We start from the raw sequence: 71,508 nt of genomic DNA, 5'->3' as shown, positions 1-71,508 counted from the left end.
CCCCTTTTGCCTGCTTCTACTCGCCTTCCGGCTAGGGCTGAACGATTAATCAAATTCAAATCGCAATCGCGATGTAATAGAACGCGGTATGCAAATCGCAAAGGCTGCAATAAAAAAAATAAATAGTGATTTGTTACCGGGTCGATTTGTATGATTAATTTATTTTTATTTTACAATTCAATAGTTAAATAAAGAAGTTTATAATATAAATTAATCTCAACACATCGGCCTGGCCTAAAGGAAAGCAGGTTTTACGTTGACCGCTTCCAATGTTGTGTTGGTCATACTAAAGAATGATTTATTTATTTTTTAGTGAATAATACACAACATAAGGAACTTAATAAATTTAAAAAAATCGCACATTAAATCGCAATCGCAGTATGGTCAAAATTATCGTTCAGGCCTACTTCCGGCTGCCCATCCTGCAGCCTGGCAGGTTGGGGCAGGATGTTATACTGTGAGCGGGTTTGATTCGCACCCGGAGATGGGAATGGGTTTTGAACCCAAATGAGGAAAACGGCGACATGCAGGACACTGCTTTTGTATTCCACAAGATTATTTTATTGTGGGCTTGATAAAAACATTTCTATCGCCATTAAATGTCATGGATTTTCACTGAAATGGATTATTGATTTTAGCCTCACTAAAATTCCCAAGTTCACAATGGTCTTGTCACCAAACATTGGCTGCTCTCGTCCATGTCCTTACCAAACCACCCTCCTCTCCATCCTTCTACCTCCCCCTTAACCCCGTTCCTCGACCTACTCCCTTCCCCCAGGCCCACCGCGCGGTGCTGGCTGCTAGCAGCTCCTACTTCCGGGACCTGTTCAATGCTGGGGGCAAGAGCTCGGTGGTGGAGCTGCCCCCGGCCGTGCAGCCCCAGAGCTTCCAGCAGATCCTGGCCTTCTGCTACACGGGCCGCCTCAGCATGAACGTGGGGGACCAGTTCCTCCTTATGTACACCGCCGGCTTCCTCCAGATCCAGCAGATCATGGAGAAGGGAACAGAGTTCTTCCTCAAGGTAAGAGGCAACTGAGGGACGGGGCCGGATAGGGGTGTGGTGACCGGGGCGTGGCCTGGTAAATCTAGTGGTGAGTGACTGGAGCGGGGAGATTGGGGAGAGGGGGGGGCACGGACAGTGCAGACCAGCGTTGATTGATAAGCACTCCTGCTCATTGTGCGTCTTGGTTCACAGGGGAAGGTTTTCACTTGCTAAGTCCAATAGAAACGAATATGAAGGGTTAGGCATGGCCTTGTTCACACCTGGTATTAACATGCATCTCGGGCGGTCCTATCACAAGTGGACAGCTCTGGCTACGTCAGTTCACCCATCGCATTAGAATGCGTCTGCACATGCGTCCCGTGGGACCACTTGGGATCATAGCTGACTCCACCGCTCTCAATGTGAATCAACGCTTGCAGCATTTCGGTGTGCGAAGACCGAATGTGTTTCTAACCAGCGGGAGGCAGCAATGAACTTCCATGTAACTAGACAGCTTGAACTAAAAAGGAGGAAAAGAAGAAATCCAAACAACACAGACGGAGTCCCCCTCTTTGCAAACCAAATTGGCAACAACCTTTGCGGCACTGGTAATATCGCTTTAAGAACTTCCAGACGTCGTTGACAAAGCCAGGGTGGTTTGGTGATTTTGATTTGTGTAATATGAAGCCGTTTGCACGCAAATGATTACATACTCCAGCCTATGTGGCCAAGGACACATTTGTGTTCATACTGCTAAAGGACCCCTGAACCCAGACCACCTCTGAATATTACCAGTCTTACTGAATGTGTTAGTACCCTAACTGGCCCAGATTAGTCTTCTTGAAATGCACCCCCTCTATTGGTTGTTGTTGTGACAAAGCGGTCTGTTTATTCCAGGTGTCATCCCCGAGCTGCGACTCCCAGGGGCTTCACACCGAGGAAACCCCACCCTCTGAGCCTCAGAGCCCTGTCACTCAAACCGTGGGAGGGGCCTCTGCAGCAGGTAGGCCCACCCCATGCCTGACCCCGCTGCCCCTGGTCTCCAAGGTGAAGACGGAGCAGGCTGCCTCCACGCCGCAGGTAGGCCCTCAACCACCCGCCTGCCATCCATTACGGACACACAGTCCTAAAGAGCAAAATTAAACTTGTGTACATCTGTGTGGACCCAGGGTGGTTCTCGGCCCCTTTCCCTCCGTGGTTGGGTCCTCGCAGGCATTTGCCCCCCATAGTGCAAATGTCCGTAATGGACTTTGGTGTGATATATTACAAACTAACCACGTCATGTTAGTTTAAGACATTGACATATTTAAAATGTTTCCGCTGTTGCAGCTAAATAAATACTATAAACCTGTATATAAATAACTGTTGATCTCAGGTGTCTCGACGGAAATAATTGAAATAAAAAAAACAACTTATTTAGCAGAAAAACATGTTTCGGGAATAAGCTTTTATAATGACTTCCAAGTAAAAGTAGATAGATAAGGAAGTAGATACTGGTCATTAAATGTTGTTTAGTCTCTGGATTTTGCCCCTGTGGGGTTCCCAAAGTCCATCTCATTCGAAGAGGATAACTGTGTATGACGATTCGTGTGTGTGTGTGTCAACATGTCCCCAGCAGGAGGGCTCCCCTTATTCGGTGGTCTGCACCCCGGTGGCCAAGCGTCTCTGGGAGGGCAGCAGTCGCGACGGCGGCGGGGGCCTGGGCGGCGGAGGTTCACGCAAGGCTGCCCGCTACTCCTCCGCCGCCGCCGCCGCCGCCGCTCAGGACGGGCGCGGCGGCATGGTGGGCGGAGTCATGACTCAGGGGGCGGGCAACGGCGTCAACGGCAACCACAACAACAACAACAACAACAACAGCGGCGTGACGCCCGACGGGACGAGCCCCGGCGCGCTCAGCATGTACACCAGCGACTCCCCCATCAGTTACCACGACGACGAGGAGGAGGACGACATGGCGGACGAGACCGCCGAAGAGCAGTACCGGCAGATATGCAACATGTACACCATGTACAGCATGCTGAACGTAGGCGCCACAGGTCAGTAGCCTCGCTTCCACCTGTTCAGGTGCATGACTCACCTGTGTCGGTATGACATGTATGCTGAACGTAGGCGCCACAGGTCAGTGTCTCTCACCACCTCACCTGTTCAGGAACATGACCTATCTGTGTAGGTACGACATATATAGCATGCTGAACGTAGGCGCCACAGGTCAGTGTCTCTCACCACCTCACCTGTTCAGGAACATGACCTATCTGTGTAGGTACGACATATATAGCATGCTGAACGTAGGCGCCACAGGTCAGTAGCTCGCCGCCTCACCTTTTCGGGAACATGACTCACCTGTACACGCTCATCCCATTCCAGCTGTTCTGGTGAAGTACCACCCACTGGAAACACCCCCCCCCCCCCCCCCCCCCCCCCCCCCCAACCCATACACAGCATTTCTCTGGGTATTTAGATTTGATGATTGGAAATTGTAGTTATTCCGAGCTATAGGATGTCCTTAGACAATAGGGACACAATAATCGATGATCCAGACATCATATCGCTGATGGTGGCCTTATGCTGTCAGCAGGACATGTAGGCCTTAGGTTATTGATGATATTGAATGCATCAGAATGGCACTTGTTAGGCATCTATGATTTTGGCCCTTGATTTAATTCAGGGGGCAATATGGTTTGAATCTCTACTACGTCAATGTTCTTCAAAATCTTTAGGCCTTTTTTTTTTTTTGGTCGTCGTATGGGAAAGTAATTCATAAGTGGTTGGTATCTCTACGAACATAACGGTGGAACCGTCTGAGGCCACAGCGCGTTTTCCCCTTCACTGATACACCGGCCAATTACATTTACAAGCCCAATGGTTCAGAATCTGGGATGCATCAGTCTTGCTCGAAGAGACACATGCGCAGTTCTGTGGCATGGGCTAGACAGCTCCGTCATACGATGGTGCGCAGCGTACAGCTCCATGTACGGCCGATGGAAAACATCACAGCGATAAACTACCTGTCGCCAGCCCTCCTTTCACTCTACCTCTCTCACTACACCAACGAAAATCAGTCTTGGGATGACATTCACTGCAACTGCACTAGTAGCATAGCGCAGGATAGCGAGTTGGTTAGGTTGTTCAGTTTCCCGCTGAAAAGTACTTGGTTCGATCCCCAATGCCGTCATCTTACCTGTGGGCATCCTTGACCAGGTGCGCTTACGCCCTCACCTGCTGCTTTTCTGACATGGGTCTGAATTCACTGCAAGTTGTGTCTGCTGAACGGTAAACCGTAGGCCGTGAGCGGGCAGACGTAGCGTGGGAGACTAGAGGATGTGTTCACCAGAACCCCAACACGATGGCCATTCGTCCTCTCTGACGTTCCCCATATGGGAGCTCGTCTCCAGCGACGCAGCGCCTGCCACCCCGCAATGTTCTTACCAAGCGGGCGGTACGACGCTCAACGTGTTTTCTTTTTTTTCTCTTTGTAACCTTGTGCCAATGCAGGGCTATCAAATGTACACTTCTAAAAATAGATGTAGGCATCTATCTTGTTGCTGCTTGACTTCTCAGAGGAGAACAAACGTCAGTGTTGGGGGAACATCTGTCGATCCTCTTGTCTGGCAGCTGAAGGAGACGCAGACACAGAGTGCTTATTGCTGACGGCTTTATTTATTCATATATTGATTTATGTTGGACTTACTTATACTATTGTGAGCGTCGGATGCAGTCAGGATACCGCTCGGCTGTGTACAACACACAATCGCTTTAGCGATCCAAACAGACAAGGCAACACCACTAACACTCGAACGAGAGGACGGATATTGGTGTACCGCTTTGTGAACAATGAGATTCAAATGAATGTTTATTTTTAAAGAGCTACTTAGCCTCCGCGGGAAATTTAATATTATTTATTTTTAGATGAAATTGCAGCCAAACTCTTTTTGTAATGCAAAGTTCCTGCGCTCACCAAAGAAATAGCTTGAAAGCTTTTGATTCCACCTGCCAACATTGCGTCCGGCTTAACTTCAGTTGCGGATAGTACTAAACTCTCGGGGAGACAAACGGGCAGAAGCCAGCAACAATTTCCCTATATCTTTTCCCGCTCTTTCCGTAATGATTCTTACTTATTTTAGCCTAATTGTATGTGGGTTTAGTTTGTTTATTTGATTCCATGATGTTGTGGAACATATTTTAGCTTTTTCTTCGTCATAGGCACACTTGGCACGAACAAGGCCGTTGTCTGTTGCTACCACCGAGCAGGTTGGCGAGGGAGGGACCGGAAATCCCCAAGGAGCTGTGCGAAAGGATGCATAGGGATTGAGAGGCAGGTGCGGAAAAACGACCGGGGAAGAATAGGACAGGCTGTTGTCTTTTCTTTTTTTTTTTTTAATCTGCCTTCGATTACTGTGGGAAACACGAAGTCGCTTGCTAAAAAAAAAGCGTTTGAGCTAGCAGCTCTGGCGAGGAGTCCGCGAGAGTCGCGTGAGAGCAGTGGGTTGTGCTTCACAGAGACATTGCTACACCAGCCCATCCCTGACTCGTGTCCCTAACTGACAGACTGGCAGACTTGTCCAACCTTACTGATGGGGAGAGTGGCAAGAAGGGATGGTTGGGCTTGCTATTCTAGTTTACCACAAATTGTGTAATCCTGTTCATATAGCTGTTAAAAAAGCTCAGACATTGAACTGCTTACTGTTAGTCTAAACCATTGGTTCTCAAAGTGTGGCCCGCGGGCCAATGGCGGCCCGCAATGACATAAAGATGTAAGTTAAATTAAAAAAAAAAGTTTTTTTTTTTTTAAATTATTATATCAATATTAATTTAAACAAAAATAAATAAATATGAAGAGAAAAGTCGACTCTCTCTATCTGTACATTACTTTGAACGGATGAACCTCAGTTTCGTGATTTGGACCTCACTTGACTTCACTCCCAGAGGTCCACGGTGCAATGTTTTTTTTCAACACTGGGATGCTGACGGCGTTTCCCGCCTGATTTTCTTTCCTTTGGCGGCCCTCAGTCAAATTTTGGGTTCCTAAATTGGCCCTCAGCTGTCAAAACTTGAGAACCCCTGGTCTAAACTAAAGCAATACAATCTGCCGTTTCCCATGCCATTGTCATGGTTTCTAAGCTGCTCCCTCTGGCATTGGGGTGTGCGCGGCTGACGTCATTCACTCAGTCATCTGGAGACTTCCCACCCAGCACCTTTACGCATTCATCATGATATCCGGGCACTTCGACCACACCTCACTGGCTGCGACTCGGACCACTTTCAAGCAGTCTGTGCACTGTCCAACCAGGGAAAACAAGACCCTGACCTTCTATATGATAAGGAGACACAGTATCCCCAACCCAAAGCCATCCCTCTGCGGATCTGACCATAACCAGACCCATCTAATGGAAGGAAAAGGTCAGAGGACACTAAAGAGGCTCTACTGGACTCCTTTGAGGCAACAGACTGGAGTGTACGTGACATGAACGATCACATTAATGATGTCACAGATGTATAACAGTGGCACATCCACTTCTGCGTGGAAAACGTTGTTCCAAGGGAGGCTGTATGGCCTCTTCAACAACTAACCCTGTGCCACCAGAGACATCAAGGTCTCTCTTCAATTAGAAGAAGAGAGCCTTCCACAACGGAGACGAGGGAGATGGTGGAAAAATGATTCAGAGATGACTCAAGGAGAGGATCCAGCAGGGCAAGGACGGCTACAGGAGAAAGCTGCAACAGAAACTCCAGCAGAACAATTAAATGGATGTGTGGTGGGACCCGAGGGGCTATTCAACACTCATTCATCTCTGTGAGGCTTAAGGTTAACGTGTGAGATATGGGCATCATATATTTGGATTAGCTCCTTCCATTTACATTGATTTGTATAGCCCTTACTCTAACTGCTACTTGTGGCATTATGTATTTTTGAAATGCTACAGCCTTTTTGGCTGTACATATGGTTATTGCACCTTAAAGATGCTGGTAATGATTTTACTTGTATGTGTTCATTTCTATATTGGCGCTCTACATATTTCCTCATGAATATTCCTCTTGATTTGGAACATATATCTTACCTATCACATCGTATCTTATGTTATTTTTTTAAATGCTACCATCTTTTCCTTTCAGTCTTTAACAGCGCTTATATTTAATTCACACGCATGTCTGTGTTCAGGAGAGCAGGCGAGAAACAAACGTCTCACTCTGGGCTGCCTGCCAGTCACAGCATTATGTTCTCCTCTCTTCAGACCCCCAGATGTGCTCTCTCCGCCTTCCCCTCCTCCATCTCCCCCTAAAACACTCGCTTGTTGGGTTTTTTGGCATCCCGGTGCGGGACTACTCTTCCAAATATTCATTGTTCCTAAACGATGGTAAAGAGTGCCAGAGCAGACCAGGAAGAAAGCTGGGTCACTAGCAGAAGCGTCTGCTTGCTAACCCCTTCTTTGGATACTTTCGGTTTTTTGCTCATTGTTCATCGGCTGTTATTACCGTTAGCATCTTTTGGTAGTCTGACAAATCAGACTTTTGATCAATAATCTAAGGTTTGTCAGCAGGCTTTAGATTACTTTCTTCCGTATATATTCATATTTGTTTCACCCTATCAGGTTGCTGGAAGCGAACTGATAGCAATCTGGAATCTGTTAGCAGGTTATTGGCTCCAAACAGCTAATCGAAGCTCGGCCAGCACTAGTTATCTATTTTAAAGGGTCTGTACATTTTTCAAATGAACAACCGTGTGTAGACTGGCGACTGTATAAAGAAACTTATGAAAATCCCCTTCTGTTTAATCCACTCGGCCATAGCGAATTTGTCTTCGGTAGAATGTCTTTGTAATGAAAATGTAACACGGTGCAGCTCTGCCCTTTTATCTTTTTGGTTTCCGGCCCTATGTGACTATGTGTCTATGTGAAGTTCTGCTATAGCATATTAGGACTCCTGAAGTTGTTCTATACACGACCTAATGTAGAATGTAGATCCATGTCATTAAGGGGCAGCTTGGGTTAAGCTTCTGCCTTCCTCCAGGGTTCCGACAGGTTAGGCTGCGTACATTGGGGATTGAACCCCTTACCCTGAAACCTAGACTATCCTGCCCCAAGCTGACTGTCACGTCTATCGTAGTGTTGTCATCTAGTATTAGCGAGTCTTTCCTGGGCAGTTCCCGGTCACGTCTTCACCAGCACCCAATAACTCAAGCGAGAGTCTGCTGCAGAAGAAACGCAAAGCAGGGACAGACTGCTGCTCAGAAACATAGGCAGAGCATCCTTCTGCACACTGCTACTGTTCTGGTGGAGGATGTGTTTTCTTTTCCCGAGGAAGGAACACAGATGCCTCTTGTGTCATTCCTGCTGATCCCACTCCATTCCATACGGCCGCCATATGCTGCCTCATATGGGACACTCAATATAATCACAGGGAGCTGGACATGATATGAATACAGAGGAGCTGGTTATGAATTGATTTATTAAGAAATGGCCCGCTGCAGAATCCAAACGAGGTTCCTCACTTGTGGAGTTCATCATTATTTAACAGCGGACTTCAGGCTCGGCGTGCAGCGTTAAATGTCCTTCTCCGGCGGTTCTTGTACATTTTGCGACCCTTTGGCCCCCTGATGGGGAGAAAAAGATCCACTTAACAAACCTGATGGTGTGGAAATCAAAGTGCATAGCTGCTCACCTTGTAGTTCATAACGTTGATAACCTCCACAGGGGTGTTTTGATACTCTTTTTTTTTTTTCCCCTTTCGTTTATAAAAACGATGACTACGGCAAACAACCGAGACTGTTTTGCCCCACAGTGGTCCGAGTCACAACGGCCCGTTCCACCCAGACGAGCTCATACGACTCAATGTGCTCCGCTTCATTCGTCTTCACTGCGACCACCATCTCAACCGCCACACATCTCTCCTCCCTCCCTCCCTCCCCCCCCCCCCCTCCCTCCCCCCTCCAGTGGCTGGCGAGCGTGTGGAGGCCCTCCCGGACGTGACGGCGGAGTCCGGCGGCGGCGGCGGCGGTGGGGGTCGCGGTGGGCGGGGCAGCCGTGCCCGCCAGGACCTGGCGTCCCTGCCCGCCGAGCTCATCAGCCAGATCGGGAACCGCTGCCACCCGCGGCTCTACGAGGAGGGGGACCCCGCCGAGAAGCTGGAGCTGGTCACCGGCACCTGCGTGTTCATTTCGCGCGCGCAGCTTATGAACTGCCACGTGAGCGCCGGCACGCGACACAAGGTGCTGCTGAGGCGGCTGCTGGCCGCCTTCTTCGACAGGTCAGTCCCCCCCCTCCCCCCCTGCGATGCGAGCCTTTGTGCCGTTTGTTTTTATTCCATCGCGACTAGTTTGTAACTGTGTGTTTCTACTGCGGGGAACGCTTGGGTTGAAGACGTGTGTGTTTCTACTGTGGTAAATGCCTGTGTTTTAAGGCATGTGTTTCTACTGTGGTGCTAGTGTTGAAGAAGTGTGTTTTGATGACGTGTGTCTTTCTATTGTGGTGACCGCTAGTGTTGAAGACGTGTGTTTCTACTACAGTGATAGCTTGTATCTAAGACGTGTGTTCCCAGGGTGATGACCGCTTGAGTTAAAGATTCTGTGTGTTTCTACTTCAATGGCCGCTTTTGTTGAACGCGTGTGTGTTTCTACTATGTTGAATGTTTGCATAAGCATTTAGGTGTTTCTACTGTGTGTGAGTCTCTATTTTGGCATTTAGGTGTTTCTACTGTGTGTGAGTCTCTATTTTGGCATTAAGGTGTTTCTACTGTGTGCGTGTGAGTCTCTATTGTGCGTTTACGGAATGTTAAATACTGGAATCTCTTCTGTGATATTTGGAAGGTTAATGTTGGTCTTTCTACAGTGTGTGTGTGTGTGTGGTATTTCTGTGGTGTGTTAATGTGTGTGTGTGTGTACTTCTGCGGCGTGTTGAATGTGTATATTTCCACTTTGTGTTAAATGTGGGTGTATTTCCACTCTGTTGTCCCAGGAGCACGCTAGCTAACAGCTGTGGTACCGGTATCCGCTCCTCCACCAACGACCCGAGCCGCAAGCCCCTGGACAACAGAGTTCTGCACGCCGTCAAGTGTGAGTCACGCACACACATGTACACACACTTACCCACACACGCACATAAACACTGACTCAAACATACCCACATTCACGGATCAACGCACACATAGTTAATAACAAACACTTTTGAGTTTTATAGTAAAATCCTTCTCCTTCCTCCTCTTCCTCACCCTGCTCTTTTCTCCTCCTCTCTCCCTCCACCTCCTCCTCCTCCCCTCCCGGCTCTTTTCTCCTCCCCCCCCGGCTCTTTCCTCCTCCTCCTTCCAAATCTCTTCCTCCATCCCATCCCTCCCTCTCTCCCTCCCTCCTTCCCATCTCCTCCTCCCCCCCCTCCCATCTCCTCCTCCCTCCCTCCCCTCTCCTGCAGTCTACTGCCAGAACTTTGCGCCGAGCTTCAAGGAGAGCGAGATGAACGCCATCGCGGCGGACATGTGCACCAACGCGCGGCGTGTGGTGCGGAAGAGCTGGATCCCCAAGCTGAAGCTGCTGATGGCCGAGGGCGACGCCTACTCCGCCTTCCTCGCCGACAGCGTCAAGATGGAGGCCGACGCCCTGGTGGGGGCGGAGCACGGGTTTGACCCCGCCTCCCTGGAGGCCGTGGCCAATAGCGACGCGGGGGGCGGGGCCGCCGCGGCGGCAGACGCCCTGCAGGCGGCCGCAGCCGACGGCAGCACTTTGTTCTGAGTGGCGGGACGGAAAGAGAGAGAGAGAGAGAAGCGACAGGAAGTGAAGGCAGGCGCGATCGCGGCGCCGCTCTCCTTCGCCTCGGGTTTGAGGAACAATTGTTTCTATTTAATTTCTTTTTCGTTTATTTGGCTTCCTGTTTTAATCGCGTCCTCTTCTCCTCATGCTTGTTTTTTGTTTTTCCCCTTCTGTTGATTTCGATCTCCAAACATTTCCTATGTCCCTGGTTCGAAGAAGAGCGAGAGAGAGAGAGAGAGAGAGATCGAGGAGGGTGGGGTCGCTCGTCCGCTCTGCATGTGCGTTCAAACATCCTACCGTGGGATGGAAAACATGTGTTTTTGTTAATCTAAATAGTTTACGGTCACGTCTCCTCTCCCCTTAATGATGATATCATGACGTACATTCCCAGAGAGCAGGGGCTGTCGGTGTGTGCATGCGTGTGTCTGTTGCTTGAAGAAAACAATGTAGACGTCGCTCAAGATGGGGGGGGGGGTTAGGAAAGAGCCCCCCAAATGGTTTCGGAAAGAATGAAAAAAGTGCCAGGGTTTGAAAATGTCGGCTACCACTGTTGTTCTGTTATTATCTTGAATGTATGCGTGTGGGGCGGGTTTGGGTAGGTATGTTGGCACCGTTCTTTTTTGGATGCTAATCCCCTAAAGTTTTTTCATTTGACATGTTGGGCAGTGTGATTTAGTCGTTTGTCCTCTCGGGTGTTGAGCCGGCGCGTGCTGGGCCAAAACTAGCCAAAGCTGTCCGATAGCGAAGCTCATCTACTTGGGAATTCCGAATTTCTTTTAATATTATCTACGATATCTTCCTCCCCCCCCCCCCCCCCACCTCCAGAAGCACCTTTTATTTTCCTGAACCTGCTTGAGACCGATTCTGTTCTATAAATGTCTTGCCCGATATTTTGAAAGCATTTGTCGTACCAATACTTCCAACAGAGCACCGCTCGCAGAGATTGTCGAAGGCGTGGGACAAATGCACTGTGTTGACGTAGGATTTTTTTAAATTCCTATTTAAAGCGGTTCTGAAAAACGATTGAAGCAGAACAAGTTAATGACGAGATGAGGGCTCCCTAAGTGGGGTTTGTACACAGGTACGCGTGCGCTGTGTGTCTCCGATCAAGCTGTGACCTCGCCATGTGTGTACGCTTGAGTCCCCACACCCGATCATGACGGGACCCAACGCGCGTATCGGAAAACAGGGACAGAACTGATGCCCCAGACAAGCTACTGCTTACCGACTGCACGCTCTGCTGGCATGCACACAGGTGCTAATTCAAGCATTAGGACTGTGTGTGTGTGTGTGTGTGTGTGTGTGTGTGTGTGTGCGCTTGCATGCGTTTGTGTGTATGTGCGTTTGGGTGTGTATCCGTACATGCACTGTAGCAGAGGGAGGCCAGATGGCCTGTTTTTTTTACACAATTGGAGCGCTCATTCATCCATCAAAGCAACGTAAATACCATGCACGCGCAAGCACACACACACCCGTCCACCCACCAGCACACGCTCATTCACGTTGTAGCTGTGGATACGGGAGGGAGACTGGTCTCGCTGCAGCAGACAGCCGAGTGGTAACCGCCGGTGGGTGGAGAAGGATCTCCTCCATGACAATCTAGAAGTCTTACTTAGAATTGGACCTCCCCTGGGAGGGAGACACTGTGTTGGGGGGAATGGGCACTGAGACTCTGTCTCTCGGTTGGTTGATTATTTTTTACGATGTTTGTCTGATGCTGGTAGTGGTGAGAACGTTTTTAGTGTAGGGTTGGTAGGATTTCTTTGTCGAAGGAAGGGCAACACCTTTTTTAAAGCACCTTATTGCTGCTGCGCCGTCAGAACTGTGTCTCTGTCTGTGTTCTCTTGGTACTCGCACTCAAAGACACTCATAACTGCAACGCCTTGCTTAACCATTGATGGGGCTGTCCATGCTGTTTCTGTATCGTGCTTGCATGCTCTTTAAGCTCCAACCATCGTCAAGGTTGACTGAAAGTGAAGACGTTTTGTGCTTGGCAAAGAGCCGTCTGTCGAGAGGTCTTGTGGGTGCAGGCTTTGGTCAGATATGAGTCTTGTGGGTGCAGACTATAGTCCATTGACTTCTGTGGGTGCAGGCTATAGTCAGGTGAGTCGTGTGGGTGCAGGCTATAGTCAGGTGTGTCTATAGTCAGGCTGTGGCTGTGAGACCAAGTGAAGATTGAGGGGGTGGGAAAAAGATGCATTTGCACATTTGACGTCTCCTTAAAATGACTTCTTAAAAGCCCTCCCACCGCCCGAAAAACCAAAACATCAATGTTGAGACAAAAGGAAGATGGTGGGCCTGGCAGGAGGATGGAGAGAGAGAATATGGAGAAGAGGAGAGTGAATCTCCCCAGAGAGGGAGGAAGAGAGTGATTGTGTGAGGGGATCGAGAGAGAAGGAGAGAGAGAGAGAGAGAGAGAGAGAGAGAGAGAGAGAGACAGGGGAGGGTATGCAGGGCGCTTGGATTATTCGTTCTGAATGCATGCATGCGTGCTATTGTGTGTGTGTGTGTGTGTGTGTGTGTGTGTGTGTGTGTGTGTGTGTTTGTGTCTGCCTCTTCCTTTCCATTTATGGAGAGCTGCGTGTTAGTGTGTGTCTCTTCACACCAAGTGCTTTTGACAGGCACACAGTGTGTGTGTGTGTGTGTGTGTGTGTGTGTGTGTGTGTGTGTGTGTGTGTGTGTGTGTGTGTGTGTGTGTGTGTGTCTTAATGTACCCACATGCGCATGACTTTCACTCTGTGTGGGTGGCTTAGGTATTCAGCCCGCAAGTTGTGTGTGTGTGTGTGTGTGTGTGTGTGTGTGTGCACATGCGCGTGTGTGTGAGACACTCTGTGGCAGACAAAAACAAACAGCCACTCATCCCAACCTCTGCACACATATACCGCCCACTCACATAGACACAGACACCGACCAAGACACATACGCACACACACACATATACCAGACACGTACGCATAGACACATACGGGACGTACACGTATAAACGCACACACATAGACAGGCGCAGTGGTCTGCAGCGCGGCATGCAATGCGTCTGGTGTATCAAAGCCTGGAGGCAGAGCGGCCATGTTGCGGAGCCTGAATCATCCTGAGCGGCACGGTTACCATTTTGGACGGCATACAATTATCTCCCAGACTCCCTGACTCGCGCACACACACACACACACACACACACACGCTCCACTCACCACTCACCACGTCTCTCCCTCTCCTCCTATTGTTCCTGCTTTCATTGTCGTACGTTTTTTTTATTTGTCGTTTCTCGTTTGTTTGCTATAGTTGTACTGGACTAGGCCCGTTCTGGTGGTTTAAGTCCCCCCCCCCCGTTTGCATTCCGTCTACCTCTTGCCTCTTTCTGTCTGTCCCCCTCCTGTCTTCCCCTCTTCTTGTTTGTCTCTCACCTCCACTCCACTCATCCTCCGCTCTCTCCCTCCACCCAGGGACGCTCTGTACTTTGGGGCTTCAGCTTTTGTTTTTTTGGTCTCTTCGTTTCTTCTACTTTTCTTGTCCTCCTTTCCACCCCTTTTTTTTTTTAAATCCCCCCCCCCCTCTTACTGACTCTTCTGCTGTACCTTGGCGCCTCCCATCTTTGCTAAGTCACATGTCTCTGCCACGTGTGTGTCTGCGTGCTTGTGTGACTGTGTGTGTGTGTGTGTGTGTGTGTGTGTGTGTGTGTAGAACGTTTGTATTGTGAGCCGGAGAAGGGCCCGTCTTTATGCGTCCATCCTTATCAAGGGGACGGCTGGCTAAACAGCGGTGCACATTGCGTCTGTCGCGTCGCTAACGGAGGACGGCCGACCGTCGATCCCCTGCCGGGGTCCTGCATACCTAAAACATGATCCTGACCACAGCCAATCCGAGGGCTGCCAGACGCCCCCGCCAGACCGTCCAATCAACGGCGCGAGTTTCTAGGCTTGGAACAGTAGACAGGAGTGGAGGAGCTTGTTAAAGAGTCCCCGAGCCGTCGGAGCATTGCAGCACTCTGATGTAGAGCGAGATCAAACACAGCACTCACAAAGAGATGGAGAGACTCAGGCAGACAGAGGGAGAGAGAGAGAGACTGGGGGGAGGGAGGGAGGGAGAGAGGCAAAGAGAGGAATGTATAGGGATGAGAGGCACAGAGAGGAGGGAGGGAGAGGGGTGGCAGTGACTCTGCTTGGCTCGGTGCCTCGGAGACAAACATCATGGGATTGTTTGTTTGTGTAGTGGGGGCTGTGCAGAGGGGAGGGGTGTGACTGGAGAAATGTCACCTCATTGCCTGGATTCCCCGTCCCCTTCCCCTACGAGAATTGTGAACCGCGTTAAGGACATTTGAAATGAGACTGGAGGTTTTTTTATTTCACTGTAGAGGTTCAGGGCTTTCAAACCAGTCCCAGGAATGATACGGTAAAATTGATTTTTCGGTACAAATATGTGACAAGGCGTCTTGGCGTACAGCTTGCATACATTTCCTAAAATGGATGCTCTTCCCCCACACGCCCACCCTGCAGCCTAGTGAGTTTACATTGTGTGTGTTTTTAAATGGAGAGCAGGATGACTTTGGGACACTTCAGAGTCTCAATGGTGTTGAGGCTGACCAAAACTTTCCTAGACTAATGTGGCACTAATTTCAATCAATGTTCTTTAAAATGCAATCATGGTGTTGTATGTAATCATTACTTCGTAAAACTTAACATGCCATATTACTATTATAAGTGCGGTGTGTCCTCCAGAGCATAGCAGAATTTACGGGCTGCATCGAATTCTCTGCGGTGGTACATGTAAGTGAGGATAAAACCCACTGGAATCCAACTTGAGACAATTGGCGCCATCTGTCGCACAACAGTGGTAATTGCAATTGTGCTTGTTAAAATTGAGTGTTGTTTGCCACCCACACTAATGGTGCTGTCCCATTGGTCGCTTGTTCATGACCAATCAAATGAATACAGTTTGGATGCTAGGACAATGTTTGAGACAAGTATGGAATTTAGTATTTTAGTTTTTCCCCTGATCGAGCAGACGAGATGTTAGTATGTTGTTAAACGACATCCATGATGGACCTCTCGTCTCGGTTTGAAACCGAAATCCCCCCCCCCTCCCCCCCTTCATTATTTTGACATTTTCCTTTATATTTCTTCTAATGTGTGTTTTGTTACTGCTGTTTGCCTTCCTGTATAGCGGCTTTTGCCTGAGCACAGTTTTTATCGGTAAAGGTTGAAGCGGAAGAGGGCTAGATTGTGTTTCTAGAGGACCTTTTATATACCATATTGGGAACTTATTGGCAACATACGTTTTTATGTTTTGTTTTTTTACAACCACCGACCTTTGTTGGAGGTTGCCTGTTATCTTTTGAGAATTTCTTTTTTTATTTTTGTGTTCATATTTTTTACAATTGAACTAGTGTACTGTAGTCTTTTGAGAAGTTATTTTTTAAGAAAATTCTACTAATAATTCCTCATTAACACCTGTAACTAGAGTTGCCAAGTCATGTAGATTAAAGTTTTAAATGGAGAAAAAAAAGAAACTGAAAAGGAGAGGGGAGGTATAAAGTAGTGTAGAAGAGAGAGAACTACATATTTTTGCATAGTGATTGTGAATTACTGACATGGGAAGGGGTGGGGCAGTTTACTGCTGGACCAGAGGGTTAATTGTTAATTGGTTAATTGGCTAACCAATGAATATATATTGGTTGGTTAAATGTTCTTCTGCATCTTTGTTATTGTGATGTGTGTAACTATGGGAACCAAGCGACCTAGACGGAGGGTGACTGATTGGTCCAAACATGAGAAACACTGTCAGGTTCACTTTGTAAACAAGACACGCTGTGTCTGAATGTCTGTTAAAAGTATCTATCCCACGGGACAAAGTATTATCCCTGTCATTTCCGTTGCCCTTTGGGGTTACGTCTTGCTTGTCCAACACACTTCCATTAGAAACAAACATTGAGTTTTACCTTTACTTGACCTGGTTCTTGATGGACCAGCTTAGCCTTTTTTGAGAATAAGCTATTGTTGGTTGAATCTGATCATTGTGACTGTGCCAACTGCCATCTGGTGGCCAGGTTGGTGTATTGCTACACATATAGCGGGTGGCATGTGCGGTATCTGCGGGTGACCAACAGGTGGCAGTATACCTCAGTAGCAGTGATGCCAAACAATTAAAGCTATTATATAAGTTATAATCAAGTCTCGATCACTGTATTCAACCAAGCACCTTAGGGCCAGAACATAAGAGAGTTCTGCTCCACATTTTTACAATATATGACAAAAAAATTACATGCACACATCGTGGGATGAGAATGCCAAATATGAGTCAGTTGATTTATAACTGATTTACAAAAAAAAACGACTCTTGAAAAATGTCCTTAGCTGTGCAGTGTTTCAAGTGTGTTGGCTTCTCAAAACATCGCCCTCCTCTCCGTCTGCCGGTAGGGCAGCTCTTGCTTCTGCCCATCCTTTGGTCGCCCACGCCACAGGGAACAGTGACACAGAGGGGGTTGACGTAATGATTTAATCAAAATGAATAACGTTCAAAGAAGCACCTTGTCGGTGAGTTCCCGCTGGCCTGGAAGAGAGGCCGCGGGTCCGAGCCTCTGCACCTTTCTGAGCATGCTCCCCAAACGTCACTCCCTGTGTGTGGTAGGCGTGCCAGGTGATGTGTGAGAGGTGGTGTTGTTGGGGGGAGGGAGGGGTGTAAAGTTCAGTCTGAATCAAATTTGTGGGATTTTTTATAAAACTCATTTTTATGATCTTTTTGTATGTCATTTTTATTTCCCCCTCTCGCGTCGGTGTTTGAAAGAAAGTACTGAATAATGTTGGGGGACAGACCATCACCTCCTCTCACCCTTCCTGGCAGTTACTGTGTGAGGTGGGGTGGGGGTCGGTGTCTCCACATGGGGCCCCTCCCCCCTCGGTGAAGGTGCTATGTAGGAGCTGGCCGTTGGAACGGCTACCCCGGGACAGGTTTTTAAAGGCAATTAGTTTGGATTATAATGGGGATCTTAAACGATTTGGAAATGGCCAAAGAAATTACCGGAAACTATTACTTCTACTACCACCACCACCCGTTGATTTGGTATTAGACGTTATACCATATATCGTCGCCTGTCACCGTTCTACTGCATGGACCTTGTCAGTTATTTTTTCTTGTTTTTTTAAACCTCCACGAAATGTATTCTAACATGGATACTGAGAGGGAAAAGAGGGCGGGAGGGGAGGGGGGGTTATTCACTTGGAATGTTATTTGTCTTGGGAAGCGATCAAAACACTGGTGGGAGGATGTTTGTTTCGTTATTGTAAAGGAGGTTAAATTCGCTGATGCAACCAAATCGACAATTCCTCAACTGGCTGGAGGCCAAGTGGTGCAAAGGCAGATTTTTTTGTTTCTTTATTTTCTTGATCTCTTGTCAGCCACCTTCCCCCTACCCCCTTCCCCCCCATGCCCGGAAACCTTCATGGCTGTATTTTGTCTTGTTTCTTTTTAAATATTTTTTTTATATCTGCTATTCTGTGGTCTAACATTTCCCTGCTCTTTTATAGTCCCACACACCAGAGACAAACGACACACACAGACCTCTGAAATATAAATATATATAAATGCATATATGAATATATTTGTACACACACACACACATGCGCTGTCGTCCCTCCATATGGACCCAGCATCCGGGTGTGTGTGTGTGTTTTTCCGCTGATGCAGTTTTAAAAGAACTTAAAAATATAAAAATAAAGTACCAGTTACCTCGGGAGCTCTCAGCCATAGCATTACATTACTGACCACACAGGCAGGCGCTAGGCTACCAGCTAGCTTCTACGCGGCTATGGGGAAAGGAAGCTAGACTAGCTGCTAAAGGCTAGGGGTCGGGGGGGGGGGGGGGGGGGGGTGGAAGGGCTTCTAGGGCCGGTGTGTGGCTGACTTTGCGCAGATACATATCGGTTCACTTTCAGGAACGATACCTGGGGAGGCGCTTTGCATCTCCAACCAAACACACGGAAGCTATATCAGTTGCAGGGTATTTGACGGCAGTCTGTCAGGACACTCGTTACCTCAGATAATAAACGGTCCAGGGGTTTTACATATCACCTAGGCAACCATGAATGACTTTTACTTTCCTTGTCTCTGGTGTGGTAGGGCCAACTCCTCGGCAGAAATCCATTTGGTTTGTCCCCCCCCCCCCCCCCCCCCCTCCTACTACTACCGTACTACTACTCCTTGTTTTCCACTATAAATATATAAATATCTAAACTGTACATGAATACATAGAAAGCACTATCGAGGTTTGATTGTTAGATGTGCACTCGCAGCATGAGCTTTTATTCTCACCATCTATTATTCCTTCATAACTCGGAAAAAGAAAGAATTACATCTTTTTGGACAAAAAAAGTATATAATATCCAGAATGCAGTAGCCTCATACTGATGTCAAAGAATATTGCCCATCCCTCTGTCCCTCCCCCCCGATCCACGCTGACCCCTCCCTGTGTCCCGGCCCACCCACCCCACCCTGTCCCATGTACATGCCAGTGCCCCCTCCCCGTTCCATGTGTTCCAAGTGCCAATAACTATGTGAATCCTTAACTGTGACCCAGTAATAAAGATAATTGCACATTAAAACTACTGTAAAGATACAAGGAAAACAGACTGAGAAAAAATAAGGTGAAAAAAATCGGAATATCTTAATAAAAAGGTTTGTAACAAAGATTACATGTGTTTTTGTGTCTTTGTGTTTGTCCGGGTTGGGGTTTATGCCATGCTTCAAATGTGCACAACTAGGAATGTGTATGATTGAACACATCTGAAATGTTGGCTTCAATATAAATGAAATATAGATGAGTCCGAAACAATATGCAATATCTAGGTCTACAAAGAAATGTTTAGGTTAGATTTAAAACAATGACTTTTTTTCTTTTCACAATAGGAATTGCCACGGTAAAAATAAATTATATTTGTGTCCCTAAAAAAGTCCCACATAAATGAACGTGGCTACATGTTCTAAATAAAAGGCAGAATGAGCTGGAATGCACATGGGGACATTTCGTGATGAGAAGTAGAATATTTAGGGATTATTTTAAGGGGTGCAATTTAGGCTAAAAGGAGAGTCTAATGTGACCTTAAACCAGGGCATATGGTGTAGCGTTTAGTGTTTGGTTATAGGATTAGGAACTCTCTAAACTTGGCTTGATTTTGTAGGAAACAAAATCCCCCTGATATTCCAAAGACTAGAATTCGAACAAATATGGAGGACCTAATAGATGTGGAACATACTATTTCTTGACTTCCATCCTGAAAGTGAAGTGCAACCAACAGGTAGAATGAATTTTGGATGAGATTCCAAATTGAATAGATAAAGTTTAAACATTATTCATTTTGTAAAATCATAATTTTGGCTTTAGGGCTTGGGTCTAATTTGTTTGGGTTTGGTTTTCGCTTTTTGGGTTAGGTTTCCTAATAGGGTTAGTTTTAAGGTTTGGTGTTTGGTACTAGGGTTCAATAGGGTTGTGGTTTCCTTTTAATGGATTAAGGGTTGAGTACTTGGTTGAGGATTAGGGTCAGGTTTTGGATTTTGTTAGTGGTTCTAGGGTTTGGTATTAGGGTTAGGTTTGTTATTAGGTTCAGGTTTTAAGGTTTGCTCTGGGTTTAGGGTTTGGTATTAGGGTTAGGTTTGTTATTAGGTTGAGGTTTGATTTTAGTTATAGGTTTTTTTTTACTAGGGTGACAGTTTCCTATGAGGGTCAGGTTTAAGGGTTTGGTTAGAGTTGGGGTTCCCTATTAGGGTCAAGTGTTAGGGTTTTGTTTTGTTTGATGAGTTGTGGTTTCCTCTTAAGATCAGGTTTAAGGGTTTGGTTAGGGTTATGGGTTCACATTTCTCTGGGTTGAGTAGGGTTTAGTTACCAGTTCTAGGTTTAGGGTTAGGTTTTTTTATTGGTGGGATTTTCAGGTTTGGTTTTCGCTTCTGGAGTTCTCTAACCCTAACTCTCAACCTAACCGCCCTAAAGTTAAGATTCAAGAGGTATTATTTGAGAGTGACTTGAAAGCTCTTGTGAGCTATACCGCTCTTTCACTCTCTCCCTCTTACTTGAATCTAACCCAACTCTAACCCTCAACCCGGCATGCTTACCAACCAAGTGTATGGGTGGAGACAACATCCCCTTCCCTTGACCTTTGACCGTACCCAGGTATGTGCCCAGTTACCCACATGGCCGTGTGTTTACACAAGGAGTGAGCGTCCAGCAACCCATATAATGGAGTGTTTACAGAGTGTGTGTGTGTGTGTCCAGGTACCCACATGTTGACAGTGTCCTCTGCTCTGTTCCCAGGGGAAACAGGAACGTCCCGACATCACCATGACAACCCATGAGAGTAAGCGCCACAGAGAAACGCAAGCAGAAGTTGATCTGGACCTGTCACAACAATAAGGTCAGTGTCAGCCAAGCGAGAAGAGAGTCGAGGATGCATGATGTCTCAGCCCAGGTGGGACTCGACGATAGGTTGGGAACCCAACCAACAATCCCCGGCCCTGGATAATCAAGCGTTGTTCATTAGGCCGCTTGGCAAAAGTTCCTATTTGTCCGAGCACGCACGAACGCACACACGCACGCACGCATGCACGCGGGACATTTATATTCCTGCGCGGTAAGCACGCGTCAGCGTGTTATCCAAGTCGGATTCAGTAAAACCTGTTTTTGTGGGAATGAGTGCCTGGTGCTTACAGTAACAACACAGTGTTTGTTGTTAAATACAAGCCCAGCCTGCTCCTCGACGACATGTCACTTAAAGACCACGCAGGCTGTGAGCTGCGCCATTACAGCGGGACACACGTGGACTAGCATTCACGCGCGACTCCGACCTCTGCTACTCTGTGCATTATGCCACTCACATTAGCAAACTGATCGACGGGGAAACAGTTCATATTACCATTTATCCGTTCAATATATAGACCAGATATACGAAATACAAAGTATAATAACAGCTGACACTTAGTGAACAATAACTGCTGCAACTAACAGTCACTTTTTTTTATTTTTTTTATTGTCACCTGTCTTTGTTTTTCTTTTTTTTTTATCTCGCGGGGGGACTTCCTCCACGATGAACGCCATCATGGATGAGTCCGGCGGCTACCCGATACCCCCGGGCCCCTACTGCTGCCCGCTGTGTCTGGACGACCCCCGGGACCCGGTCACCCTCCCTTGCGGAGACACCAACTGCTGTCTGGAGTGCGTCAACATCTACTGGGACCAGCTGGACCACGTCGGCGTGTACAGCTGCCCGCAGTGCCGCGCCACCTTCGCGCCACGGCCAGCGCTCCGTCGCCACGTGCCCGAAGTGCAACGCGTTCAGGAGCCACGTCGTAACCCGCCGGCGATCACGGCGCCCTTCCCGCACATGCAGCGCGACGTGCTCTGCGACTTCTGCGTGGGCCCGCGCAACAAGGCGGTCAAGTCGTGCTTGATGTGCCTGGCGTACTACTGCGAGACGCACGTGAAGCCGCACTACGAGTCCGCCACCTTCAAGCGGCACAAGCTGGTGGACGAGACGGGCCACCTGGACCGGAAGATCTGTCCCCAGCACGAGAAGGGTCTGGAGCTCTTCTGCCGCACCGACCAGATGTGCATCTGCGTGCTGTGCACCGTGCGCGAGCACCGCGGACACAACATCATCTCCGCGGAGGAGGAGCGCGCTGATAAACAGGTGAGCCCACGCGGAATGGGGTCCGTCCGCGACCAGGACGTCCTGCTGGGAATGTTTGATGTGCCGTTGGGCTGCTTGGAATTCAGAGGAACGTAAAGCGGAGGAGGAATGTTAAATCCACAAAAAATAAACATAAATATTTTCAACTCAACAAATCAACTCACAAGGGGAATACCGTTATTGCCTTAGCCCACTATTAGGCGATTGTGGATAATTTGTATTTGTTTGTATTATTTATCGATAAATGGACAACAGGAAGTTGGAATTGTGTTTACTCTTCCTATCTTGTGTGCCTGTAGAAAGTTCTGGTGGGCACCCAGTCCGAGGTCCAGTACATCATCCAGGACAGGATGAAGGAGCTGCAGGAACTGCGACACAACGTGGACCGTCTTAAAGTAGACATTTCAACAGCTTATATACAATACAACGACACATAAATGCACACCCTGTCAATAATGTAGTGTTCATGAATGGTTGACCTCTACTAGAATGATTATGTTACGTAGTGTGTTTATCTACTTTTCATTTTTATACTGTCCTTTACTTCTGCTGTGGGACCCACACATGGTAACACTTTACAATAAGGCTGCCAATTAATTCTTACAATTAAACATGTATTAACATTAGTGTTGGGAGAAGCACGGGAAGGACAGGACGGGAGCCCAGGTCAGGCAGTTACAACACTCTCGTGCCCCTTGCACCGCACGACTGCGAGAGTGGCCTTTACACACACAGAAACACAACACATATCAACAAACCAACTTAACGTCTCAGTGGCGGTGTCTGATCTCCCAACCACACAACTACACCGCCACCTAGGCACACCGGAACCATTGCACACCCCACACAATGTCACTGCCGCAAAGGACCAAGTGCCAATAGTCTACCCCCAAGGATCCCTTGCAGTAAACTGAACACGGTGACCACGCCCACGGTCGCTACATTAGTTAATGCAGTTAAAAGCATTAAATAACATTTCATTTACAGTTAATCAACAGTTAACTAGTGGTCTAGTCATCATTTACTAATGTTGTTAATTTGTACTAATGTTGTTAACTTGTTGTTAGTTTGTACTTTTATCTATGTTTGTACCATTATCTACAAATCAATACCTTGGGTTACATGAAAACCATGTTAATTATTACTAGCCTATAAGTTAACTGTTTATTAATTGTTAGGTAAATATTAGTTAATGCTTTCTACGGCATTAACGTTAATTCATGGTTTATTATTGTAGCCTTATTGTAAAGTGTTACCATTTATGGTATGTGCAAAATGCTCAAGTCAAATATCGGAGTCAAATATGAACAAAATCCACACTCCAAGCTCTCCCTCTTCCTACGGCTCCGGCTCTCCAGAGCTGTGCTCAGCGCGCGCAATCAGACAGCGACAAGAGCTTCCACGAGATGCAGCAGGCGGTGGACCGCTGGCACGGGGAGCTGAAGCAGCTGATCCAGGCCAACATGCAGGCGGCCATGTCCCAGGCCGAGGGCTACGTGGAGCGGCTGGAGCACGAGATCTCAGAGCTGCAGCGCCGCGACGCAGAGCTCCGACTGATCCTGGAGACCGAGGACAACATCCACTTCCTGCAGGTAGGAACCAGGCGGGCTAGGTGGGGGGTGAATGCACCAATGCATTCCCAATGTGTACAGTGCACACACAACAGGCCAACCCCGCCTCTATGTGTTTAATCATCAGACACCACGTATTGCACCGTCATTCTGATAAACACACGATAATATTGCATAATACAAACCTTCCAGGTATAAAATACAAAAGCTTAAGAATAAACCAAATCTTTTAAAGGTCCCACGGCATGAAAATCTCACTTTATGAGGTTTTCTAACATAAATATGAGTTCCCCTAGGCTGCCTATGGTCCCCCAGTGGCTAAAACTTGCGTTCGGTGTAAAACGAGCACTAGGTGTTCTGCTCGCCTTTTAAAAAACGGAGGCTCAAGCGAGCTGATTTGGAATGTGGTCCCTTATGTCGTCATAAAGGATCTAAACTCCTCCCCTTTCTCTCCCTGGCCCGCCAATGAGACACGACCCTGCGAGCGCCACGTGTGTGTGTGTGTGATTACACACAGTGTTTGCTGTTGATGTTATGGCGCATAACACGTCGGTTCTTTGACGTCTCTTGTATTTCCACAACGAGACTGTAGTTGGGGTTATCTCGGCCATGGTTGAGAAGGAATTGGGGGATAGGAACTTTGGCTTTGACTCCCTGAAGTATGAACTGCGACATGCTGCCTGCCGCCGGTTGCCGCGAGCCACCACCGCCGCGAAGCAGCACCGCCCGGCAGCAGGCAGCCGGCAGCGTGCGGTTCAGTCTACTTCAGATTGATGTGGAAGTGGAAGAACCAGAGACGTCGGAGAACCCGACAAAGTTGTTTGTGATTCATAATATCTTCTGGAGGCGCACACAGTTTGGCTGTGATAATATGTATTATATGATATAGATATCTATGTATTATATGATATTATTTAGATATAGAGCTCCAGGACTGTAACGCGTGTGTCGTACACACGCGTACACACAAAGTGTTGTACACGCTGTTGGTGTTATGGCGCATAACATGTCGGACTCTCGTCTCTGGTATTTCCACGAGACTCGCAGTGGGGGTTATCTCAGCCATGGTTGAGAATGAATTGGGGGAAAGGAACTTTGGCTTTGACTCCCTGAAGTACATGAACCACGACATGGAGGACAAAGGGATTGTTGGCCTCGAATGTCTCCCGCTTGAGCCCCGCTTCCCGCTGCCGAGGGACCACTGCCTCGGCGCTGCAGGAGGCGGTGGTGCCTAAGTGCTGACCGCTGCCGAGGCGGTGGTCCCTCGGCAGCAAGGCTCCGGTGGGAGACACCCGCGGTCAACAATCCCTTTCTCCTCCATGTCGTGGTTCAATCTACTTCAGATTGATGTGGGCGTGGAAGAACAAGAGACGTCGGAGAACCTTACACGGTCGTTTGAGATTCATAATATCGTCTGGAGGCTCACACAGCTTTTGGCGTGATAATATATATTATACGATATAAATATCCATGTATAATATAATATTATTTAGATATAGAGCTTCAGGACTCCTCCTTGACCCGCCTCGCTCCTCCTCATTTGCATTATAGCTACAGACACCAAAACAGCGCATTTGGGGGAAGCTCAATGTGCGACTGGCTCAGAGTGGCTGTAACTCTGCACCACGGCTGAATTTCGGGAACGTCTTTGAATACTGTGTTAGTGGCCCACTAATACCTATATTAAAGCATCCATAAAATAGCATGTCATGGGACCTTTAATAATTTTTTTTTATATAATTATTTTAGAAATAAATAAATCATCACCAAAATCTCGATAACTGTAAATACTAAAAGCAGCAAATGATGTCAATGATTGTTGAGCAGAACTTCCAGTCGCTTTGTGTGCGACCGGAGCCCATGGTGCCCAAGGTGCTCATCAACCCCCAGTTCGCCTTCGAGGAGATGAGCAAGACAGCTGCGGACATGAAGGAGCACCTGGACGACATCTGCAAGACCGAGCTCAGCAAGATCTCCAAGACAGGTGGCCGCTCCTAACATTGAACATCTTACAGATTGACATCTGTAAGATGTAGTATTTAGATTCTAGAGTCACAATGTTGTAATTCTATTCTAGAGTCAAGATGTAGTATTTAAATCCTAGAGTCAAGATGTTCTATTTATATTCTAGATTCACAATGTAGTATTCAATGTAGTATTCAGCTCAAATTTACCCTGATCACTTGAAGGACATCTTAACATCTTAACTCAACCATGCCATAGCACAGATTCATTGTTAACACTACAACTGCTTTCAGACAAAAATGTAAGTCCTGATATTCTCCTGATGGGCCGTATGTCTGGTAGGGATGGGTCAGAATATTCGATTATTGCGCGTGTGAGGGTCAAAATCGATTTTTTACATTTGGAAAAAAATTTCCCATTCAAATATAAAGTTTTTCACAAGCCATAACTTTGTTTTCCTGGTAATGACTGAGGGTTTGTCTAATACCTGGAACAATCATTACCTTCCCATAAGGTTCTTATGCAACGGAAACGTTGTTCACTCCTCTAGTAAATAGGACGGACCTTAGTTACCACTTGGCAACGGGAGGTATTCTAGTCCGCTCAGCTATGAGCCAGAGAGCAAACGTTATGCATTGTACATATTTATAATTCGAAATTCGTCCAAGCCTTTATACAACAGATACTCTACCGTGTTGTCTGATTACAGTTGAATTCATTTTTCACAATTTACCAGCTCTCGTTTTGAAGACCGAATCACCGCGCCATTTGTTTCAATGGGATTCGCGACGGTCTATACTTTCGACATAAAGTGTACATATTTCTAATTTGAAATTCGTCCCAGCCTTTATACCACAGATACTAAAGGGTATACAGCATATAACCGCGTTTTCTGATTACAGTTTAATGCATTTTTCACAACAGACACTTTGACTGGAACTACTTAGTAGGTAGTTGTTTTTTTGCGTTTAAGATATTAAGTGATTTCTTGCCGATGATCCATGGCTGCCCTTGTGAATGTTGGCACACATCGAATAATCGATTATTCGTTCATACCACCCACAGATTATTCAACCATGAAAATTTGAGTTATTCACATCCCTAATGTCTGGACAACATATCCTGACATTTGTACTCTGAAATACTATCACCCTTGTATAGTCTACAGAGGAAATGTTAAAACATGAGAAAAGACAAAAGTTCAGTGGTTAAAAACAACCAAACTAAATATTTGTTGCAGTGGTTTAACAGTGTGTATTCTTACTACAGTAAGTGAAACACCTGTGTACATTCTCCTGCCCCGGAACGGAGACAAGCGTAACAAAGGTAAGTCTATCAGCAAGATGAATCATAACACCCTCTTATTTTTTTTCTTCTAATATATATATATATATATATATATATACACACATGTACATATAATCATAGTTATAGATAAAGTATTTTTACTATAAATATGTATTTTAATTTATTGTATCACATCTTTCTTTTTTTTTCACATCCTGCTAAATATGGTAGTGGTTAAAACCGGATGATTCTCTTTGTTCAGTCCCATCCAGGCTGGACCTCCAGGAGCCCAAGAGCAGAGCGGACTTCCTCAGATGTGTGTTTACTTACCATCTTTACTCATTGACAATTCCTTCACTTTCCGTTCATGTGCATTTATCTGCGCAAGATAAAAGAATGGCAATACATTTATCAATGAAAATATGAAGCACAAAAGAATGGTTAGGCAATAAAGGTAGCAGGAAAAAGGTAGTGCAAAAAAATGTGTGCATAAAATGTGAAAATAAATAGTGCATACATAATCGTAAAGTGGGTCACGATGCTAGCGATATACTGAATTATAGAGTATAAATAACAACAAACTACATCTTTGTGCTAGACACCAGCAAGATGACCTTTGACCCCAACTCGGCCTACAAGGAGCTGGTTCTGTCAGAAGGGAACCAGCGGGTGACCCGGAGGAAGGCCGGTCAGCTCCTACCGGACCACCCGGACCGCTTCGACGGCTTCTCCCAGGTGCTGTGCCGCGAGGCCCTGTCCGGCTCCCGCTTCTACTGGGAGGCCGAGTGGACCGGGGAGTTCTCCGTGGGCGTGGCCTACAAGAGCATCAGCCGCAAGGGCAAGAACTCCCACAGCCTGCTGGGCTACAACGACAGGTCCTGGAGCCTGCTGTGCTCCGACGGGGGCTACTCGGCCTGGCACAACCAGAGGGACCAGGACCTGCCGGCCGCGGCCCGGGCCACGCGGATCGGCGTGTTCCTGGACTACGCGGGCCACAGCCTGGCATTCTACTCGGTGTCGGACACCATGGTGCTGCTGCACCGGTTCAAGGCCACCTTCTCAGAGCCGTTGTACGCCGGCTTCGGCGTGGGTTCGTCGGTCAGCCTGGTCCATCTGAAGCCCGCCTCGTTACCCTACTGATAATAATAATAATACATTAGATTTTTATAGCGCCTTTCAAACTCAAGGATGCTATACAATGTGGGCAAGAACATTGAAAACAAAATAACGTAATCAAAAACAACGAGACGAGCAGACAAACAAGAGGGGGGAGTCAGCAAGTTTGAAGAGGTGAGTTTTGAGAAGAGTTTTGAGCGATAGGGTGGCACGTTAAGTAAGCATTCCATCTGGTCCCTCCTATGACCCAAATATAATATATATATGATATGATGTATATAAATATATATGTGTGTATATGTGTGTGTGTTATTGTCATAGCCTCTCATCGGCCACCGCGGGTCAACAACAATGATTATTTAACAAAAAATGTATGTGTTCAGATATTTTTGTGATCGAAATTAAAGGAAATCTAAAAAAATAAATGTGTTCAAATTGTTTGTGGGTGTAGGGTGTGCATGCTACCAAGTTGAATAGAAAACCACACAACACAGAGAACAGTTCAAAGTCAATGGTGATTTATTTAGGGAGTATTAACATCCAGGGGGGATGGTGGGAAAGGTAAACTACTTAAAAGAACAAGCCTTAACCAGTGCTTTGTCCAGTGTCAAGGGGTCATCGCAAAAATAATTCACATCCAAAGCAGTCGGTACATGTGGGGTAATCAGACGGTCCAGGTGACAACAGGTAAATTCTATTTGGTGTCTCTGAGATGCTTTCTGTAGTTTGCTAGCCTTCCATATGGCATTATTTTTATCCCTAAGCACTTCTGCTCAAAGATCCTCCGGCTTACCTTAAGGGAGGAAGTCCATGTAAGGCTTGGGGTTTATCCCCCTTCAATAAAAACTCCCCTCAACCATCCCTGTCATCTGCAACAAAATATTCGAAAACAATGGAAAGGAAATTGCTACAGATTTGAATTCAACTGCTTTGTGGAGCACTGTCAAACACAGGACTAGGCAAGAACCAACAAATCAGCCTTTAAAAAGGCCTATTTGTATGTGTTTTTGTGTTTATGTTTGTGTGTGTGTGTTTGTATGTGTGTGTGTGTGTGCGCGCACCTGTGAAGGGTAGTGATTACATGGACGCGGGATGAAGATGTTATGGAATGGATTTATGTCTGAATATGGAAGCACAATGCTTTGTAGGTTCTAACCAAAAGCGTTCAAGATGCATCATACACCACCTGCACAAGTTTCTCTTGTGACATAATTTCCTGAGTTGTAACAATTCACGTAGTCTTTGTGGGCATCGCTACCCGACAAGTCAGGGAAGAACAGCCTCTTTAGCAAACTACAAAACTTTACATTGCATTGCACGCACAGCAAGTCTGTGCAATGCATAAATTGCAAGGACATTATTAGACCAACATGGTACAAATACAAAGAAAATACATCTCATTACGGGCGCAGCCATCTTTGTTTGTCGAGTTGTACGGTTAACCTCACTGAACTCGGTGGACTCAGTATTTCAACCCAAAGGGGAGTGCCTCTGTGAAATATCGCAAAAAAGCTGGGAGATTTCCCACTTTGCACCTTGTGCGGGTGGTGTACTATGTACCTCGAAAGCACCATACATGTCGTATCTCTAACTTATCAGTCTTCCATCTCTATCCATATTTATTCATGTATTATGGCCAATTTGGAATAAAAATATCTAGGCACCGAATTGAAATCAACCTGCTATCAGGCAAAGAAAGCATAGACACAGCTTGATGCTTATCTCATGTGACTGGATACCCAGCATTAGAATGCTCATTCAGGGGCTTCCGGGAAGATGGCGGAGAGAGTAGACGCATAGTTAACTAGCTCTCCAGAGTCGGTAAAATATTCCCACTATTCAGACATAATTCGATAAACAAAACTAAAATATGAGTGGGACAAGAAAGAAAAGAAGTCAAAAAAGCAACAAAGAGCAAAACGAAGCAGAAGAGCAACCCGTAGTGGAAGAAATCTCAGAATACGAGGCTAGCGAACACGAGGCTAGCGAACACGAGGTTAGCGAACACGACGGAGGGACAACCGGGAAAATGGACAGCGCGGAGACGCTAAGAGTCGGGCTTGCTACTATCAGCAAGGACATCAATGATCTTAAACAAGAACTACGCCATGAGCTGACCACATTTAAAGACGAGCTGAAGAGAGAGATGAAGGAGGAAATCATCAACCTCCGGCAAGAAATAGACCGTCGGCTAAAAGACAACAACAACGAGCTAAAGGCACAACAGGTGAGCGTCAGCGAGGCTCAGGAGCGCATAGCAGAAGTCGAAGAGTGGAAAATGGAGGCCAGTACTGCGCTGTCGGAGATGATGGGGCAGACGCGCCGAATGCAAGAGAAAATAACTGATCTCGAGGGGAGATCAAGGAGAAATAACATCAGAATCTTTGGGCTACCGGAAGACACAGAGGGGAGCTCGACAGCCATATACCTGGAGCAGCTTCTAAAAGCCGAACTCGAGCTCCCGGAGGGGACCAACCTTCAGATCCAGCGAGCCCACTGAGCCCTAGCCCAGAAACCGACCCCGAACGCTGCGCCCAGGTCAATTATTGCCATCTTTCTACAGTTCGAGACGAAGGAAATGATTTTGAAGAGAGCTTGGCAGAAAAAGCTACAAGTAGGAGGCAAACAAATCTTCTTTGATCATGATTATCCTACAGAAATTGTTCAAAAACGAAAGGCATACGCGGGCATTAAAAGAGTACTGAGGGAGAAGGGAATTCGTTTCCAGACGCCGCTCGCCAAGATGCGAATACACTGGAACAACGGAGCAAAGATGTATGACAGTGCCATTGAAGCGGCGCGGGACATGAAGGAAAGAGGCTACACTGCGGATGTACCAGGCGGAGACACCGGAGCCGCGGCTGACGGAAGGATGCGAGGAGCGGCAGAGTGGCAGCGAGTGAGAGGGAAAGACCGAGGACCCGACCCGGCGCAACGAGCAAGAGACAAACTACAAAACTATCAGCGGAAACCCTAATAAGTTCTGCTTAAATAATGGTATGGGAAAGGATCATACTAACAGACTGGAATAAAAAAGACTAATTAATAATCACTGTACGGAACTAAGTGGATAAACAAACAAAAAGAAAAAAGACTGACAGAAGAATAGATCCACAGTGTGAGTATCTGAACATTTTCGGACTTCTTTAGTTTACATAACATAGTAAGAACCGACTGGGAGAGGTCGAGGTATTTAAGTTGGACATTTGTAGGCGCTGTGGTACCCCACAAGTTGGGCGCGTACCTAGGTCTAGGGAGGGGCCCTTATTAGAGATGAGGATATCCCCTTCACCCACCAACAGGGACGCGGGGAGGAGTAAAAGACTATCCCATGTTTGGAAGTTCGGGAGGTATTTGGTTTGTGTTCAGTTAGTGTATGTTCATGTTCAGGTTTATGTATTTTGTAACGGTTTGGGAGAATATTTTCAGAGAGTAGTAAATGACTAATAACATCAAAATAATGTCGCTGAATGTGAATGGGTTAAATGTACCAATGAAAAGAGAAAGGGTGATGACAAAATTGAAAAAAGAAAAAGCTAAAATTATATTCCTACAAGAGACACATCTGTCTAGATTAGAACATGAAAAATTGAAAAGATACGGGTACAGGAGCTTATACTACAGTACATACTACATACTACAGTAGACGCAGGAGGGGAGTTGCAACATTAATACCAAACACAACACAATTTTATTACGAAAAGGAAGTCAAAGACAAAGAAGGAAGGTATATAATAGTAAAAGGAAGAATAGAAAATGAACCAATCACACTGGTAAATGTATATGCGCCCCCAGAAAGCGACAAATACTTTTTCAAGTCCCTTTTTGACGTCATAGCAGTAGAAACAAAGGGAATCCTTATTTGTGGGGGCGATCTAAATGTCGTCTTGAATCACAATATAGATACAACGAGTCTCAAAAGAACTAAAATGCACATAACAAGATTTGTCAATATGTCACTAGTAGAGATGGGGATGACAGATATATTGCGAAGTCTGCATCCTTTGGAAAGAGACTTTACTTCACTATTCAGCTGCACACAAAGTTCATTCAAGGATGGACTATTTTCTACTGAATACAGGAGATAAACACAGAGTGACGGAATGTAAAATAGGAGGGGCAGACGTATCTGACCATAATCCACTCAATTTAGAAATATGTTTAAGTAACAGGAAACAAAATACTGTATGGAGACTGAATGTAGGAATATTGAACAATGACCAACGGAAAGAGAAGGTAAAAGCAGAAATAAAAAGGTACATAGAGGAAAACAACAATGGAGCAGTAGACCCAACAATATTATGGGATGCCATGAAGGTGGTGATAAGGGGGAAATTGATAGCGGAAACAGCGCATGCAAAACAAATTCAATTAGAGTCATATAGAACACATACTGAGAGACTGAGGGAATTAGAACAGGGACATCAAAGAACAGAAGATCCAAAGGTATATCAACAAATCAAGGAAGTTAAAAAAAAGATAAATGACATATTATTAGACGAGGTTGAAAAAAGGAACAAATTCTTGAAACAAAATTATTACGAAGCAGGCTCAAAGGCGACTAAATTGCTGGCGAAACGTATACGTAAACAACAAGCACTTAGTAGTATACATAAAATCAGAGATCCACATACAAGTAAATTAACAGATAAACCGGAGGATATAGAGAACATTTTTTGTGGATACTACAAGGAACTATATACACAACCCACATCTGAATGTGACGAGGAAAGGAAGCTATTTTTAAATTCTTTGGATTTACCATCAATTGGTAGTATGCAAAATTAGACATTAACAACCAATATTACTATAGAAGAAGTGAAAGATGCAATAAAGACACTAAAAAATAATAAATCCCCAGGTAGTGACGGATACCCAGCAGAGTGGTACAGGATGTTCGGGAAAGAGCTGACGCCACTACTTTTGGATTCTTTTAATTGGACTCTTCATAACAATAAAATACCTCCATCATGGGCTGAAGCCATTATAACCATCATCCCAAAGCCAGGAAGGGACAAGGAACACTGTCAGAACTATAGACCAATGTCATTATTAAATGTATATTACAAAATATATACAACAATTATCTCCAAACGATTGAATACTTTTGTAGCAGAACTGATAGAAGATCAAACAGGATTCATTAAAGGACGTCAAACACATGATAACATTAGAAGGGCCCTGCATATTGTAGATCAAGCACACAAGAAAAAACAAAGTACTATATTAGTAAGTATTGATGCAGAAAAGGCATTTGATTTGGTAAATTGGGAATTCTTATATAAAGTATTAGAACGATTTGGATTCAATAATAAGTCAATACAGTGCATAAAGACATTATACCACCAGCCCACTGCTAGAATCAAAATAAATGGAAACCTAACTGACAAGTTTAGTATACAGAGATCAACTCGGCAAGGCTGTTGTTTATCACCCACTCTTTTTGCGCTTTTTATCGAACCTTTGGCACAAGCGGTACGCCAAAATGATGGGCTTAAGGGAGTTATAGTAAATGGCAAGGAACATAAAATAGGACTTTTTGCGGATGATGTCGTAGCCTTCCTCGAACAACCGAATACATCACTACCTGTATTGATGAAACTGCTGGAAATGTACGGACACCTTTCGGGATATAAAGTAAATGTTTCAAAAACACAAATTTTAACACTTAATTACACCCCACCAAAGGAGATTCAGGAAGCATTCCACTTAAATTGGAGTCTAAAGAAAATTAAATATCTGGGGGTTACCATCACAAAAGGATTATCTTAACTTTATAAAGCCAATTATAACAAGATAAGCCAGGAGATACAAAAAGACACAGAAAGATGGTCTACTTTGAATTGAGTAAAACCAATTTGAATTGAGATTATCAAAATGAATGTACAACCAAGACTTCTTTATTTATTCCAGTCCCTACCAGTAGAGATCCCCCAAACCCAATTTGTGACCTGGGACAGGATAATATCTCGGTTTATTTGGGGAGGCAAAAGACCAAGGGTTAGGTACGAAACTCTCCAGTTACCGAAAGATAAAGGAGGTATGGGTCTCCCAAAACTGAAGGAGTACTTTACGCTGCCCAATTTAGGCATATTGTATGCTGGTGTATGCCAGATTACACGGCTAAGTGGAAAGACATGGAAATAGAGTTTGTAAAATATCCTATCCAGAGCCTTATTGGCGATAAAGAAATATTCAAAAGGATTAAAAATAATATAGATTCAATGACGACATTTACACTTGAACTATGGTTCAGAGTTATTGAAAATTATAGGATAAAGAAAGAAACAAAAGTTCTTAGATGGGTAGCATTTGACAGTAATTTTAAATCAGCTGAATATGATAAAGGATTCAGGCAGTGGGTAGATAAGGGGGTCACGGCATGGTGTACTTTAGTGAAGGATGGGGCACTGGAGAGTTTCCAAAACGTGAAAGATAAATATAGTTTGGATAAACAGGAATTCTACAGGTACCTACAACTAAGAGATTATTATAAAAAAGAAATCGAGATAGACCCCTCCACAGGGGTGAATGGTGTGATCCAAATTCTAAAGAATACATACAAAGGAAAGAAAATAAGAATCATATCTGCTTTATATCAAGCATTGATGACAACTAAACATTCAACTAAATACATAAAGGAAAAATGGGAATCAGAGTTTAATACGAAAATTTCGGATGATGATTGGCAAGACATGTGGAAATCACATCAAACGTCCACTAATTCGCGGATTTGGAGGGAGTTCTCTTGGAAAAATCTGGTCCGTTTTTTTATCACGCCCAAGGTCAAGAGCAAGTATTGTAACACAGATGTAACATGTTGGAGAGAGTGTGGAGTAAAGCATTCTGCAGACCACTCACACATATTTTGGAAATGTCATAAAGTATTTAAGTTTTGGGGAATTGTTCATGAAACTGTACAAAAGATACTAGGTTACGATATTCCAATGAGCTATATGGTACTATACCTTTGCAATTTCAATTTTATGAAAGAGAATATAAGAGTGAGAGATAAATATTTGGTTAAAATATTACTGATAGCTAGTAAGAAGGCTATAACTAGGAAATGGGGTAAGGTAGAGCCTCCTTGTAAGGAAGAGTGGATGGGCGTAGTGGAGGAAATCTATGTTATGGAGAAACTGACACACCGCCTAAGGCTACAACAAGCACAGCTTGAAGAAAAGTGGGAGAAATGGACAATATTCAGAACCAAAACTGGCGACGAGGAATGTAGACAGGATCAAATTGCTTAATGAAGACACGAAGAGAAAAGAAGAACTGCTAGAAATATGACTCCCAAGCCTAACTTTTTGTTTGGTTTTTGTTTTGTCTTTTGTTTACTGTATTATTTTTTTATTTTTGACTGTTGACTGTCTATGTGAGTTTTGCAATAAAGATTTAAGTGAAAAAAAAAAAAAGAATGCTCATTCAGGAAAAGCCCTATGGTCTATGGTGTGGTACTGTCCCTATTCCGTGACATCCAAAACAGTGGTGCATGATCCGTGACCAGGGGGAGGGGGGCGTCCCAACAGGCAGTACTTCAGGGTTTCTAGAACCAACTTTCTAGAGATGGCGACACATTCCTTCTCCACCGTGGAATATTTTGGTCCCCAGAGCAACAACTTCTGGCTAAGTTGTAGTTGCGACAACACTGCCCCTAACCGTTTCTGACGCATCCGTATGCACCACCATTGGTTTGACGAAGTCCAGGTCTACCATCACATGTCCCGAAAACAGTGTTACGTTTCCGTTACGGGCAGACAGTCCCTGGTCAGATCCGTCAGGGGGCTGGCTAGGGATGTAAAATGGGGAATAAACCTCCAGTAGTAGCTGGTCAGCTCCACAAACGTGGGTACCTGTTGTACCTTGGTAAGGGGGGAGTGGCCACTCCTGTATCGTCTCAACATTCTTCATCTGGGGTTTCCAACATCCCCTCCCCATGGTGTAGCCCAGAGCCGATAGCCGTTAGCCCCTCCAGGTAGGCAAAAGTGTTTTTCTCCCGTGCCTTGGGAGCTAAAGTCACCTGCCAATAGCCCTTTGTCTGGTTAATAGGGCTGATATATCAGGCAACCCCTAGCAGTTCTATAAGTCCAGCTATTCTGGGCATGGGGTAGGCGTCAAACTTTGATATTTCATTAAGCTTCCTAAAATCATTACAGAACCGTAGGGTGCCGTCGGGTTTCACCTCGAACACTATGGGGCTGAACCACTTACTATTCGACTCCTTGATGACTCCTGCTTCCAACATAGTCTTTACCTCATCTCTGATGGCATCTCTCCTGGCTTCCGGTATGCGTGAGGATCTCAATTTCACCTTTTTCTCAGGCTCGGTGATGATGGGATGCTTTACCAGATTGGTGTGTCCCGGTTCACTGGACAACACTCCCTGGTTCAGGTTGACCAACTCCGTCAGCTCATGCCTCTGGGCTGGGCTCAGCTGTTCCTCTAAGGGCACCTCGGTAGGCCAGGTTTTGGAGATAGCCTTCTTTGGAGGGAAAAGAGCAGAGAACATCCCCGGCATTCCATTTCTTTAATAGGTTCACATGGTAATTTTGGGACGGGCACCTAGGTCTCGGCTATCGGACCCTATAATTAACTTCCCTTACTTTCTCAAGCAATTTGTATAACTTGTTCAATCGGGCCAGAGACATAGACTCTGTTGATGGGACAAGTACACTTTGTCTCCCCGTTGGAAGTTTCTCCATTGGGCCCTTCTTTTGTAGACCCGCACTTGTGCATCCTGGGCCTCCTACATGTGCTCCCACACCATGGGCCACGAGGTGGCCATCCGGTCCCAAATGTCTCCCACATGTTCCACCAGGGTTCGATGGGTTGACGGGTGCTGCTCCCAGGCTTCTTTAGCAACGTCAAGCAGCCCCCGGGACTCCCGTAGAGGAGTTCAAAGGGGGAGTAGCCAGTCAACCTTTGGGGCACTTTTTGAACCTTTCAAACTCGGGAATATTAAACTGCCTGTCCAACATTGTAAATTTGATATCACTATATGTGCATGTCACCACCGCAAAGCTCTTGGGAGAGCTGAGCTCTGGTATGGTTCACACCACGCGCCTGCTTTTTCAGTGCTGCAGCTGCGTTGAGGTGTACCTGGGGGTAGTCCGGCCTGTGACCTTCCTCAAGGTCAATGGTCTCAAGCATCGGGTTGGAATTTGTGCTGTGGTCTGGCTGGCTGGCTTGTCGGGGTCTATCTTATTTTACCTCTGCTATTATTGGGTCTGGCTTCCATATGTTTACCTGACTGAGTACCTAATGCTGCTTTCTCTCAAGCGTTTCTGCTGCACCTTGGTGATCAGGACGAGGAAGCCTCGCCCGGGAGAGAAAGAAAAAACAACCGCGAGGAAAGACATCAGGAGAAAGGCATTGCACACCGTCTCCATCATACTCACGTCCATCACTCTCAACTACAGCATAAACATCATCCTAGCTTTATCCATTCATTTTCTTTCTCATGAGGCTATTCACATTTTAAACATCATGTCCTCCGTTGTAGGCATCGCTAATGGTGTGGTTTTGCCCCTTATATATGATTCGAAGGTTGGCAGATGGACCGTTTGTACGGACTTCTTGGTAAACTGCCTTGCCCTTGGTTCAGGAAGGTAGCACAAGGTGTTGCAAAATGAGTTGGATGCTTTGATTTTTAATTCACAATTGTTCGTTTGGGCCCCCTGCTTGAGATGCTGGCCCCTGCTTGAGATGCTTCCCCCGCCACCCGGCCCCGGATAAGCGGTTTGACGATCAGAATGAGGATTGTTTGCTTGGATTTTGTCCCACGTCAGTTAGATAATTACAAATCATAGAGCTGAATGGGACTGTAGCTGAATTTCACTTGTACCTAAAAGAAATGTATGCATGAAGCTGAATTTCATTTTGAATTTGAAGTCAAGAAAAAAACAACAACGCATTGATTCAGTTGTTTGTTGCAAAATCCAGTGTCCATCCTACCCCACAGAGTGATATTTTACCTGCTGATGGGACAATGTGTCACACTGCCTATTTAAATGCCTTTAACTCTGTAAACTCTGTACTCTGAAATAATGAAATTAATACAAAATAAATGCCTTTTTTATTTCATGCAATCATTAACATTATAATGTATTGATCCAAAGATAATGAAACAAGTATGAAAATTGTTACAAGATGCCACAGTCTACCCTAAATATAATAGTTTTACTCTTTTAAACGTTGGCATGTGGGTGCAATTATATTTTTCATTTTTTTTGTGTGATGTTATCCATTCATTTATGTAATTTTCTATTTCTGAAATATGCAACTCTTTAAGTAGATTTAACAAAGATCGTGATAATATTTATATTGTGAAATTGTGGCGCAACAATATATTTCCTGAAGCACATTAAAAAGCCTTTTTATAACTTCAATGACTCACTTCCAATTTATTCTTTACATTTTCAGTAAATCAATTAATTTGAACATAAAATAGGTATTTTCAAAATTTATATTAACACAAATTGTGTTTCAGTTCTGAAACTATTGTGCCATTCATGTGTCATGTTAATACGAGACGCCTCGTCAGTGATTACGCATATGCTTCCGCGTGTTCCCGACAGCAATCGTTCATGTCGACAGGATTACCGCCCCCATTTGTTTGGACGTGGAACATAGGTTCTGTGTTTGTAATCACCTACTGTCCTTTTGCTTTTATTTATGAGAAGCACATTGTATTGCCCAGGGGCGCAACTGCCTACTTTCTGGGGGGTATGCAGACACAAAGCATCCTAGTGCAATTTGCTATCAATAGTTTTACCTAGGCGTAAGCTGGATGCCAATTCTTTCCACATCAGATAAGCATTTAGGTGATGAAACCACATGTTTCATATATTGTATTTTTGAAAGAAGCGTGTCAGCAACTCTAGCTTCACCAAAAAGCTTACATGCAAAAAGTACAGTAACCAATCCCGCTCCACTTTCTCTCCATTTGACAGTACACAAAAACAGTATGCTTTGGCAAATCACCTTTTATTCTTATCTGATCTTGGATATGGCCCATCAGGACATTTCTGTGGGTCATTCTGTACCATGTACTGCCTCAATGAGTCCCCCATTTCGTGTAGTGAAGGCCATTCAGATGGATCTTCTGAGTTACCCCTTGCCCCAGCCCTCTCCTCTGCACCTCTCTGTTTCTATTCCTCTTCATCGTCATCTGGACCTCTCTGTTCCTCTTTCTCATCTTCACCTCTCTGTTCCTCTCCCTCATCTTCACCTCTCTGTTCAACATACTCCTCAGTGGTGATTGACTCGCTATGTCTGCCTGCACAAATTTTCCCCAAAGGACACAGTGAATAGGTTGGTCAGCAGAAATTAAAACCATGGGAAGGTTTTTATGGCCTCACTAGTTTAATTATTCCTACCTGATGTCATCACTGGTCTACTCTATAGCAGATTCCATCACCGACCTCATGTCTGTCTCCCTCACCCCTTGCCTGTGTTCTTATACACTAAGTCATATTGTCAAACAAGCATTATTTAATAGCTTTGAATAAATTACACATCTTGCTAATTAAAATTTTCAACATAAATAATATTTAGAAATTAACCACTTGGTATCAAGTGGCTGTTCCACTTCCACCTAACACTAGACCAACCTGTCGCCTTCCCCTGTCTGTCCTGATTCTTTCTCTCTTTTCTTTTCTGCTTTCTCTCCATCCTCACACCTGAATGATATGAACTTTGTGTTTAGGAGGTTTCAAATATACAGCAGTCAAACCATAGAAAAAAACGTTTTTCTATGTTGTTGTTTTTTACAAAATAACCACAAACAAGTTCCTTTATTTTTCTTGTCATGATCTGTTATATTGTAGGCTCAATTCTGATCAGTGCACAGTTGCAAGACAACAGTAACCTGTCGTTTTACTAGTAGTAGATTTAGCTAACCTGAATAGCTACAAGCCTCCTCTTGATACACTGACATAAAACCTACTGTCTTTCAACCACTTTGAAAAGCTTCCTTTCATCCCTGCGCACTTTTTCTCCTTCCCAACCTTTCTTTTTCGATTTTGTGACCCCGAGAGCTTTCTTCTCTGCCTCTCCATATTTAGGTACCGGTCATCAGATGACAATACGATTCAAATGAAAACACTCTGGCGCTCGCCTCCAGCGCATGCTCGAGGGGGCGTGCACTGGAGCGCCGTGTGGGGAGGAGGAGGAGGGGGGAGGGAGGCGAAGGAGCGGGGGGCGCCTTATCCGTGACGTGCCTCTGTTATTGATCATCATATCATTTACACAAACACTGTTAAATAAAGAAAATGCAGACTCAAATAATTTTACCTCCATTGCTTTGGCGCCCCCTCTAGTGCGGCGCCCCTATGTGCCGCATATAGTGCATATCCACTTTTTGCGCCACTGGTATTACCACTGTATGGAAGGCTACACTTGCCCTTATCCAGAGCTGGTTTACCAGTACACAGCGTTTAATACTGAGCAAAGTCGATGCCAACAGACGGTTACAACTTCAATCGATAGTAAAGTGTACACACGGCAAAAAATACGTGATATGATGGTTGCAGTAGAGTACGGTGGGGTTTAAGTCAGGGCCTTCAGTAACGAACTCCACCAACGGCCAACCCCCAAACACTCAGACATGCACACAAATTTCATATTAGGTGCCAATACAGCCAATACAGCCACAATATGCCCTACTGCATAACATCAACAACAACACAGTTGATCTTCAGCAACAACAGCGCACACGCACACCACTTTGCATTACCGCAGAGCTAGAGTAATGCAGCATCACCATCAGATCTTTCCTTATGTCACTCTGCAACCTGATTGCACATCACACACATGACACAAAAACAAGTATTCAGTTATTGTTATTTTCACCGGATGCTTTCGCAACCTCAACGGCTTCAATAAAGTAGCCTATAGCGACAATATTACAAGTGCAACGCCAGTTCATTAACAAAAATGAAACATACAAGTAGGCCTTTATGCCACATATTTTACAACAGCTATTCCAGCCAGAATATTAAGCCCACATGAGTAGTAGTGAACGGGTTAATTTAATATGTGTAGCCCGTGGAATTAGATGCCACACAGGACACAATGACTTTCGGGGTTTTTCTAGCATTAATTTATTTTAGAACACAATGATTCTTGTGACAGTGTTATATATTCTAAATAAACAGACCATAAGCTTACTGTGCTCAACAGTTGCACTTCAATTTAAATCAGCTCGAATTATAAAAGAAATGAATAAAGTAAATACAAGAAAATATCTAGTATAGAAAAATACAGTGAAATACTAGTTTAGAAAATACGGCAGTGGCATGACTGTAAACGGGAAATGCAAAATAACATCTGTTACATACACATTTCACCACTATAAACATTAACAGGTCATTCAATAATGTAAACATTAACCTCTTAAACCCAATCTCCCCCGGGGTCGGGGGCAGCTGCGCCAACGTGTGCTGTAAACAGATGTAAACATCACCACCATGCTCCAACATGTCCATGGTGCATACCCACGTAACGGGAAGAAGCTCGGCTAAAAGCCCATGATATCCATTTTTACCTAAACAAAACACAATTCTAACACCAAGCAACTAAATGAGCCTGTAGCAAAACACGCAAAACGTGCATGCGCGCATACTGGCTGCCGCCGATTTCGCTACTTCATGCCACCCACACAAACTATATGACTATATGAAACTATATTGACACTTAGGTTTCAAAAGCACTTGCCCATCGGGCAAGTACAGGTCATGTTCAACTTGCCCGAATGTGATGTTCAGTTGCCCAAATTATAATCAGAATCGTGAACGGGCCTCTTTTTGCCAGGCAGCCGGCCTGGTTTTGGGGGGCTCAGAAAACTCATCCTAGCTCAGACTGAAGCTGAATGTTAGCTTCCACACTAGGGATGGACCGATTATCGGCGCCTATATGCGTCATTTTGACGCTTATCGGCATCGGTCTTTTCTTTATCCGAATCCACACAAAGCGTTACCATTAAGCCTACTGCCCAAATTCCAGCAATATATTTGTGTTTCAAACCATTAAAAAAAATGCGTTATGAACTAAAGTACCACAACAACATTATCGGTCCTACACAGTGCAAAGTAAAACTCACCCACCACCCATGGCCTGATGTTTTAAAGCTGCCTTGGTGAAGCTGTTAAGACTGCTAAACCCGGCGCTGTTCCATGTCCCCTTACTGATGTTGAACAGCAAACACGGCGAGTAGAATAGGTTGTTCTGAACGGTGCTAGCCGTTAGCCAGTCATAGCGGCTGTAGTTGCACTTAGTAAAGTGCCGCACAAAGCCTTTAGTCAGCCCAGTCAGCCCATCAGGCTTAGGAGTAGGTCTTCCTCTTGAAATTAAGTCTGTCTTCTCTCCAAACGATCGCCTTGAAAAAGGCAAACGAAGGAGATCAGAAACAGCATCGCTAGGTGCTGTGAAGGCGGTGGCCATAGTAGTTCACTATCAACTCGTATCGCCAACGATTCCAAATTCGCTGATGACATCACCGGGGGCCAGCGCCGGCATATTGCTGGGCCCTGGGGTCGTTCTATTACTACACATCAACATTTCATTGGCTGATTACACACGTCAGTCAAATTTTTTATCCAATGGGAGGTGGCAGCTTCAGTGGGGGAAAGAAATACTTTTAGTGCTGGCCCCGCCGGTTCATGTAACCTAGCTGTGATGCGTTATTCAGCTGAGATCAGCCTTACAAAAGAAAACGGTTTTCCTTCTGGAATTATGTTGCAAGTACTGAATAAAATATGGAATTAAGATGGGTTCAAATTAATGTAATTTTGAAAACAATAATATATATATATATATATATATATATATATATATATATATATAAAATTTAGATTTTGACAAAGCCAGCAGAGAAGGCCCTGCGGGCCCTGACGGCCCACCACTGGATGGTTGATTATTTTATATTGAGTAAAACCAGTTCGCACCAGTCAAAACCTTTGCCTTGTGGTCAGTCATGTTCATGCACATCACTAGTATACATTACATCACCAACTGGGCAACTCTTGTTAGCAAAATCTGGCCCCAGTTGCTTAAAGGAAGTAGAATCATCAGAGCGTCAGGAAGTGTCTTCACGAGAAAAAATGTCCCAATAATTCCCAGCGATCTGAACAGGCCACAAGTCTTACGAAGTAGTGATCCAGCCTACCTATAGAGATGGATGGCCGGGGAGATGGACCGATACATTGCAGCCAGCCACTTCCCGTTAGCGTCATTTTGTACCGGCCTTCTTAATCCCCCCTGTTGACTTAGCGATCAGGAGTCGCCAAATGCACATTAATTATGCATTTGATACATTTTGTAATTTAATGTATTGTGGTAACCCGGCGTCTCTGCTGCTTAAACAAAAAATGTATGTTTATTCAATCCATTATGTTGTGGATTCCAACAAGCCAACAAAAACAGCTTGGAGGAATCCACAGTCCCGTCGATCCGGTTGGAATCACGTCATGATCACGAGAACCGGGAGACTCCTCAATAAATGTTGAAGCTTCTCCACCTGCTCCTCAGGTGCTCTGCATCCTACTGATTGGAGCTGGTACAAATGCGCTCACTGGCACCATCTGTTGGAAATCGGTGGTACACCGCCCCTACCACCTGCCCACTGGGGCTCTATGGGGGTTGTGCAAGAGCCGGGTTGCAACAATATATTTAGCAATATGTATTTTAATATATTCAAATCTCCAATTTTTTCATGAAATACTAAATTTAGATTATTTTGGTTCAGTTGAAAGCCCTAGATCCTATCAACAAGTAGACGTGACCTTATAGCAACGTATACACATGACCCTTGTAACAAATTGATATTACCGCAGGAACAAGGCAAGCCAAGGCAACTTTATTTAAATAGCACTTTTCATACATGAGGTAGACGAGTGCTTCACATAGAAACAGTCATACAATGTTTCTATGTGCAACAACATGTAGACATGTGATAATAACGCGTAGTACTACTATGTATGTCAATCAGGGCACCAATTGCACCCCTAACACTACCTGAAAGGAAGGATCCCCCTGTGATCACCCTATCCATGGTAATAATCCTAGTGGTAATAATTAGTAACAATCCAAGCGACAGTCCACAGCAATAATCTAGTGATAATCCACAATAATAATAATGTTTTATTTATTTATCGTGATGTCGATGACAGGATCACACCACTCAAAACAATGATTAGTAAAAGGCAAATATCAACTTTTACTGATATAGAAGTAGAGCACTGTACAGACTTATAATATAAACTATACAGCACACATCTATTCAAAGGCCCAGTGGTTCTGTTTGGGTCCCAAATGTTTCAGATTAACTGACTGAACATTTCTTTGTTCTTTGTGACTTAATTGTAGAGATTTATTAAAATGGGGGAAATATATTTTCTATAGAAAAAATGATTTCGTGCAGACAGGGGATGGCTACGATGGTTAGATCACCAAGACCGGTATTATTATTTAAGACCCTTACAGGTGCAGTACAATCATGTAACCAGCAGATGGAAGCAATGAAGCGGAGCAACGCCAACAAGAGCAACAGTCCCTCGTTAAAATGTGACCTCGCTCATGGCCTTCACAAGTGGAACAATTATTTAAATAAGTAAAAATAACTAAAAAAATCCTCAGATCTTGTATAACCATTGGTGGCAAGTATTCAGCACAGGAAATTAAGCACCATAGGACATACAGCAAACAATCAGCCAGCATATTTTCCTGTTTAAACTGAATGAATGGGACACTATCCCACTATTGAAATCCTGCTACTGGTTCACGTTCACCCCCTGGGTTTTTGTCTTGTCCAAATCTGAGGTTTTTCCAGTCTCTCTCTGGTCACAGGCCCTGTAAAGGGGACAGAGGACATATGAACTTCAGCCACCTTGTCTATTTTCTCTTTAGAAATACCAAGAGAAGCTTACTCAGGCACAGCGTTGTGTCTTCTGAAGTTGACCACAGAGTAAAGGACCTCATCCGTCTGATCTGATTGGACACAGGAGCCAGCCAAACAGCGAGGCACTTCCTGGTTCTCTGAGTGAGAGATGTGGACGCTGGCATAGTGGAGGTCATCCTGCTTTTCTATTGGTTCTCTGTGTACTGCAGGAGCTGAGCGAATGGTCAGAGCTGAGAGGTTGTCATACACCGGAACAGGAAATGGCTGAAGGGGAGTGAGAACAGAAGGGTGCATTAAGAGACACTTTAGACTCCTCAAGACATGTGTTTCTGGTTCATTAAGAGACCCGGTGGTGACTACTGGTACCACCATGTAGGCTGCTGTAGGCTGCACTTCAAATCCTTCCTACATCCTTCGTCTTTCCTGAGTCAAGTTTGTGCTCTAGATCCTTCACCCAATTAGCAAACATTGCTTTGTCAAGTCCTGACCCTTAACTTAAGAGACTCAACTTAGGTTTCTATTCTCAGTTGACCACACCATACCATAGTTGACTGGTGTCATGGCAACACTGCCCCACAGAAAGAATACACCCAAGACTGATTACTCTAGTGACTGTGGATGTAAAGTATCTCCTAGTTACAGAAATGAATACTTGCTAAGGAAACTAGACAACACCTGTGCGGTCTTGTGTTGTGGTCAGGTAATTTCCACTGTGTGTCTTAGTGAAGGATGGGTTAGTGATAAATGGCTTCCTGTGTCTCACCTCCTCGACGGTGTCTGTATTCCCTCCCTGTACACTGGCTCTGGAGGCCCTCTTTGTTCTGGTGAAGAGAACAGAAATATAAAGAAGCAACAGGAGAAAGGAAGAAATGTCATAAAGAAAGAGAGAAAGAGAGAGAGCGTATCTCACCTCATCCAGAGGAAGACTAGGAGGAGTATGATGGCCAGTAAGACACCAATGGTTCCTACTGCTACTGCTGTTGTCTGTGAAAACGTCGTCTCTGGAACATAGTCAAATGAATTCAGACACTGATAACAAACTGTTAAATGAATAGGTCAATAATGAACTGTGTGCCCAATACTGGCGAAGTAGTGAGACTTGGCTTATTCATACTCTGTGAGTGACTGTGTGTGTGTGTGTCTCTGTGTATGTTTGCGTTTTTTCTAAATAGGAAATTACCTATCACATCAATGAACAAAAAGGTTGAATTATGACGTCCAATTGCATTACGGGGTTGGCAGTAATAGTTTCCTCCAAGCTCAGATGTGATATTAGTGATGGTGTAGTTCTGTCCTGATCGTCCCACTGAGTCTTCATGTTCCTTGAACCAGGTGTAGTCAGCTGCTGGGTTGGCATCACTGCTGCAGCTCAGAGTCACTGAGCTGCCCTCCTCTATTTCACCAGAGGGACTCGCGGTCACTGAGGGGGTCTTTGGAGCGTCTGTTAGAAGTTAAATTAATAAATATATAAAATGCCAACAGTTTGAGTCCATTCATAATACATCAACATGTATTTCTGTGCCCTAAAAGGTTCATTACATCTGGTAACATGTCAGTGTACTGCAGAGTTGACTTACACACTAAAGGAGAGTGGAGATGTTTGTATCCTTCAAAAGCACATGTATAGTTGTCTTCAGAACTAATATTGCCTTTGTAGTAGATCCCCTGTTCTACATACTGTCCATTCCTGAACCAGATGTAGGTAAAACCACCAGCTAGGCTACACATACTGTGACATGTCATGTTTGCCCTGGTAGGATCAGTAGAAGAAGGAAAGGACACCTTCACCTGGTCTGAGAATGAAATACACAGTTAATAACAGAAATTAAGATTACACTCAAGACAAACCTGCAAGAACACAAAAAGTGACAAAGATACACACAAACAGACACAGACACACACACACACACACACACACACACACACACACACACACACACACACACACACACATTAGTTTTTAAAGTTTACCTGTCACAGATAACATCACTCCAGGGACGCCAGTAAATTTCCCAGTGTCTATGTTTGTTATGAACCTGAACTTGTACTCAGCAGAGTCACTCTGTCTCAAGTCTTTGATTCTTAGAGTACACATCCCATTACAGCTGAGCAAGTTACATTGTATCTCTCCACAGCTGTATTCAACGCGACCTGTGTAGTCAGCATCACTTTTCAGATTAACTGGCGTATTGATCTCTCCTTTAGTGAACCACAGTGTTGTGACGCTGTAATGGTTGTTATAAGGGAATTCATAGGTGCAGTTGATGTCAACCGTTGATTCTCTTAATGCGCAGACATCAGTAGATGTGTAAGTAACTGCATAGTCATAATTACTCTGTAGCGCTGTAAAAAAGAAAAGAAAACATCGAATTCAGAATGAACAAGACACAGAGGCTCAGCTGATGAAATGCATGATCACAAGACACACAAAGAGTTGGAGGCTGTTGGGTGGAGCTGGAAACATGTGGACCACTGAGCTGTGAGAGGAATGTCCAAGAACCTCATGAAACCAACATCATACAGCTAGTGATACAGCTAGTCATAGAAGTAAAAATATACAACTATAATACAACTAGGGATAAAGATAGTGGTAGAGCAAACATTTGTAAGATTGGAAACCATGTTGGCTTCTGACCTTCGACTGGATGCTGTATGCAAAAATAAACCAACTGAATTATCCATCAATGTTGTAAATAATTCAGGATTACCGAGCAACCAGGAAAGGGCTAACAATATGTAATGTATTCTGAAATGCAAATACATATTCTGTCAAATAATTCACTTTGTAGTTTTATGATCACCAAAGACGACATAACTATTACTACAAGGGGCTGCATACAACTTGCATTGATTTGGTATCCAACACAAAGACTAATAACCTAAACTCTAATATGTAAAGTGGACCTTTCTCTATTCTATGAGTCATCTTAACCAAACACAGCGTTCAAGATGTTGCTTCTTTAATGTCAAATCTGTTACCAACATGCTTTGGCCCTCTCCTTATTCCAGTTGCTTGGTTCTCATGGTACTCAGTGAAACAGTTAAACTAAATGTAAACAATACACAGTAAATGTACCTGGTAATGACAGAAGGATAACTAGAAATGGCAAATTCATAGTTCTTTCGTCCTCTCCTCTCTCACTTTGTTGTTCTGGTGAGATATTTAAACTCACCTGCAGATAAAAAAAAAAGATTAAATTTCATAAAAGGAGAAATACATAAATATGAAAAAAACACAACATTGTTAATGGTAAAACCAAAACAGTTATCTTCATAGGATTTGTAGTCATCAATATATGAACTACATTGTTAACAGTGAGATTAAAGTAAAAACTTGTCTTACTGTAGAAGAGAAGCTAGCCTGATGTGTTTGCCAGTTCAACATGTACTAAGCTGAACAAAAAACAGAACTTTCAAACCTTGTTCTTCTTTTCATAATGTGCAGCAGTATTAACAACAAGGGTTTTGAACTTCCAGGCCTGGAGCATTGAATCACCTTAAGACCACAGTTGCACAAAGTTCCTTCTTGTTTTATCTAATGCTATTTTCATTTTTATCTACTTCTCTTCTTTATCTTCCTTTATTTTTTTTTACAGATATCTGTACTTACTTTGTACTTTTTTTAATAGTTAATTTACAAAACAGGATGAAATCGTATTTTCAGCTAAAAACATACAACTTTTAAACAGTTTTCTACACAGCTTACTAGTTGGTTAAACTGGCTAATGTAAGCTTGACGTCATCTCTAGCACAATCGTCCTCTTAGTGATCATGAGGGGTACTGTGTTGTTGATAAGGTTGATATGGAAGTGGCCTGAGTAGAGCAATATGTGTTCCTTTCCTTAGAGAACTACCTCACCCTGGTACTTCTCTCTAAGCATGTGTATTCTTTTTAACTCATCACTTCAACCTTAACTCTCTTAAACAATTCTTTGATTTTTATGACTATGTTCTGAATATCTGTAGTGGGTAAAATGCACCTTTACAATTAACACCAAATCAATTGTAATACAAATTAATAGTCTGTCTGTCGACACTGAAAAATCCTTTATTGGTATTGCTCTTAATAACAGTAACAGTCTGAAAGGCCCATGTTGTAGAATTCGAAATACTGGCTTAGAAATCTGGCAGCTCCAATGTTAACATGTAAATGTCACAATCTTTACGTTAAGTTATGAGAAGTTAATAAGAGAGGAACATAAACAATCAAGGGTCTGTGGTGGGAGGTATTTAGCACATAAAAAAATGAAGCGCTATAAGATATACATAAAACCATCCCATGTATGGCTGTACATGGCTGGAAGAAAATCTCACTGCATACGGTTCTCCATGTCAGACCTAGGAACAACCTAGGTTCGGAGAGGAAACAAGAGTACATTTTGGTTTTTGGTTAATTTGTCAAACCTTGTGGTGACTACTGTTAACATCTGTGTGTTTTCACACAGCCTAGAGTTGCCAGGGAAACAAAACATGCTGGCCTCTGAAATCCGATTCTGTCTGCCGTCATCTGGTGACCATAGGGGAGGAACATAGAATGGCCTATACCATTATCTGGTGACCATAGGGGAGGAACATAGAATGACCTGTACCATTATCTGGTGACCACAGGGGAGGGTAGGAACAGGACCTGTACCATGATAGTTTAGTCTTCTACATCAGCTTTAGTTTGGGTCAACACAGGTCCCACACAGTGTCTGGCCTGGTGAGACTTCTTCTAGTGGGAGGACTAGTAAAAGGATGGTTGAGTCAAAAGTCTGCATTTCTGTCCCTCCGCTGCTCCTCCACCTCGCCAACCTTCTCTGCTGCCTCCCCCAGGCCAGATGCTTCTCTGGAGGGCCTTGGTCGTCTGGTAAGAGAACAGAGAGAAAGAAGAAACAGAAGTGAATGGAAAACGAGAAAGAGGAAGAGGCACACGGAGAGTGAGAGTGTCTGAGAGAAAGAGAGAGTTAGCAAGACAGATAGAGAGCTAGAGAGAGTGAGAGAGAGGGGGAGGGGGAAAGAATATCTCACCGAATGAAAATAAAAACAAGGAGTACTGTGGCCATTGAAACCACAACGATTCTGACATTGACTGATGTTGTCAGTGATGATGATGAAGGCGATGTCTCTGGAAAATAAGAATATGAATTCAGACACTGACTGGGTTTAAATAGTTATTACAATGCTAGGGCTAGGCTTGATCACTGGAGCTTACCAAGTAGTGTATCAAGTATCATGAAGGAACAATGTGCAATTTGGAATGAGCAGGACCGCTGAGTTGCTTCAGCGTCATTAAAGTCAGCTGCTGATGATCTGACCAGTTACTACCTTCAGACTTTGCCAACACTTTTGTTATGTTATTTGTCTATTGAGGCTTAGGGCGCGGTAATATCTAAATGTATGATGAAGTAGTTGAAGAAGAAATACATAATATGTAAGTGTCCAGATAGTTCCAATCTGCGACCTCACCGCTAGATGCTAGTATATTCTACACACTACTCAACAATAACAATAAATCAATAAATAAACAATAAATCCTCCACCAAATTGATACATTCCCCTGGGAACACCCCTACAAACTAGTAAAGGTAGCACCACCATTATTTACACTCTCACAAATGCTGGAAGTAATATTTGAGGTTGCACAGATTTCATTTCGGGAGCATATGCCCTCCTCTATGGATATATAATACATTCAGTAGCAAAGTGTGTGTGTGTCTGTTTTAAAATAATAATTACCCGTCACATAAGTGAACAAATAGATGGAATCATGATGTCCGATTGCATTATGAGCTTGACAGTAATAGTTTCCTTCCAGACAGACTGACAGACGGACACAAACATGCGGGCACACACACACACACACGCACACACACACACACACACATTAGTTTTTAAAGTTTACCTGTCACAGATAACATCACTCCAGGGACGCCAGTAAATTTCCCAGTGTCTATGTTTGTTATGAACCTGAACTTGTACTCAGCAGAGTCACTCTGTCTCAAGTCTTTGATTCTTAGAGTACACATTCCATTACAGCTGAGCAAGTTACATTGTATCTCTCCACAGCTGTATTCAACGCGACCTGTGTAGTCAGCATCACTTTTCAGATTAACTGTCGTATTGATCTCTCCTTTAGTGAACCACAGTGTTGTGACGCTGTAATGGTTGTTATAAGGGAATTCATAGGTGCAGTTGATGTCAACCGTTGATTCTCTTAATGCGCAGACATCAGTAGATGTGTAAGTAACTGCATAGTCATAATTACTCTGTAGCGCTGTAAAAAAGAAAAGAAAACATCGAATTCAGAATGAACAAGACACAGAGGCTCAGCTGATGAAATGCATGATCACAAGACACACAAAGAGTTGGAGGCTGTTGGGTGGAGCTGGAAACATGTGGACCACTGAGCTGTGAGAGGAATGTCCCAGAACCTCATGAAACCAACATCATACAGCTAGTGATACAGCTAGTCATAGAAGTAAAAATATACAACTATAATACAACTAGGGATAAAGATAGTGGTAGAGCAAACATTTGTAAGATTGGAAACCATGTTGGCTTCTGACCTTCGACTGGATGCTGTATGCAAAAATAAACCAACTGAATTATCCATCAATGTTGTAAATAATTCAGGATTACCGAGCAACCAGGAAAGGGCTAACAATATGTAATGTATTCTGAAATGCAAATACATATTCTGTCAAATAATTCACTTTGTAGTTTTATGATCACCAAAGACGACATAACTATTACTACAAGGGGCTGCATACAACTTGCATTGATTTGGTATCCAACACAAAGACTAATAACCTAAACTCTAATATGTAAAGTGGACCTTTCTCTATTCTATGAGTCATCTTAACCAAACACAGCGTTCAAGATGTTGCTTCTTTAATGTCAAATCTGTTACCAACATGCTTTGGCCCTCTCCTTATTCCAGTTGCTTGGTTCTCATGGTACTCAGTGAAACAGTTAAACTAAATGTAAACAATACACAGTAAATGTACCTGGTAATGACAGAAGGATAACTAGAAATGGCAAATTCATAGTTCTTTCGTCCTCTCCTCTCTCACTTTGTTGTTCTGGTGAGATATTTAAACTCACCTGCAGATAAAAAAAAAAGATTAAATTTCATAAAAGGAGAAATACATAAATATGAAAAAAACACAACATTGTTAATGGTAAAACCAAAACAGTTATCTTCATAGGATTTGTAGTCATCAATATATGAACTACATTGTTAACAGTGAGATTGAAGTAAAAACTTGTCTTACTGTAGAAGAGAAGCTAGCCTGATGTGTTTGCCAGTTCAACATGTACTAAGCTGAACAAAAAACAGAACTTTCAAACCTTGTTCTTCTTTTCATAATGTGCAGCAGTATTAACAACAAGGGTTTTGAACTTCCAGGCCTGGAGCATTGAATCACCTTAAGACCACAGTTGCACAAAGTTCCTTCTTGTTTTATCTAATGCTATTTTCATTTTTATCTACTTCTCTTCTTTATCTTCCTTTTTTTTTTTTTACAGATATCTGTACTTACTTTGTACTTTTTTTAATAGTTAATTTACAAAACAGGATGAAATCGTATTTTCAGCTAAAAACATACAACTTTTAAACAGTTTTCTACACAGCTTACTAGTTGGTTAAACTGGCTAATGTAAGCTTGACGTCATCTCTAGCACAATCGTCCTCTTAGTGATCATGAGGGGTACTGTGTTGTTGATAAGGTTGATATGGAAGTGGCCTGAGTAGAGCAATATGTGTTCCTTTCCTTAGAGAACTACCTCACCCTGGTACTTCTCTCTAAGCATGTGTATTCTTTTTAACTCATCACTTCAACCTTAACTCTCTTAAACAATTCTTTGATTTTTATGACTATGTTCTGAATATCTGTAGTGGGTAAAATGCACCTTTACAATTAACACCAAATCAATTGTAATACAAATTAATAGTCTGTCTGTCGACACTGAAAAATCCTTTATTGGTATTGCTCTTAATAACAGTAACAGTCTGAAAGGCCCATGTTGTAGAATTCGAAATACTGGCTTAGAAATCTGGCAGCTCCAATGTTAACATGTAAATGTCACAATCTTTACGTTAAGTTATGAGAAGTTAATAAGAGAGGAACATAAACAATCAAGGGTCTGTGGTGGGAGGTATTTAGCACATAAAAAAATGAAGCGCTATAAGATATACATAAAACCATCCCATGTATGGCTGTACATGGCTGGAAGAAAATCTCACTGCATACGGTTCTCCATGTCAGACCTAGGAACAACCTAGGTTCGGAGAGGAAACAAGAGTACATTTTGGTTTTTGGTTAATTTGTCAAACCTTGTGGTGACTACTGTTAACATCTGTGTGTTTTCACACAGCCTAGAGTTGCCAGGGAAACAAAACATGCTGGCCTCTGAAATCCGATTCTGTCTGCCGTCATCTGGTGACCATAGGGGAGGAACATAGAATGGCCTATACCATTATCTGGTGACCATAGGGGAGGAACATAGAATGACCTGTACCATTATCTGGTGACCACAGGGGAGGGTAGGAACAGGACCTGTACCATGATAGTTTAGTCTTCTACATCAGCTTTAGTTTGGGTCAACACAGGTCCCACACAGTGTCTGGCCTGGTGAGACTTCTTCTAGTGGGAGGACTAGTAAAAGGATGGTTGAGTCAAAAGTCTGCATTTCTGTCCCTCCGCTGCTCCTCCACCTCGCCAACCTTCTCTGCTGCCTCCCCCAGGCCAGATGCTTCTCTGGAGGGCCTTGGTCGTCTGGTAAGAGAACAGAGAGAAAGAAGAAACAGAAGTGAATGGAAAACGAGAAAGAGGAAGAGGCACACGGAGAGTGAGAGTGTCTGAGAGAAAGAGAGAGTTAGCAAGACAGATAGAGAGCTAGAGAGAGTGAGAGAGAGGGGGAGGGGGAAAGAATATCTCACCGAATGAAAATAAAAACAAGGAGTACTGTGGCCATTGAAACCACAACGATTCTGACATTGACTGATGTTGTCAGTGATGATGATGAAGGCGATGTCTCTGGAAAATAAGAATATGAATTCAGACACTGACTGGGTTTAAATAGTTATTACAATGCTAGGGCTAGGCTTGATCACTGGAGCTTACCAAGTAGTGTATCAAGTATCATGAAGGAACAATGTGCAATTTGGAATGAGCAGGACCGCTGAGTTGCTTCAGCGTCATTAAAGTCAGCTGCTGATGATCTGACCAGTTACTACCTTCAGACTTTGCCAACACTTTTGTTATGTTATTTGTCTATTGAGGCTTAGGGCGCGGTAATATCTAAATGTATGATGAAGTAGTTGAAGAAGAAATACATAATATGTAAGTGTCCAGATAGTTCCAATCTGCGACCTCACCGCTAGATGCTAGTATATTCTACACACTACTCAACAATAACAATAAATCAATAAATAAACAATAAATCCTCCACCAAATTGATACATTCCCCTGGGAACACCCCTACAAACTAGTAAAGGTAGCACCACCATTATTTACACTCTCACAAATGCTGGAAGTAATATTTGAGGTTGCACAGATTTCATTTCGGGAGCATATGCCCTCCTCTATGGATATATAATACATTCAGTAGCAAAGTGTGTGTGTGTCTGTTTTAAAATAATAATTACCCGTCACATAAGTGAACAAATAGATGGAATCATGATGTCCGATTGCATTATGAGCTTGACAGTAATAGTTTCCTTCCAGACAGACTGACAGACGGACACAAACATGCGGGCACACACACACACACGCACACACACACACACACACATTAGTTTTTAAAGTTTACCTGTCACAGATAACATCACTCCAGGGACGCCAGTAAATTTCCCAGTGTCTATGTTTGTTATGAACCTGAACTTGTACTCAGCAGAGTCACTCTGTCTCAAGTCTTTGATTCTTAGAGTACACATTCCATTACAGCTGAGCAAGTTACATTGTATCTCTCCACAGCTGTATTCAACGCGACCTGTGTAGTCAGCATCACTTTTCAGATTAACTGGCGTATTGATCTCTCCTTTAGTGAACCACAGTGTTGTGACGCTGTAATGGTTGTTATAAGGGAATTCATAGGTGCAGTTGATGTCAACCGTTGATTCTCTTAATGCGCAGACATCAGTAGATGTGTAAGTAACTGCATAGTCATAATTACTCTGTAGCGCTGTAAAAAAGAAAAGAAAACATCGAATTCAGAATGAACAAGACACAGAGGCTCAGCTGATGAAATGCATGATCACAAGACACACAAAGAGTTGGAGGCTGTTGGGTGGAGCTGGAAACATGTGGACCACTGAGCTGTGAGAGGAATGTCCCAGAACCTCATGAAACCAACATCATACAGCTAGTGATACAGCTAGTCATAGAAGTAAAAATATACAACTATAATACAACTAGGGATAAAGATAGTGGTAGAGCAAACATTTGTAAGATTGGAAACCATGTTGGCTTCTGACCTTCGACTGGATGCTGTATGCAAAAATAAACCAACTGAATTATCCATCAATGTTGTAAATAATTCAGGATTACCGAGCAACCAGGAAAGGGCTAACAATATGTAATGTATTCTGAAATGCAAATACATATTCTGTCAAATAATTCACTTTGTAGTTTTATGATCACCAAAGACGACATAACTATTACTACAAGGGGCTGCATACAACTTGCATTGATTTGGTATCCAACACAAAGACTAATAACCTAAACTCTAATATGTAAAGTGGACCTTTCTCTATTCTATGAGTCATCTTAACCAAACACAGCGTTCAAGATGTTGCTTCTTTAATGTCAAATCTGTTACCAACATGCTTTGGCCCTCTCCTTATTCCAGTTGCTTGGTTCTCATGGTACTCAGTGAAACAGTTAAACTAAATGTAAACAATACACAGTAAATGTACCTGGTAATGACAGAAGGATAACTAGAAATGGCAAATTCATAGTTCTTTCGTCCTCTCCTCTCTCACTTTGTTGTTCTGGTGAGATATTTAAACTCACCTGCAGATAAAAAAAAAAGATTAAATTTCATAAAAGGAGAAATACATAAATATGAAAAAAACACAACATTGTTAATGGTAAAACCAAAACAGTTATCTTCATAGGATTTGTAGTCATCAATATATGAACTACATTGTTAACAGTGAGATTAAAGTAAAAACTTGTCTTACTGTAGAAGAGAAGCTAGCCTGATGTGTTTGCCAGTTCAACATGTACTAAGCTGAACAAAAAACAGAACTTTCAAACCTTGTTCTTCTTTTCATAATGTGCAGCAGTATTAACAACAAGGGTTTTGAACTTCCAGGCCTGGAGCATTGAATCACCTTAAGACCACAGTTGCACAAAGTTCCTTCTTGTTTTATCTAATGCTATTTTCATTTTTATCTACTTCTCTTCTTTATCTTCCTTTATTTTTTTTTACAGATATCTGTACTTACTTTGTACTTTTTTTAATAGTTAATTTACAAAACAGGATGAAATCGTATTTTCAGCTAAAAACATACAACTTTTAAACAGTTTTCTACACAGCTTACTAGTTGGTTAAACTGGCTAATGTAAGCTTGACGTCATCTCTAGCACAATCGTCCTCTTAGTGATCATGAGGGGTACTGTGTTGTTGATAAGGTTGATATGGAAGTGGCCTGAGTAGAGCAATATGTGTTCCTTTCCTTAGAGAACTACCTCACCCTGGTACTTCTCTCTAAGCATGTGTATTCTTTTTAACTCATCACTTCAACCTTAACTCTCTTAAACAATTCTTTGATTTTTATGACTATGTTCTGAATATCTGTAGTGGGTAAAATGCACCTTTACAATTAACACCAAATCAATTGTAATACAAATTAATAGTCTGTCTGTCGACACTGAAAAATCCTTTATTGGTATTGCTCTTAATAACAGTAACAGTCTGAAAGGCCCATGTTGTAGAATTCGAAATACTGGCTTAGAAATCTGGCAGCTCCAATGTTAACATGTAAATGTCACAATCTTTACGTTAAGTTATGAGAAGTTAATAAGAGAGGAACATAAACAATCAAGGGTCTGTGGTGGGAGGTATTTAGCACATAAAAAAATGAAGCGCTATAAGATATACATAAAACCATCCCATGTATGGCTGTACATGGCTGGAAGAAAATCTCACTGCATACGGTTCTCCATGTCAGACCTAGGAACAACCTAGGTTCGGAGAGGAAACAAGAGTACATTTTGGTTTTTGGTTAATTTGTCAAACCTTGTGGTGACTACTGTTAACATCTGTGTGTTTTCACACAGCCTAGAGTTGCCAGGGAAACAAAACATGCTGGCCTCTGAAATCCGATTCTGTCTGCCGTCATCTGGTGACCATAGGGGAGGAACATAGAATGACCTGTACCATTATCTGGTGACCATAGGGGAGGAACATAGAATGACCTGTACCATTATCTGGTGACCACAGGGGAGGGTAGGAACAGGACCTGTACCATGATAGTTTAGTCTTCTACATCAGCTTTAGTTTGGGTCAACACAGGTCCCACACAGTGTCTGGCCTGGTGAGACTTCTTCTAGTGGGAGGACTAGTAAAAGGATGGTTGAGTCAAAAGTCTGCATTTCTGTCCCTCCGCTGCTCCTCCACCTCGCCAACCTTCTCTGCTGCCTCCCCCAGGCCAGATGCTTCTCTGGAGGGCCTTGGTCGTCTGGTAAGAGAACAGAGAGAAAGAAGAAACAGAAGTGAATGGAAAACGAGAAAGAGGAAGAGGCACACGGAGAGTGAGAGTGTCTGAGAGAAAGAGAGAGTTAGCAAGACAGATAGAGAGCTAGAGAGAGTGAGAGAGAGGGGGAGGGGGAAAGAATATCTCACCGAATGAAAATAAAAACAAGGAGTACTGTGGCCATTGAAACCACAACGATTCTGACATTGACTGATGTTGTCAGTGATGATGATGAAGGCGATGTCTCTGGAAAATAAGAATATGAATTCAGACACTGACTGGGTTTAAATAGTTATTACAATGCTAGGGCTAGGCTTGATCACTGGAGCTTACCAAGTAGTGTATCAAGTATCATGAAGGAACAATGTGCAATTTGGAATGAGCAGGACCGCTGAGTTGCTTCAGCGTCATTAAAGTCAGCTGCTGATGATCTGACCAGTTACTACCTTCAGACTTTGCCAACACTTTTGTTATGTTATTTGTCTATTGAGGCTTAGGGCGCGGTAATATCTAAATGTATGATGAAGTAGTTGAAGAAGAAATACATAATATGTAAGTGTCCAGATAGTTCCAATCTGCGACCTCACCGCTAGATGCTAGTATATTCTACACACTACTCAACAATAACAATAAATCAATAAATAAACAATAAATCCTCCACCAAATTGATACATTCCCCTGGGAACACCCCTACAAACTAGTAAAGGTAGCACCACCATTATTTACACTCTCACAAATGCTGGAAGTAATATTTGAGGTTGCACAGATTTCATTTCGGGAGCATATGCCCTCCTCTATGGATATATAATACATTCAGTAGCAAAGTGTGTGTGTGTCTGTTTTAAAATAATAATTACCCGTCACATAAGTGAACAAATAGATGGAATCATGATGTCCGATTGCATTATGAGCTTGACAGTAATAGTTTCCTTCCAGACAGACTGACAGACGGACACAAACATGCGGGCACACACACACACACGCACACACACACACACACACATTAGTTTTTAAAGTTTACCTGTCACAGATAACATCACTCCAGGGACGCCAGTAAATTTCCCAGTGTCTATGTTTGTTATGAACCTGAACTTGTACTCAGCAGAGTCACTCTGTCTCAAGTCTTTGATTCTTAGAGTACACATTCCATTACAGCTGAGCAAGTTACATTGTATCTCTCCACAGCTGTATTCAACGCGACCTGTGTAGTCAGCATCACTTTTCAGATTAACTGGCGTATTGATCTCTCCTTTAGTGAACCACAGTGTTGTGACGCTGTAATGGTTGTTATAAGGGAATTCATAGGTGCAGTTGATGTCAACCGTTGATTCTCTTAATGCGCAGACATCAGTAGATGTGTAAGTAACTGCATAGTCATAATTACTCTGTAGCGCTGTAAAAAAGAAAAGAAAACATCGAATTCAGAATGAACAAGACACAGAGGCTCAGCTGATGAAATGCATGATCACAAGACACACAAAGAGTTGGAGGCTGTTGGGTGGAGCTGGAAACATGTGGACCACTGAGCTGTGAGAGGAATGTCCCAGAACCTCATGAAACCAACATCATACAGCTAGTGATACAGCTAGTCATAGAAGTAAAAATATACAACTATAATACAACTAGGGATAAAGATAGTGGTAGAGCAAACATTTGTAAGATTGGAAACCATGTTGGCTTCTGACCTTCGACTGGATGCTGTATGCAAAAATAAACCAACTGAATTATCCATCAATGTTGTAAATAATTCAGGATTACCGAGCAACCAGGAAAGGGCTAACAATATGTAATGTATTCTGAAATGCAAATACATATTCTGTCAAATAATTCACTTTGTAGTTTTATGATCACCAAAGACGACATAACTATTACTACAAGGGGCTGCATACAACTTGCATTGATTTGGTATCCAACACAAAGACTAATAACCTAAACTCTAATATGTAAAGTGGACCTTTCTCTATTCTATGAGTCATCTTAACCAAACACAGCGTTCAAGATGTTGCTTCTTTAATGTCAAATCTGTTACCAACATGCTTTGGCCCTCTCCTTATTCCAGTTGCTTGGTTCTCATGGTACTCAGTGAAACAGTTAAACTAAATGTAAACAATACACAGTAAATGTACCTGGTAATGACAGAAGGATAACTAGAAATGGCAAATTCATAGTTCTTTCGTCCTCTCCTCTCTCACTTTGTTGTTCTGGTGAGATATTTAAACTCACCTGCAGATAAAAAAAAAAGATTAAATTTCATAAAAGGAGAAATACATAAATATGAAAAAAACACAACATTGTTAATGGTAAAACCAAAACAGTTATCTTCATAGGATTTGTAGTCATCAATATATGAACTACATTGTTAACAGTGAGATTAAAGTAAAAACTTGTCTTACTGTAGAAGAGAAGCTAGCCTGATGTGTTTGCCAGTTCAACATGTACTAAGCTGAACAAAAAACAGAACTTTCAAACCTTGTTCTTCTTTTCATAATGTGCAGCAGTATTAACAACAAGGGTTTTGAACTTCCAGGCCTGGAGCATTGAATCACCTTAAGACCACAGTTGCACAAAGTTCCTTCTTGTTTTATCTAATGCTATTTTCATTTTTATCTACTTCTCTTCTTTATCTTCCTTTATTTTTTTTTACAGATATCTGTACTTACTTTGTACTTTTTTTAATAGTTAATTTACAAAACAGGATGAAATCGTATTTTCAGCTAAAAACATACAACTTTTAAACAGTTTTCTACACAGCTTACTAGTTGGTTAAACTGGCTAATGTAAGCTTGACGTCATCTCTAGCACAATCGTCCTCTTAGTGATCATGAGGGGTACTGTGTTGTTGATAAGGTTGATATGGAAGTGGCCTGAGTAGAGCAATATGTGTTCCTTTCCTTAGAGAACTACCTCACCCTGGTACTTCTCTCTAAGCATGTGTATTCTTTTTAACTCATCACTTCAACCTTAACTCTCTTAAACAATTCTTTGATTTTTATGACTATGTTCTGAATATCTGTAGTGGGTAAAATGCACCTTTACAATTAACACCAAATCAATTGTAATACAAATTAATAGTCTGTCTGTCGACACTGAAAAATCCTTTATTGGTATTGCTCTTAATAACAGTAACAGTCTGAAAGGCCCATGTTGTAGAATTCGAAATACTGGCTTAGAAATCTGGCAGCTCCAATGTTAACATGTAAATGTCACAATCTTTACGTTAAGTTATGAGAAGTTAATAAGAGAGGAACATAAACAATCAAGGGTCTGTGGTGGGAGGTATTTAGCACATAAAAAAATGAAGCGCTATAAGATATACATAAAACCATCCCATGTATGGCTGTACATGGCTGGAAGAAAATCTCACTGCATACGGTTCTCCATGTCAGACCTAGGAACAACCTAGGTTCGGAGAGGAAACAAGAGTACATTTTGGTTTTTGGTTAATTTGTCAAACCTTGTGGTGACTACTGTTAACATCTGTGTGTTTTCACACAGCCTAGAGTTGCCAGGGAAACAAAACATGCTGGCCTCTGAAATCCGATTCTGTCTGCCATCATCTGGTGACCATAGGGGAGGAACATAGAATGGCCTATACCATCATCTGGTGACCATAGGGGAGGAACATAGAATGGCCTATACCATTATCTGGTGACCATAGGGGAGGAACATAGAATGACCTGTACCATTATCTGGTGACCACAGGGGAGGGTAGGAACAGGACCTGTACCATGATAGTTTAGTCTTCTACATCAGCTTTAGTTTGGGTCAACACAGGTCCCACACAGTGTCTGGCCTGGTGAGACTTCTTCTAGTGGGAGGACTAGTAAAAGGATGGTTGAGTCAAAAGTCTGCATTTCTGTCCCTCCGCTGCTCCTCCACCTCGCCAACCTTCTCTGCTGCCTCCCCCAGGCCAGATGCTTCTCTGGAGGGCCTTGGTCGTCTGGTAAGAGAACAGAGAGAAAGAAGAAACAGAAGTGAATGGAAAACGAGAAAGAGGAAGAGGCACACGGAGAGTGAGAGTGTCTGAGAGAAAGAGAGAGTTAGCAAGACAGATAGAGAGCTAGAGAGAGTGAGAGAGAGGGGGAGGGGGAAAGAATATCTCACCGAATGAAAATAAAAACAAGGAGTACTGTGGCCATTGAAACCACAACGATTCTGACATTGACTGATGTTGTCAGTGATGATGATGAAGGCGATGTCTCTGGAAAATAAGAATATGAATTCAGACACTGACTGGGTTTAAATAGTTATTACAATGCTAGGGCTAGGCTTGATCACTGGAGCTTACCAAGTAGTGTATCAAGTATCATGAAGGAACAATGTGCAATTTGGAATGAGCAGGACCGCTGAGTTGCTTCAGCGTCATTAAAGTCAGCTGCTGATGATCTGACCAGTTACTACCTTCAGACTTTGCCAACACTTTTGTTATGTTATTTGTCTATTGAGGCTTAGGGCGCGGTAATATCTAAATGTATGATGAAGTAGTTGAAGAAGAAATACATAATATGTAAGTGTCCAGATAGTTCCAATCTGCGACCTCACCGCTAGATGCTAGTATATTCTACACACTACTCAACAATAACAATAAATCAATAAATAAACAATAAATCCTCCACCAAATTGATACATTCCCCTGGGAACACCCCTACAAACTAGTAAAGGTAGCACCACCATTATTTACACTCTCACAAATGCTGGAAGTAATATTTGAGGTTGCACAGATTTCATTTCGGGAGCATATGCCCTCCTCTATGGATATATAATACATTCAGTAGCAAAGTGTGTGTGTGTCTGTTTTAAAATAATAATTACCCGTCACATAAGTGAACAAATAGATGGAATCATGATGTCCGATTGCATTATGAGCTTGACAGTAATAGTTTCCTTCCAGACAGACTGACAGACGGACACAAACATGCGGGCACACACACACACACACGCACACACACACACACACACATTAGTTTTTAAAGTTTACCTGTCACAGATAACATCACTCCAGGGACGCCAGTAAATTTCCCAGTGTCTATGTTTGTTATGAACCTGAACTTGTACTCAGCAGAGTCACTCTGTCTCAAGTCTTTGATTCTTAGAGTACACATTCCATTACAGCTGAGCAAGTTACATTGTATCTCTCCACAGCTGTATTCAACGCGACCTGTGTAGTCAGCATCACTTTTCAGATTAACTGTCGTATTGATCTCTCCTTTAGTGAACCACAGTGTTGTGACGCTGTAATGGTTGTTATAAGGGAATTCATAGGTGCAGTTGATGTCAACCGTTGATTCTCTTAATGCGCAGACATCAGTAGATGTGTAAGTAACTGCATAGTCATAATTACTCTGTAGCGCTGTAAAAAAGAAAAGAAAACATCGAATTCAGAATGAACAAGACACAGAGGCTCAGCTGATGAAATGCATGATCACAAGACACACAAAGAGTTGGAGGCTGTTGGGTGGAGCTGGAAACATGTGGACCACTGAGCTGTGAGAGGAATGTCCCAGAACCTCATGAAACCAACATCATACAGCTAGTGATACAGCTAGTCATAGAAGTAAAAATATACAACTATAATACAACTAGGGATAAAGATAGTGGTAGAGCAAACATTTGTAAGATTGGAAACCATGTTGGCTTCTGACCTTCGACTGGATGCTGTATGCAAAAATAAACCAACTGAATTATCCATCAATGTTGTAAATAATTCAGGATTACCGAGCAACCAGGAAAGGGCTAACAATATGTAATGTATTCTGAAATGCAAATACATATTCTGTCAAATAATTCACTTTGTAGTTTTATGATCACCAAAGACGACATAACTATTACTACAAGGGGCTGCATACAACTTGCATTGATTTGGTATCCAACACAAAGACTAATAACCTAAACTCTAATATGTAAAGTGGACCTTTCTCTATTCTATGAGTCATCTTAACCAAACACAGCGTTCAAGATGTTGCTTCTTTAATGTCAAATCTGTTACCAACATGCTTTGGCCCTCTCCTTATTCCAGTTGCTTGGTTCTCATGGTACTCAGTGAAACAGTTAAACTAAATGTAAACAATACACAGTAAATGTACCTGGTAATGACAGAAGGATAACTAGAAATGGCAAATTCATAGTTCTTTCGTCCTCTCCTCTCTCACTTTGTTGTTCTGGTGAGATATTTAAACTCACCTGCAGATAAAAAAAAAAGATTAAATTTCATAAAAGGAGAAATACATAAATATGAAAAAAACACAACATTGTTAATGGTAAAACCAAAACAGTTATCTTCATAGGATTTGTAGTCATCAATATATGAACTACATTGTTAACAGTGAGATTGAAGTAAAAACTTGTCTTACTGTAGAAGAGAAGCTAGCCTGATGTGTTTGCCAGTTCAACATGTACTAAGCTGAACAAAAAACAGAACTTTCAAACCTTGTTCTTCTTTTCATAATGTGCAGCAGTATTAACAACAAGGGTTTTGAACTTCCAGGCCTGGAGCATTGAATCACCTTAAGACCACAGTTGCACAAAGTTCCTTCTTGTTTTATCTAATGCTATTTTCATTTTTATCTACTTCTCTTCTTTATCTTCCTTTTTTTTTTTTTACAGATATCTGTACTTACTTTGTACTTTTTTTAATAGTTAATTTACAAAACAGGATGAAATCGTATTTTCAGCTAAAAACATACAACTTTTAAACAGTTTTCTACACAGCTTACTAGTTGGTTAAACTGGCTAATGTAAGCTTGACGTCATCTCTAGCACAATCGTCCTCTTAGTGATCATGAGGGGTACTGTGTTGTTGATAAGGTTGATATGGAAGTGGCCTGAGTAGAGCAATATGTGTTCCTTTCCTTAGAGAACTACCTCACCCTGGTACTTCTCTCTAAGCATGTGTATTCTTTTTAACTCATCACTTCAACCTTAACTCTCTTAAACAATTCTTTGATTTTTATGACTATGTTCTGAATATCTGTAGTGGGTAAAATGCACCTTTACAATTAACACCAAATCAATTGTAATACAAATTAATAGTCTGTCTGTCGACACTGAAAAATCCTTTATTGGTATTGCTCTTAATAACAGTAACAGTCTGAAAGGCCCATGTTGTAGAATTCGAAATACTGGCTTAGAAATCTGGCAGCTCCAATGTTAACATGTAAATGTCACAATCTTTACGTTAAGTTATGAGAAGTTAATAAGAGAGGAACATAAACAATCAAGGGTCTGTGGTGGGAGGTATTTAGCACATAAAAAAATGAAGCGCTATAAGATATACATAAAACCATCCCATGTATGGCTGTACATGGCTGGAAGAAAATCTCACTGCATACGGTTCTCCATGTCAGACCTAGGAACAACCTAGGTTCGGAGAGGAAACAAGAGTACATTTTGGTTTTTGGTTAATTTGTCAAACCTTGTGGTGACTACTGTTAACATCTGTGTGTTTTCACACAGCCTAGAGTTGCCAGGGAAACAAAACATGCTGGCCTCTGAAATCCGATTCTGTCTGCCGTCATCTGGTGACCATAGGGGAGGAACATAGAATGGCCTATACCATTATCTGGTGACCATAGGGGAGGAACATAGAATGACCTGTACCATTATCTGGTGACCACAGGGGAGGGTAGGAACAGGACCTGTACCATGATAGTTTAGTCTTCTACATCAGCTTTAGTTTGGGTCAACACAGGTCCCACACAGTGTCTGGCCTGGTGAGACTTCTTCTAGTGGGAGGACTAGTAAAAGGATGGTTGAGTCAAAAGTCTGCATTTCTGTCCCTCCGCTGCTCCTCCACCTCGCCAACCTTCTCTGCTGCCTCCCCCAGGCCAGATGCTTCTCTGGAGGGCCTTGGTCGTCTGGTAAGAGAACAGAGAGAAAGAAGAAACAGAAGTGAATGGAAAACAAGAAAGAGGAAGAGGCACACGGAGAGTGAGAGTGTCTGAGAGAAAGAGAGAGTTAGCAAGACAGATAGAGAGCTAGAGAGAGTGAGAGAGAGGGGGAGGGGGAAAGAATATCTCACCGAATGAAAATAAAAACAAGGAGTACTGTGGCCATTGAAACCACAACGATTCTGACATTGACTGATGTTGTCAGTGATGATGATGAAGGCGATGTCTCTGGAAAATAAGAATATGAATTCAGACACTGACTGGGTTTAAATAGTTATTACAATGCTAGGGCTAGGCTTGATCACTGGAGCTTACCAAGTAGTGTATCAAGTATCATGAAGGAACAATGTGCAATTTGGAATGAGCAGGACCGCTGAGTTGCTTCAGCGTCATTAAAGTCAGCTGCTGATGATCTGACCAGCTACTACCTTCAGACTTTGCCAACACTTTTGTTATGTTATTTGTCTATTGAGGCTTAGGGCGCGGTAATATCTAAATGTATGATGAAGTAGTTGAAGAAGAAATACATAATATGTAAGTGTCCAGATAGTTCCAATCTGCGACCTCACCGCTAGATGCTAGAATATTCTACACACTACTCAACAATAACAATAAATCAATAAATAAACAATACATCCTCCACCAAATTGATACATTCCCCTGGGAACACCCCTACAAACTAGTAAAGGTAGCACCACCATTATTTACACTCTCACAAATGCTGGAAGTAATATTTGAGGTTGCACAGATTTCATTTCGGGAGCATATGCCCTCCTCTATGGATATATAATACATTCAGTAGCAAAGTGTGTGTGTGTCTGTTTTAAAATAATAATTACCCGTCACATAAGTGAACAAATAGATGGAATCATGATGTCCGATTGCATTATGAGCTTGACAGTAATAGTTTCCTTCCAGACAGACTGACAGACGGACACAAACATGCGGGCACACACACACACACACACACACACGCACACACACACACACACACACACACACACACACACACACACACACACACACACACACACACACACACTGTGGCATCCCGCCGCTGAACCTCGGACCGGGCGGGTCCGAGGACACGCAGTAGACGGGGGTTTACCGTCGCCACCCTCCAGCCGGCGACAGAGAGCACCACGTCTCTCCCCCCAATCAGCGCAATCGGAGACACCTGGCCGGAGGAAGGGAAAGGACCAGGAGCCGGGCTTAAAAGGCGCACCAGACCGGGCGAACCAGGAAGTGCCACGGAGAGAGTCCGCACCAACGGGAGGTGCCACGGAGAGAGTCCGCACCAACGGGGAAGTACCACGGAGAGAGTCCGCACCAACGGGGAAGTGCCACGGAGAGAGTCCGCACCACGAGGAAGTGCCACGGAGAGAGTCCGCACCACGAGGAAGTGCCACGGAGGGATTCCGCACAGCGCCGGGCAAGTGACACGGCGGGAGTACTCGCTAGACCGGGAGAAGGGTGAAGCGACACGGAGGGATTCCGCACCACGCCGGGGAGCTAGAGGCTCACGGAGACCCTAGCACGAGTATACAGACTAGTAATTATTCTCGTGAAATAAACGCCGGCTGCGGCTTGAACCCCTGCTTTCTGTGTAATTCCTACCGGGTATCTGACAATCGGGGAAACGGGTTGCCACATATGGTGGAGAATGCAGGCAACTCGACCAAGCTACGGGCCGGTTTTGTGAGGGAACCCCCTTCAGCCGGCATGCAGAACCCGGATGGGACCGCGACGGCCGCCCAGCAGCAGCAGCGGGAGACCACGGAGAGTCTGGCCCTGCTCTACGAGGTCGTACTACGGCTCACCGAACTAAGCACCGCGACCGCCGCCGCAGCCGCCGCCGCGACCGCCGCCCCGTTGCAGCCGGAGACGACGCCGCCGGAGACGACGCCGCCAGAGACGACGCGGCCCGAGACGAGGCCGCGGGAGATGAGGCCGTGGGAGGCGGGGCCGCGAGACGAGCCACGCCGCCATGCATGCGAGCGACCTGCTGGGCGCAGGGGAAAACGGGAAGCCCGACCATACCGGCGCGGGTAATGACCCAGGACACGCAGGCCCTCGTGGATACCGGCAGCGTGGTCACTCTCCTCCGCCCCGACTTGGCGGGCGGGAAGGAGGGCGCGCCCATAGAGGTGACCTGCATACACGGGGACACCCGGACGTTCGAGACCTGCCACGTCGTCATCCGGACCCCGCACGGGGTATTCACGACGCGGGCAGGGATCGTACCCCACCTACCGGTGCCGCTGCTAATCGGGAAGGACTGCCCGATCTTCCACCGGCTACAGGACCCGGCGCGTGAACTCCGGAGCCGGAGAGAACCACCCCGCAGAGGGGTGAGGGGAGCTCAACAGGCCTACGGGGCCACCAGGCCTCCGTCGCCCCCCGGAGGGCGAACAGAGGAGGCTGAGCCCGCGGCCTCACCGGAACCAGAGGCCGTGGCGCTGCTCGAGGCCGACTCGGAGCCAGAGCTCGAGGCCGATCCAGAGACCGACATCGACACCGAGCCCACGACAGAGGCCTCAATCCAGGCCGATGAGATGTCGGTCGAGCCCCAGCCCGTGGTGGAGACGGAGCCCGAGGCGGAGGCTGAGCCCGCGGCCTCACCGGAACCAGGGGCCGTGGCGTTGCTCGAGGCCGACTTGGAGCCAGAGCTCGAGGCCGACGTCGACACCGAGCCGGAGGCAGAGGCAGAGACGGAAGCGGCAGAGACGTCAGTCGAAGCAACAGACTCCCTTAAAGAAGCTGAGGACGATCACCTGTCCGTGTCGATCCCCAACGAAGACGCCATCACGCTGGACGTGGATGGGGACGACCTCCTGGAGACAGGTAAACCTGTGAAGCCTCCAGATCCCGACAAGAGCGCTGACGACCACCTGGTCCCCTCTGGACCCACGGGCCACGACGATGACGACGACGACCTGATGGAGGAGGTGACCAAGGACCCCGGCCCCAAGAATGTGTCGACCGCCAAGCCGCTGCAGCAAATCACATTGGACCACGAGTGAGCCGATCAAGCCCAGAGCCGGTGGAGGGCGGAGGGAGGTCATCCTGGTCACCGACCACGCCCCCCTGAAGCGGAGGGCCGGAGCCAGGATCACCAACGCACGAGTGACGCGGTGGTTCCGGGCCCCCCGAAACATCAGGTATTATCGTCTAGGGAGGGAGGTCATCCTGGTCACCAACCACGCCCCCCTGAAGTGAATGGCCGGACCCAGGGACGCCAACGCTCGAGTGACGCGGTGGTTCCCAGCCCTCCAGAACGTCAGGTACTATCTCCTAGGGAGGGAGGTCATCCTGGTCACCGACCACGGCCCCGGAAGTGGATGGCCGGAGCCAGGAATGCCGGCGCCCTGTCACGCCGGGATGCCTGCCTGAGCGGGTTCACCGACGACCAGAGGCCTGAGCAAGCGGTGGAGGAGTGTGGCATCCCGCCGCTGAACCTCGGACCGGGCGGGTCCGAGGACACGCAGTAGACGGGGGTTTACCGTCGCCACCCTCCAGCCGGCGACAGAGAGCACCACGTCTCTCCCCCTAATCAGCGCAATCGGAGACACCTGGCCGGAGGAAGGGAAAGGACCAGGAGCCGGGCTTAAAAGGCGCACCAGACCGGGCGAACCAGGAAGTGCCACGGAGAGAGTCCGCACCAACGGGGAAGTGCCACGGAGAGAGTCCGCACCAACGGGGAAGTGCCACGGAGAGAGTCCGCACCACGAGGAAGTGCCACGGAGAGAGTCCGCACCACGAGGAAGTGCCACGGAGGGATTCCGCACAGCGCCGGGCAAGTGACACGGCGGGAGTACTCGCTAGACCGGGAGAAGGGTGAAGCGACACGGAGGGATTCCGCACCACGCCGGGGAGCTAGAGGCTCACGGAGACCCTAGCACGAGTATACAGACTAGTAATTATTCTCGTGAAATAAACGCCGGCTGCGGCTTGAACCCCTGCTTTCTGTGTAATTCCTACCGGGTATCTGACAATCGGGGAAACGGGTTGCCACATATGGTGGAGAATGCAGGCAACTCGACCAAGCTACGGGCCGGTTTTGTGAGGGAACCCCCTTCAGCCGGCATGCAGAACCCGGATGGGACCGCGACGGCCGCCCAGCAGCAGCAGCGGGAGACCACGGAGAGTCTGGCCCTGCTCTACGAGGTCGTACTACGGCTCACCGAACTAAGCGCCGCAACCGCCGCCGCAGCCGCCGCCGCGACCGCCGCCCCGTTGCAGCCGGAGACGACGCCGCCGGAGACGACGCCGCCAGAGACGACGCGGCCCGAGACGAGGCCGCGGGAGATGAGGCCGTGGGAGGCGGGGCCGCGAGACGAGCCACGCCGCCATGCATGCGAGTGACCTGCTGGGCGCAGGGGAAAACGGGAAGCCCGACCATACCGGCGCGGGTAATGACCCAGGACACGCAGGCCCTCGTGGATACCGGCAGCGTGGTCACTCTCCTCCGCCCCGACTTGGCGGGCGGGAAGGAGGGCGCGCCCATAGAGGTGACCTGCATACACGGGGACACCCGGACGTTCGAGACCTGCCACGTCGTCATCCGGACCCCGCACGGGGTATTCACGACGCGGGCAGGGATCGTACCCCACCTACCGGTGCCGCTGCTAATCGGGAAGGACTGCCCGATCTTCCACCGGCTACAGGACCCGGCGCGTGAACTCCGGAGCCGGAGAGAACCACCCCGCAGAGGGGTGAGGGGAGCTCAACAGGCCTACGGGGCCACCAGGCCTCCGTCGCCCCCCGGAGGGCGAACAGAGGAGGCTGAGCCCGCGGCCTCACCGGAACCAGAGGCCGTGGCGCTGCTCGAGGCCGACTCGGAGCCAGAGCTCGAGGCCGATCCAGAGACCGACATCGACACCGAGCCCACGACAGAGGCCTCAATCCAGGCCGATGAGATGTCGGTCGAGCCCCAGCCCGTGGTGGAGACGGAGCCCGAGGCGGAGGCTGAGCCCGCGGCCTCACCGGAACCAGGGGCCGTGGCGTTGCTCGAGGCCGACTTGGAGCCAGAGCTCGAGGCCGACGTCGACACCGAGCCGGAGGCAGAGGCAGAGACGGAAGCGGCAGAGACGTCAGTCGAAGCAACAGACTCCCTTAAAGAAGCTGAGGACGATCACCTGTCCGTGTCGATCCCCAACGAAGACGCCATCACGCTGGACGTGGATGGGGACGACCTCCTGGAGACAGGTAAACCTGTGAAGCCTCCAGATCCCGACAAGAGCGCTGACGACCACCTGGTCCCCTCTGGACCCACGGGCCACGACGATGACGACGACGACCTGATGGAGGAGGTGACCAAGGACCCCGGCCCCAAGAATGTGTCGACCGCCAAGCCGCTGCAGCAAATCACATTGGACCACGAGTGAGCCGATCAAGCCCAGAGCCGGTGGAGGGCGGAGGGAGGTCATCCTGGTCACCGACCACGCCCCCCTGAAGCGGAGGGCCGGAGCCAGGATCACCAACGCACGAGTGACGCGGTGGTTCCGGGCCCCCCGAAACATCAGGTATTATCGTCTAGGGAGGGAGGTCATCCTGGTCACCAACCACGCCCCCCTGAAGTGAATGGCCGGACCCAGGGACGCCAACGCTCGAGTGACGCGGTGGTTCCCAGCCCTCCAGAACGTCAGGTACTATCTCCTAGGGAGGGAGGTCATCCTGGTCACCGACCACGGCCCCGGAAGTGGATGGCCGGAGCC

The 71,508-nt window shown here is 44.8% G+C and overlaps 3 protein-coding genes and 4 long non-coding RNA genes across 10 annotated transcripts in view; 2 read left to right on the top strand and 5 right to left on the bottom strand.

Moving 5' to 3' along the window:
* The window catches only part of nacc1b (nucleus accumbens associated 1, BEN and BTB (POZ) domain containing b), a 21,757-nt gene extending 6,988 nt beyond the window's left edge, over window positions 1-14,769 (top strand). For 3 of the 4 annotated variants that reach the window (XM_079729776.1, XM_079729775.1, XM_079729777.1), the window contains exons 3-8: window positions 779-1,021; window positions 1,880-2,062; window positions 2,598-3,018; window positions 8,911-9,223; window positions 9,931-10,028; window positions 10,381-14,769. In XM_079729776.1, coding sequence (XP_079585902.1) covers window positions 779-1,021; window positions 1,880-2,062; window positions 2,598-3,018; window positions 8,911-9,223; window positions 9,931-10,028; window positions 10,381-10,697 — 1,575 coding nt within the window. In that variant the 3' untranslated portion in view covers window positions 10,698-14,769. The remainder of the gene's footprint in view (window positions 1-778; window positions 1,022-1,879; window positions 2,063-2,597; window positions 3,019-8,910; window positions 9,224-9,930; window positions 10,029-10,380) is intronic. The other variant, XM_079729778.1, reaches the window with a different exon arrangement.
* A 6,699-nt stretch (window positions 14,770-21,468) lies between these two features.
* On the top strand, window positions 21,469-28,730 carry ftr84 (finTRIM family, member 84). Its single transcript, XM_079729774.1, has 7 exons — window positions 21,469-22,381; window positions 22,681-22,776; window positions 23,740-23,973; window positions 25,780-25,936; window positions 27,187-27,243; window positions 27,467-27,520; window positions 27,803-28,730. The coding sequence occupies exons 1-7, from the start codon at window positions 21,779-21,781 to the stop codon at window positions 28,342-28,344; spliced, it is 1,743 nt and encodes a 580-aa protein (XP_079585900.1). The 5' UTR covers window positions 21,469-21,778; the 3' UTR covers window positions 28,345-28,730.
* A 15,530-nt stretch (window positions 28,731-44,260) lies between these two features.
* LOC307092002 (sialic acid-binding Ig-like lectin 14) lies at window positions 44,261-48,647 on the bottom strand. The gene is made up of 9 exons (XM_079758860.1): window positions 48,564-48,647; window positions 48,297-48,393; window positions 47,192-47,563; window positions 46,798-47,013; window positions 46,401-46,661; window positions 46,131-46,221; window positions 45,984-46,041; window positions 45,249-45,484; window positions 44,261-45,171 (listed from the first exon to the last, which is right to left on the bottom strand). Exons 1-9 carry the CDS (start codon window positions 48,603-48,605, stop codon window positions 45,093-45,095), a joined length of 1,452 nt encoding a protein of 483 aa, XP_079614986.1. The 5' UTR covers window positions 48,606-48,647; the 3' UTR covers window positions 44,261-45,092.
* Window positions 48,648-49,315: 668 nt separating this feature from the next.
* On the bottom strand, window positions 49,316-52,560 carry LOC307092145. Its single transcript, XR_013812786.1, has 5 exons — window positions 52,477-52,560; window positions 52,210-52,306; window positions 51,105-51,476; window positions 50,231-50,327; window positions 49,316-50,066 (listed from the first exon to the last, which is right to left on the bottom strand). It is a non-coding gene; the product is annotated as an uncharacterized lncRNA (long non-coding RNA).
* Window positions 52,561-53,228: 668 nt separating this feature from the next.
* On the bottom strand, window positions 53,229-56,471 carry LOC307071780. Its single transcript, XR_013811640.1, has 5 exons — window positions 56,388-56,471; window positions 56,121-56,217; window positions 55,016-55,387; window positions 54,144-54,240; window positions 53,229-53,979 (listed from the first exon to the last, which is right to left on the bottom strand). It is a non-coding gene; the product is annotated as an uncharacterized lncRNA (long non-coding RNA).
* Window positions 56,472-57,139: 668 nt separating this feature from the next.
* LOC307071910 lies at window positions 57,140-60,382 on the bottom strand. The gene is made up of 5 exons (XR_013811647.1): window positions 60,299-60,382; window positions 60,032-60,128; window positions 58,927-59,298; window positions 58,055-58,151; window positions 57,140-57,890 (listed from the first exon to the last, which is right to left on the bottom strand). It is a non-coding gene; the product is annotated as an uncharacterized lncRNA (long non-coding RNA).
* A 668-nt stretch (window positions 60,383-61,050) lies between these two features.
* LOC307092146 lies at window positions 61,051-64,339 on the bottom strand. The gene is made up of 5 exons (XR_013812787.1): window positions 64,256-64,339; window positions 63,989-64,085; window positions 62,884-63,255; window positions 62,010-62,106; window positions 61,051-61,845 (listed from the first exon to the last, which is right to left on the bottom strand). It is a non-coding gene; the product is annotated as an uncharacterized lncRNA (long non-coding RNA).
* Window positions 64,340-71,508: the final 7,169 nt, after the last annotated feature.

Source organism: Pollachius pollachius (genome assembly GCF_949987615.1).
Source record: "Pollachius pollachius genome assembly, chromosome: 2".
Taxonomy (NCBI): domain Eukaryota; kingdom Metazoa; phylum Chordata; class Actinopteri; order Gadiformes; family Gadidae; genus Pollachius; species Pollachius pollachius.
The sequence above is the reverse complement of the archived record's forward strand: the minus strand, read 5'-3'. Positions and strand labels throughout refer to the sequence as shown.

Coding starts and splice junctions, on each gene's coding strand:
- ftr84 (XM_079729774.1), top strand. CDS start 21,779: ATGAACGCCATCATGGATGAGTCCGGCGGCTACCCGATACCCCCGGGC. Junction 22,777..23,739: donor ACAACGTGGACCGTCTTAAA/GTAGACATTTCA, acceptor CCGGCTCTCCAG/AGCTGTGCTCAGCGCGCGCA. Junction 27,244..27,466: donor CGGAGACAAGCGTAACAAAG/GTAAGTCTATCA, acceptor CTCTTTGTTCAG/TCCCATCCAGGCTGGACCTC.
- LOC307092002 (XM_079758860.1), bottom strand. CDS start 48,605: ATGTTGAACTGGCAAACACATCAGGCTAGCTTCTCTTCTACA. Junction 45,485..45,983: donor ATACAGACACCGTCGAGGAG/GTGAGACACAGG, acceptor ACTCCCCTTCAG/CCATTTCCTGTTCCGGTGTA. Junction 45,172..45,248: donor AGACACAACGCTGTGCCTGA/GTAAGCTTCTCT, acceptor TCCCCTTTACAG/GGCCTGTGACCAGAGAGAGA.